This window comes from Mus musculus, chromosome 12 (assembly GCF_000001635.26).
Source record: "Mus musculus strain C57BL/6J chromosome 12, GRCm38.p6 C57BL/6J".
Lineage (NCBI taxonomy): Eukaryota > Metazoa > Chordata > Mammalia > Rodentia > Muridae > Mus > Mus musculus.
In genome coordinates, this window is record NC_000078.6 from 111,377,845 (window position 1) to 111,446,477 (window position 68,633).

At 51.5% G+C, this 68,633-nt stretch overlaps 4 protein-coding genes across 17 annotated transcripts in view; 3 read left to right on the forward strand and 1 right to left on the reverse strand.

The window, feature by feature from the left end:
- Positions 1–1,469, reverse strand: part of Cdc42bpb (CDC42 binding protein kinase beta) — an 86,342-nt gene extending 84,873 nt beyond the window's left edge. For both annotated transcript variants that reach the window (XR_001780447.2, XM_006515763.3), the window contains exon 1: positions 1–1,469. This exon is cut by the window's left edge and continues 748 nt beyond it. The gene's annotated coding sequence lies outside the window, so the exon portion shown is untranslated.
- Positions 1,470–24,204: 22,735 nt separating this feature from the next.
- On the forward strand, positions 24,205–34,248 carry Lbhd2 (LBH domain containing 2). Of its 4 annotated transcripts, none has more exons than XM_006516048.2 (4): positions 24,205–24,337; positions 30,681–30,767; positions 32,343–32,499; positions 33,880–34,215. In XM_006516048.2, the coding sequence occupies exons 2-4, from the start codon at positions 30,702–30,704 to the stop codon at positions 33,999–34,001; spliced, it is 345 nt and encodes a 114-aa protein (XP_006516111.1). In that variant the 5' UTR covers positions 24,205–24,337; positions 30,681–30,701; the 3' UTR covers positions 34,002–34,215. The 4 variants fall into 4 exon arrangements, with proteins under 4 accessions (XP_006516111.1, NP_001345885.1, NP_001094973.1 ...); NM_001358956.1 differs by lacking the exon at positions 24,205–24,337 and adding an exon at positions 28,965–29,033 and having other exon boundaries at positions 33,880–34,248; NM_001101503.2 differs by lacking the exon at positions 24,205–24,337 and adding an exon at positions 28,965–29,023 and having other exon boundaries at positions 33,880–34,248.
- Positions 34,249–39,585: 5,337 nt separating this feature from the next.
- On the forward strand, positions 39,586–53,836 carry Exoc3l4 (exocyst complex component 3-like 4). Of its 7 annotated transcripts, none has more exons than NM_001289487.1 (14): positions 39,586–39,910; positions 40,916–41,020; positions 43,655–43,739; positions 44,219–44,634; positions 45,549–46,203; positions 47,319–47,430; positions 47,650–47,772; positions 48,055–48,155; positions 48,288–48,368; positions 50,076–50,190; positions 50,614–50,733; positions 50,813–50,965; positions 51,571–51,692; positions 52,825–53,836. In NM_001289487.1, exons 4-14 carry the CDS (start codon positions 44,235–44,237, stop codon positions 53,006–53,008), a joined length of 2,166 nt encoding a protein of 721 aa, NP_001276416.1. In that variant the 5' UTR covers positions 39,586–39,910; positions 40,916–41,020; positions 43,655–43,739; positions 44,219–44,234; the 3' UTR covers positions 53,009–53,836. The 7 variants fall into 7 exon arrangements, with proteins under 7 accessions (NP_001276416.1, NP_083083.3, XP_006516352.1 ...); XM_006516289.2 differs by having other exon boundaries at positions 39,591–39,910; positions 43,584–43,739; positions 52,825–53,345; NM_001289488.1 differs by having other exon boundaries at positions 39,601–39,676.
- A 10,769-nt stretch (positions 53,837–64,605) lies between these two features.
- Positions 64,606–68,633, forward strand: part of Tnfaip2 (tumor necrosis factor, alpha-induced protein 2) — a 12,569-nt gene continuing 8,541 nt past the window's right edge. Inside the window, exons 1-3 of one of the 4 annotated variants that reach the window (XR_003950044.1) lie at positions 64,606–64,839; positions 67,085–67,439; positions 67,663–68,293. Coding sequence is in view for 2 of the 4 variants with exons in the window: in XM_006515793.4 (XP_006515856.1) it covers positions 67,100–67,439; positions 67,663–68,293 (971 nt within the window). In the remaining 2 variants the exon portion in view is untranslated. The remainder of the gene's footprint in view (positions 64,840–67,084; positions 67,440–67,662; positions 68,294–68,633) is intronic. The other 3 variants (XM_006515793.4, XR_381521.4, NM_009396.2) reach the window with 3 other exon arrangements.

Below are 68,633 nucleotides of genomic sequence, written 5' to 3' on the forward strand. Positions count from 1 at the left end.
AGGAGCGCGGGCGGGGCGCCCAGCCGCGCTGTGTGCGCCCTGGGTCCCATAGTTCGGCTCTGTTCCCGATCCTCGGGACCGACCCTCGTGGCCTAGCGAGGCAGCTGTCCGGCGCGACCCCCGGGTCATTACTGCTGGGTTTCGGTTGAGCTCGTCTGAGCTGTGAACCGACAGTGCTCTGGGTCCCAGTGCGCACGGGAGACGCGGGCGGGGCACCTGCCGGGAGGCTCCGGGGTCCGCTGGACGCGCGCTCCCCACTGGGCACGCGCCGCTGGGGATGCGCAGTGCCCTGTCTCATCGGTTCAGAGTCTACCCCGTGACTGATTATTAGGGTGTCGACCTGGTGGGGAGTAGACTGTTGTCTCCAGGCGAGTCGCCGCTTTCACTCAGTTGGACGGCTCAGAAGGTTGATGTAAAACATCCCTTATGACATCCCCAACCTCCGCAGAGGAGGAGCCCTTTGTGGACCCCAAGGTTGCTTCAAAAGAATGGGGGCTTGTGGTGCAGCAGAGGCGGGGCAGGTGGGGTTTGGAAGCCGGAAGCTGAGAGGAGCCTGAGGCAAAGCGCAGGGTGGAAAGCCGAATGGCGACTCCAGCAGGAAGCGACTGAAGAGTCCCTGCCTGCTGGGAATGATGTATGACTTGGTTGGGGTTACGAAGCACACACATAAGCCTCCAAACTGCCCTCAAAATTCACGCGCGTCAGTATGTGTGTGTATCTAACTTAGTTTTTAAGACGCAGGCAAAATAGCCCGGTATTGTAGGTTGGATAGAGCGAACCCTTGTCAGATCTTTATTATTGTGAAGGAATCTATACACATATAAAGTATATTCACGAGTTACTGCATGTGTGTGATGCCCAGTTGTTTAAACTTAAAAATTAAAGCCCAAGAGAATCATCCTACCCAAAACTAAAGTCTGAGCAGCCAACTGCATTTTTTTTTCCTTGACAGCCCTCTTGCTTTTTCTTTGTCCCGTAAGCTTGCCCACGAGAGTGTCTTCTTTGGCTGGCCCTGTCACACTTCCAGCCACTCCCAACGGACAACTCTGAGTCCCTTCTCTGATTGCATGCTGCTGGACTATTTAATCCCTCCAAATTAGGACTTTGCCCTTGCACCCCGGTACCAGTCTGAGGTGCCCAACCCAACTGCCTTCAGTGCGTCTGCTCATCCCAGATCTGTTTCCGCACTGCCTTTTAGGACGCCGTCCACCCCTGGGACAGATCAGACCCAGGTGTACTCTGTAAGCTTCCTTTGAACTTGAAACAGTGAGTATACTTGCGTGGTGGCACATGCCTTTAATCTCAGCACTCGGGAGGCAGAGGCAGGCGGATCTCTGAGTTCGAGGCCAGCCTGGTTTACAAAGTGAGTTCCAGGACAGCCAAGGCTATACAGAGAAAACCCTGTCTCTGAGAAAGAAAGAAAGAAAGAAAGAAAGAAAGAAAGAAAGAAAGAAAGAAAGAAAGAAAGAAAGAAAGCTTTCTGTAGTCAATTTCCTCTTGTGCATTTTAGTCAGTTTGGGAAAGGATTTGAGTTGCCACCCGGGAAGCCCTTTGCTCACTTGCCCTGTTCATAACTACTTTTACTTTGGTGCCTGCTTTTGGAGCATGAGGGCTAATATTTTAGAAAACAGAAAGTCTGTGACCAACAAGTTGAAGGGTGAGAGGCTTGGGTGCTGGCTCTTGCCTGAGGAAGCCTAGCTATGTATCTTCTATGTATGGCATCCATGAGAGCCCACCATGTCCTTACAGTAAACAGCTTTTAGATCAACACGCCAACCCTACTCCAAGCTAGCCTATCCCAACACCTCAAAATGTTCACAACACAGTCACTTCAAGCCACAAGCAAAGACTTGGTCCAGAGTTGGGGACAGGTTGATAATCTACCTAGGCAGTCTGGAGGGATTAGCCCTCAGATCCTGAGAATTCCACATCTGCATAGATGATGTCTAAACAAATGAGGGTGGCTCTGTGCCAGTGCAACTTTATTTACAGAAGCCAGGGGTTTATAGGGCTGCAGTTTGCCAACTCTTGCTTCACAGCAGAAGCCGTGATGGTGGGATTTCAGACTTAACAGCCTCAACCCCTGTTGGAGAAAGAGAGGTCTGACTAGGGGAAACAAAGTTTCCATTTCTCTTTAAATCAGTGTGAGAACGAAACTTGCAGTCTGAGCCTGAAAGTATCCTTTCAAATCACTAAGAACAACAGGCGATAATCCCAAAGAGAAAGGAACAAATATTCGGGACAATAAACTATGCAGAAAGAAAACACAAAGGATTAATAGACACAAGAGAATTTACTTGATCTAACTGATGTTTAAAAAACATCCAAATTTATGCTTCCAGGCAAGATGGAATGGGCCGTGATAGTTCACACCTTAATTCCAACACTCAGTAGACTATGGCAAGAAGGTGGCTGGGAGTTCTAGGCTAGCTTGGGCTACAGAGTGAGACCCTGGCTCAAAAGGTCTTGGGGAAGCCGGGCGTGGTGGCGCATGCCTTTAATCCCAGCACTTGGGAGGCAGAGGCAGGCGGATTTCTGAGTTCGAGGCCAGCCTGGTCTACAGAGTGAGTTCCAGGACAGCCAGAGCTATACAGAGAAATCCTGTCGAGAGAGAGAGAGAGAGAGAGAGAGAGAGAGAGAGAGAGAGAGAGAGAGAGAGAGAGAATGAATGAATGGTGGCGCACACCTTTAATCCCAGCATTCGGGAGGCAGAGGCAAGTGGATTTCTGAGTTCGAGGCCAGCCTGGTCTACAGAGTGAGTTCCAGGACAGCCAGGGCTATACAGAGAAACCCTGTCTCGGAAAACCAAAAAAAAAAAAGGTCTTGGGGAGGGGAGATGTGGTTTAGTTGGTAGAGTGTCTAACATGAGTTTCTGTCCGTGGCACTGTATAAAATCGGACATGGTGGCACAGGCCTATAATCCCATAACCCCAGCTCTGGAGCAAAGGCAATAGGATCGGAAATTCAAGTTCCTCCTTTGCTGTTTGTTCAAAGAAAAAATATGTGAGACCCTGTTTGAAACAAACAATAACAACAACAAATCAAGGAGTGACAAAAATCAGTCTTCTACCTGAGAAAAACATAGACCGGATACATGAAATAAGTAATTCTGTCACCATGGAAATAGCCAGAACATGGCAGTGACTCTCTGACATACAATTGGCCAGAGATGAATGGTCTTGCCCAGTCAGCCAGAGAAGAGAAGGAGCCCGGGAAGCAGGGAGCCCCCCCCCCCAAGCAGGAAGACAGCCACATTGCACTGGGCAGCACAGCAGAGCAGGGATACTCTGCAGAGTCCCCTCAGGAGGCTAGCAGCCCACTAGCAGAACTCATGCTGGAAGAAAACGTCCAGGACCAGGGAAAGAGACTGGGAAGGTTAGAGGAATAGTATCTGGGGCGCACGAAGACAAAAAGATAATGTCTCCCAAAAGCCAGGCTAGATGACCCCATAGCTGACAGACACTGGGTGGGATCCCCAGAAGGCTGGTGTTTGCTGTATTGTCAGCTTTCTGTCATTGTGGGGAAAATAGCTCCGAGTTGCAGAAACTGTATTCTGTGACCACATGACTCTCGTTTCTAGGCCTGTGCTGAAGCAGAATGTTGTGGCAATGTCATAGAGCAGAGAGGAAAAAAAACCAAAAACCAAAAACAAACCTTTACATCCGGAGACCAGAAGGCAGAGAAAGGGAGAGGAGAGAGCCACGTTCCCATGGGCATGCACACAGTACTGCCTTCCATCAACTAGGCCCCATTTCCTAAGGCTCTGGTCACCTCCCACTAGGGCCACCAGCTGGGGAGCAGGCATTCAATATGAGCCTCTGGGGGAAAAAGTTACACCTTAGAGGTGGAATCAGCCTTAGAGGAGGGACCAACACTTCCAGACATCCAGGCACTTTCCCCCAGACCTCCTCGACAAAGCCCTAGATGGACCCTTTGGAATCCCACTTCATGTAGAGCAGTAGCCCAGCATGTTCGAGGCCCTCAGTTCAGGACAAAGGAGGCAAAGAGGAGGCACCCGACTGAGCACTCTTCCATGTCTGCCTAGTAAACCATTAAACCATGACAAAATGACATCAGACTCTTTCCAAGTAATCACCGCAGAACAAAAGCCACAAAAGTGTTTATTGGAGGCAAAAATACTCGACATCCCAAATGGCAGAATCACAATGTCTTGTATCCAGCGGAAGATGAGTGCCTTCCCGTGAGCCAGCAGGAAGGCATGACCCATGGTGAGGAATCTAAGATAACCAGGCTTTCACGAAAGGCAGCAGGAAGACATAGTAAGGTATCTGAGAAGATAACCAAGGTTTCACACGAGCTAGCAGGAAGACACAGCCCGTACTGAGGAGACTAAGCGTCAAAGCCAGCCTACGGTTTACACCATAAGAGAATTTTAGTAGAAGACAAAATGGTTATTGTAGCAATATTCCTTATGTTCAAAGTTAATAAAATCATTGTTTTTTAGTTTAATATCCAATGATGAAAACCACAGCCCCAGACATGACAAATGTGCTATAGTAACAGATTAGATATTACTTAAAATTCATGAAATTGAAAGCTTAAAAATAGAATTATTCAGGGAGCCTGTAGGTGGATCAACTGATAATGCGGCTTCCCACCCAGCCTGACAACCTCAGTTTGATTCCTGGTACCCACAGGGCGAAAGGAAAACAGTAACCCTCAAAAGCTGGTCCTCTGAACTCTACCCACACGAGTGTGCAGGAGTGCGTGTGCATGCACACAGACGCCCACACACACACACAAACACACATTAACACACAAATAAGTAAATGTTATAAAAAAAGACAAATGGAATTATTTAAAATAAGAAAGAGGGGGATCCAAAGAAATGAACGGAGCACCAGTGAACCCCAGGACAACCACAAGTGATGAGCCATGTGTAAGCAACAGAAAGAGAAGGGTGGGCAAGATGAAAGGCAGGGAAAACATTGAAGAAATACTAACAGGTGCTGGATAGATGGTCCATGGTGAAGAATGCCAGCTGCTCTTCTACAGGACTTGGGGTTGACTCTTGACACCTACATGGTGGCTCACAGTTGTCAGTAATTCCAGTCCCAGAGAGCAATGCTATATCCTCTCTGGCCTCCATGGACACGATGTGATGTGTTACATAGACATGCACCCAAGCAAAACACCCACACACAAACAAAGAAAAAACTGTAAGGAAACAACAATATTCAGAATGTCAAAGTTCAACAAGACAACTGATGCTGGAAGGGATGAGGGAGAAAGAGAACTCTCATCACCGTAGGCAGGGTTACGCACTGGTCCAGCCACTCTGGAAACCAGTGTGGAGAATTCTCAAAAATCCTGAAACAAAATCTACCATATAACTCAGCTGTGCCACTCCTTGGTATGTGCCCAAAGGACTTGTCATCTGATCAGCAGACACTGGCTCAGCCATGTGCCTTGCTGCTCTAGTCCCAACAGCCAGGACATGAGGACAGACTAAATGTCCTTTAACTAATGAGGAGAGAACGACAATGTGGTAATAGACACTATAGAATACTATTCACCTATGAAGAAAAATGAAATCGTGAACCTGCAGACAGATGGATGCAACTAGATAAGATCATATTGAAGAAGGTAATCCAGACCCAGTGTGACGGTTTGTATATGCTCATTCCAAGGAGTGGCACTATTAGAAGGTGTGGCCCTGTTGGAGTAGCTGTGTCACTGTTGGTGTGGGCTATAAGGCCCTCACCCTAGCTGCCTGGAAGTGAGTCTTCCACTAGCGGGCTTCAGATAAAGATGTAGAACTTTCAGCTCCCCCTGCACCATGCCTGCCTGAATGCTGCCATGTTCCTGCTTTGATGAAAATGGACTGAACCTCTGAACCTGTAAGCCAGCCCCAATGAAATGTTGTCCTTATGAGAGTTGCCTTGCTCATGGTGTCTGCTCACCAAGGCACCCAGAAAGACAAATGCCACATGTTCCCTCTCATCTGAACCTCCTCACTGTAAACCTTCAGATACCATGAGTGCAGTTCTCACCCCCCCATCAAGGAAACTTCTCTTGGCAATAGACAGACTGAAACTGACAACTAATCACAACGCAGAGTCCTAGAGCCCAGTTCCAGCTGATTCATCTACAACACAACTTCCAAACCCAAGGCTCCGGAGTCAGAGGGTGGAAGATTGTAAGAGCCAGGGGAACAGGCAGATTGCTGTGAGAGTGTGTCTCCTAGGAATGCCACAAGCTACACCCATAAAGTCTCACCGGCAGGAACTGAGTAAGGGCAAGAACAGTGGACATGTTAAAGAGGACAGGGCAGGGAAGGAGCCCACTAGGCTTCAACTCCTCACAAAGAGCTACAGGCAACTAAGATAAGAGCAGGGGACACAGTCTTCTCCAGGAAAGAGCACACCAAGTTGTTATCCATTACCAAATGGTCAGCCCTGAAAACACACATAGAAGTCACATTATGCAGAGAGCAGGTTATACTTAGATATCTAGGAATATATCATATATAATATAACATATATCATATATTGTATATCATATGTCATATGTTATATGTCATATATGTCATATTATACATTATATATACATATATGTATATATCAACAATTAATAAATAAAGGCCATGAATTTGAAGGACAGTACGTAAGGAAATGCGGACAGGATTTAGAGAGAGAGGGAGGGGGAAAATGTGTCCTGTAATTTGCTCTGTAGACCAGGCTGGCTTTGAACTCAAAGATTTACATGCCACTGCCTCCCAAGTACTGGGATTAAAGGCATGCGCCACCACTCCTGGCAAAAGGAATAATTTTTAAGAAAGAAATGGACAGTATTTTCCAAACTTGCCAAAAACTATAAACCCATAAATTCAAGACATTCAGTGATAGACAAGCACAAGAAACACAAAACCAGGCACTGTGACTGCTTGCTGCACCAGACGTTTCACAAATCGCTCCAAAGCAGTGACAAAGGTAAAAAGGAAAGAAAGAGAAACAGTAGCTAGAGAACAGGGCACTGATCAGCACTGGCTGGAGAGATGGCTCAGGGCAGGAGTGCGGACGGAGTGTGCTCCTTCTGCAGTGTGGGACCAGGGTACCCTACACATTCTCTCTCTCTCTGTCTCTCTCTCTCTGTCTCTCTCTCTCACTCACACACACACATATACACATATACATTAAAAATTATTTTAAGGGCATTAAAATAAAGAAAAAAGGATGACAGCAAATATCTCATTTTGAGCAACACTTTAAAGTACTAAAAGTTTTCTTTCTTTTTTTTTTTTTACTCAGCTAAAATTCAAAAGTAGAGAAGAAAAAGCATCAACATTTCAGCTTCATAAAATTCTGCTATGAAAAAAGAAACACGAAGCACCTTTGGCTTGGGGTTGTGCATCTTGGATTCTAGGTAGCAATCTCTACCTTATGAGGTCTTCTCTGATTTCTTTGCTGGCCATCCACAAACACTGCCAGTTTGGGATGGAAACCACAAATCGGTGACCCGGCACAGACTTTGTGAAGATTGCCTGCTACTTCAGCCTCATGACCCAGTGAGTTTTGAAAATGTGGGATTATGCAGACAGCTCATTTGGTAATGTGCTCGCAAACACAAGGCTGTCGTTTGGTTCCTAGAATTCAGCACCCAGAAAAAGGCAGAGATGGGAGCCTCAGACTCCACAGCCACCACCCTAGCCTACTCCTGTGAGTTCCAGGCCAGTGATCGACCATGTCTGTCTTTAAAAGAGCAAAAGTGGACAGCTGCTGAGAAATGACACTCCAGGACCCAGGTTCCCTCTGGCCTCCACACGCAGGTTTACATGTGCACGCACGCACACAAACTGTGGAGGGCAGTCAGAGGACTGCAGAGCCAGTCCTGGTAAGAGAATCATCACACTGTACACGCCAGGCCTCTGGAGTAAATCCATTTCTTCTACCAATGACAGTTCTCCTTTTCAAAGGCTCCCACAGGCTTGCTACTGGGTTAATAAAGGTGACTGCCTGGCCGTGGATACCAAGAAACTATTCAACCTGACTTATCTATCCATCAAAAAAATAGATGTTAGCCACGATATCACAAAACCAAGTACGCACAGCAACATTCCATTGTGAAATGACACTGGACCCAGATCTATCCAGAAGGAGCGAGTGAATGTCATGACTAGGTAGCGTGATGCCCGCGGTATTTGCTCCTACTGTTTTGCAAACTCGTCTTACCTTACAGCTATGACCTCATGGTCAGTCAACACAGGATGGGCCTGGGATAAGGATTGGTCTCCAGGGGGTGGGGGTGGGGGTGGGGTGATGGTTTCAGCCAACCATTGATGGCTGGACACAATGAGGTAAGTTCCTAAAAGACAACATTGAGGAGAAATTCTCCCAGAAGGTAAAACTCCATGCTGATTCATAGCTATGTGTTGTCCAGCCAACCTGAGACTTTGAAAGGTGTCCCCCCAACTGGGGAGGGGGAGGGGCAGTTTGAATATAGTTATCAGGATAGGCATAAAATGCCAGCCTGTGAGAATGAAGACTCGCGCTAAGCAAGGTTCAGTGGGGAGGAGGCTCTCAGAATTCACATGGACAGGATGGCCCTTCTGAAGCGCACACCACACGGCCCACAGCCCAGACTTCATCAACAGGGCCCTGTGCTATGTTCATCTGAGGTAGTTCTCCACGTGACTGATGTCAGACCCTGTCCATCGTGGAGAGGATGGTGATTTGCTGTCTGTATTTCAGGCAATGACTTGCTTTTCCAGCCACATCACTACAAGCACCACCATTTTTGGGCTTCAAGAATGCTTTATTTATCTATCCCCATAGCAACGCACACAACATCACTGCGAGCTGTAGGATTCACTTTATGGAGAAGGAAGTATGGTAGAGAGCTCATGCCCATGAAATCCCCTGACTACCACATGCCTCACCGCCAGGCCCACCCTGCAGGGTGTGGTCTAGTCCTTCTCCGTCAGGCAGGCAGACAGTGCCTGGTGCTATTCCCCAAGAGTCCAGGAACCCAGCAGCAGAGGACACCCCTCCTGCTTAACACCAGCTAACACAGGAATCTTGCTTTCCTTCCTGTGACCTTGGGCTAGTGTCCAAGAGAGGAGAACTTCCTTCAGGAAGCTCAGTCACGTTGTGTCACAGTCCAGATGGATTACAGGATGACAGCCGAGGCTGCCCTGCCCCCGCCAGCCCTCCCAGCCCTGCCCCACCAAACCAACAATCACCAGGAAGACTGAGTTCACTGGGCCAGTCAGGCAGGGACCGGGGGTGGGGGTGGGGTGGGGGGTGGCTCTTGTACAGAGCTGTGAACTTCAGGGAGGCACACCTAATACTTCTTGTTAATAATTCTTACTGCGGAAAAGGAAGAGCGCTCATTAGAAATGAGCCATGAGGGGAGTCGGGACCTCAATGAACAAAAGTTCTAGTCATCTCAGCAATGCTGAGGAAAAGAACTGCTAAGGAGCCCCCACAGGGAGACAGGGCAGGGGCTGTGGCAGCTTGACTCTGAGGATTGCTTCCTGCTGGGCAGCTCCACCCATCTGCGCACACCTTGAGCACAGACTCATGGTGATGCCAAGCCTTGGGTAGACACAATCCTGCTTGTCACAGTCACCAGAGACTGATAGTCAACTCTGTGGTCATTGGAGTTAAGGACACATTTTCCTCCACAGGACCAGGGAGAAGACTAAATGGTTTGCCTTTTGTCTATAGATCCTTAATTCTATCTTACTCTGTACTCCTAAGTGGGGCTATTCAGGGAAACTCTAGTGTAACTTTAATTTTTTTGAAACCTATTTTAATGATGGTTCTTAAACACTTTAACCTCCCTTGTAACCCACCACCCACCAGAAGTAGTGGAAAAGAAAGGATATGGGGGTTTAGTGGGGGAAGTGGACCTGTTTAGGAAGGGTTCTTTGGAGCAACTCCCATCTGTGTTGTCTGGAAATCGGCAGTTCAGTTCACAGGTTAGTAGCAGCAGCTTAATCCACTCATAAACACTTTATGGGATACACCAGCAATCCAGATCAGTAGAGTCGGGATAGCAGAATCAGCAGTGGTGGCAAAGACAGCCAGGCCTCAGCACAAGTCCGCAGGAAGGACCCAGGGGGACGGAGGGATGCCAGGAGAAGTTCTCAGCTGTGTCTCTCTCAGTGAAGTGAAGGTGGGCAAAGATGTGAGACCAGCAAGTGTTGCACAGCAAGCTCTATACACAAGCCTCACTCTGCCTGCTCCTCTATCACAGTCTGTAGAGTCCTATTTATACTCTCTCCAAACACCACCTATCCTCCACGGGTCTCGCCTCAACACATGCGTCTGTCTCAGCTGACATCACTCTACCAATCGCCAGAGTCTGAGGAAGCAGCAAGAAGCTGCAGCACAGCACTGTTGGGAGCCGCGCCCACATTCGCCGTTACAAGATGGCGCTGACAGCTGTGTTCTAAGTGGTAAACAAATAATCTGCGCATGTGCCAAGGGTATCTTATGACTACTTGTGCTCTGCCTTCCCCGTGACGTCAACTCGGCCGATGGGCTGCAGCCAATCAAGGAGTGACACGTCCGAGGCGAAGGAGAATGCTCCTTAAGAGGGACGGGGTTTCGTTTTCTCTCTCTCTTGCTTTTCTCTCTCTCTTGCTTCTTGCTCTCTTGCTTCCTGCACCCTGGCTCCTGAAGATGTAAGAATAAAGCTTTGCCGCAGAAGATTCTGGTCTGTGGTGTTCTTCCTGGCCGGTCGTGAGAACGCGTCTAATAACAATTGGTGCCGAATTCCGGGACGAGAAAAAACTCGGGACTGGCGCAAGGAAGATCCCTCATTCCAGAACCAGAACTGCGGGTCGCGGTAATAAAGGTTCCCGTAAAGCAGACTGTTAAGAAGGATTCAACTGTATGAATTCAGAACTTTTCAGCTGGGGAACGAGAGTACCAGTGAGTACAGCTTTACGAGGTAAGTCTGATCTTGAACTTTCTAACGAAATTCAAGACAGTCTATCAGAAGTAAAGTGGAATATGTTTGGCCTTGAATTTTTTCTGGTGTTAGGAGCCCTTTTGTTCCTTTTCACATGTTATCAAGTGGTTAAGATAGGGCGGATTCTAGATGAAATTCAGGACAAGCTATCAGAAGTAAAGCGGGGAGAGAGAGTAGGAGCAAAGAGAAAATATGGTACACAAAATAAGTATACAGGCCTTTCCAAGGGTCTTGAACCCGAGGAAAAGTTAAGGTTAGGTAGGAATACCTGGAGAGAGATTAGAAGAAAAAGAGGAAAAAGGGAAAAGAAGAAAGATCAATTAGCGGAGGTCTCTAGGAGATACTCGTCACTAGATGAGCTCAGGAAGCCAGCTCTTAGTAGTTCTGAAGCAGGTGAAGAATTCTCCTCTGAGGAAACAGACTGGGAGGAAGAAGCAGCCCATTACCAGCCAGCTAATTGGTCAAGAAAAAAGCCAAAAGCGGCTGGCGAAGGCCAGTTTGCTGATTGGCCTCAGGGCAGTCGGCTTCAAGGTCCGCCCTATGCGGAGTCCCCGCCCTGCGTAGTGCGTCAGCAATGCGCAGAGAGGCAGTGCGCAGAGAGGCAGTGCGCAGACTCATTCATTCCCAGAGAGGAACAAAGGAAAATACAACAGGCATTTCCGGTCTTTGAAGGAGCCGAGGGTGGGCGTGTCCACGCTCCGGTAGAATACTTACAAATTAAAGAAATTGCCGAGTCGGTTCGTAAATACGGAACCAATGCTAATTTTACCTTGGTGCAGTTAGACAGGCTCGCTGGCATGGCACTAACTCCTGCTGACTGGCAAACGGTTGTAAAAGCCGCTCTCCCTAGTATGGGCAAATATATGGAATGGAGAGCGCTTTGGCACGAGGCTGCACAGGCGCAGGACCGAGCAAACGCTGCTGCTTTAACTCCAGAGCAGAGAGATTGGACTTTTGACTTGTTAACGGGTCAGAGAGCTTATTCTGCTAAACCTGATAAGAGGTATCAATGGAAGGTCTTACCACAGGGAATGTCCAATAGTCCTACTATGTGTCAACTTTATGTGCAAGAAGCTCTTTTGCCAGTGAGGGAACAATTCCCCTCTTTAATTTTGCTCCTTTACATGGATGACATCCTCCTGTGCCATAAAGACCTTACCATGCTACAAAAGGCATATCCTTTTCTACTTAAAACTTTAAGTCAGTGGGGTTTACAGATAGCCACAGAAAAGGTCCAAATTTCTGATACAGGACAATTCTTGGGCTCTGTGGTGTCCCCAGATAAGATTGTGCCCCAAAAGGTAGAGATAAGAAGAGATCACCTCCATACCTTAAATGATTTTCAAAAGCTGTTGGGAGATATTAATTGGCTCAGACCTTTTTTAAAGATTCCTTCCGCTGAGTTAAGGCCTTTGTTTAGTATTTTAGAAGGAGATCCTCATATCTCCTCCCCTAGGACTCTTACTCTAGCTGCTAACCAGGCCTTACAAAAGGTGGAAAAAGCCTTACAGAATGCACAATTACAACGTATTGAGGATTCGCAGCCTTTCAGTTTGTGTGTCTTTAAGACAGCACAATTGCCAACTGCAGTTTTGTGGCAGAATGGGCCATTGTTGTGGATCCATCCAAACGTATCCCCAGCTAAAATAATAGATTGGTATCCTGATGCAATTGCACAGCTTGCCCTTAAAGGTCTAAAAGCAGCAATCACCCACTTTGGGCAAAGTCCATATCTTTTAATTGTACCTTATACCGCTGCACAGGTTCAAACCTTGGCAGCCACATCTAATGATTGGGCAGTTTTAGTTACCTCCTTTTCAGGAAAAATAGATAACCATTATCCAAAGCATCCAATCTTACAGTTTGCCCAAAATCAATCTGTTGTGTTTCCACAAATAACAGTAAGAAACCCACTTAAAAATGGGATTGTGGTATATACTGATGGATCAAAAACTGGCATAGGTGCCTATGTGGCTAATGGTAAAGTGGTATCCAAACAGTATAATGAAAATTCACCTCAAGTGGTAGAATGTTTAGTGGTCTTAGAAGTTTTAAAAACCTTTTTAAAACCCCTTAATATTGTGTCAGATTCCTGTTATGTGGTTAATGCAGTAAATCTTTTAGAAGTGGCTGGAGTGATTAAGCCTTCCAGTAGAGTTGCCAATATTTTTCAGCAGATACAATTAGTTTTGTTATCTAGAAGATCTCCTGTTTATATTACTCATGTTAGAGCCCACGCAGGCCTACCTGGCCCCATGGCTCTGGGAAATGATTTGGCAGATAAGGCCACTAAAGTGGTGGCTGCTGCCCTATCATCCCCGGTAGAGGCTGCAAGAAATTTTCATAACAATTTTCATGTGACGGCTGAAACATTACGCAGTCGTTTCTCCTTGACAAGAAAAGAAGCCCGTGACATTGTTACTCAATGTCAAAGCTGCTGTGAGTTCTTGCCAGTTCCTCATGTGGGAATTAACCCACGCGGTATTCGACCTCTACAGGTCTGGCAAATGGATGTTACACATGTTTCTTCCTTTGGAAAACTTCAATATCTCCATGTGTCCATTGACACATGTTCTGGCATCATGTTTGCTTCTCCGTTAACCGGAGAAAAAGCCTCACATGTGATTCAACATTGTCTTGAGGCATGGAGTGCTTGGGGGAAACCCAGACTCCTTAAGACTGATAATGGACCAGCTTATACGTCTCAAAAATTCCAACAGTTCTGCCGTCAGATGGACGTAACCCACCTGACTGGACTTCCATACAACCCTCAAGGACAGGGTATTGTTGAGCGTGCGCATCGCACCCTCAAAGCCTATCTTATAAAACAGAAGAGGGGAACTTTTGAGGAGACTGTACCCCGAGCACCAAGAGTGTCTGTGTCTTTGGCACTCTTTACACTCAATTTTTTAAATATTGATGCTCATGGCCATACTGCGGCTGAACGTCATTGTTCAGAGCCAGATAGGCCCAATGAGATGGTTAAATGGAAAAATGTCCTTGATAATAAATGGTATGGCCCGGATCCTATTTTGATAAGATCCAGGGGAGCTATCTGTGTTTTCCCACAGAATGAAGACAACCCATTTTGGTTACCAGAAAGACTCACCCGAAAAATCCAGACTGACCAAGGGAATACTAATGTCCCTCGTCTTGGTGATGTCCAGGGCGTCAATAATAAAAAGAGAGCAGCGTTGGGGGATAATGTCGACATTTCCACTCCCAATGACGGTGATGTATAATGCTCAAGTATTCTCCTGCTTTTTTACCACTAACTAGGAACTGGGTTTGGCCTTAATTCAGACAGCCTTGGCTCTGTCTGGACAGGTCCAGATGACTGACACCATTAACACTTTGTCAGCCTCAGTGACTACAGTCATAGATGAACAGGCCTCAGCTAATGTCAAGATACAGAGAGGTCTCATGCTGGTTAATCAACTCATAGATCTTGTCCAGATACAACTAGATGTATTATGACAAATAACTCAGCAGGGATGTGAACAAAAGTTTCCGGGATTGTGTGTTATTTCCATTCAGTATGTTAAATTTACTAGGACAGCTAATTTGTCAAAAAGTCTTTTTCAGTATATGTTACAGAATTGGATGGCTGAATTTGAACAGATCCTTCGGGAATTGAGACTTCAGGTCAACTCCACGCGCTTGGACCTGTCGCTGACCAAAGGATTACCCAATTGGATCTCCTCAGCATTTTCTTTCTTTAAAAAATGGGTGGGATTAATATTATTTGGAGATACACTTTGCTGTGGATTAGTGTTGCTTCTTTGATTGGTCTGTAAGCTTAAGGCCTAAACTAGGAGAGACAAGGTGGTTATTGCCCAGGCGCTTGCAGGACTAGAACATGGAGCTCCCCCTGATATATGATATATCTATGCTTAGGCAATAGGTCGCTGGCCACTCAGCTCTTATATCCCATGAGGCTAGACTCATTGCACGGGATAGAGTGAGTGTGCTTCAGCAGCCCGAGAGAGTTGCAAGGCTAAGCACTGCAATGGAAAGGCTCTGCGGCATATATGAGCCTATTCTAGGGAGACATGTCATCTTTCATGAAGGTTCAGTGTCCTAGTTCCCTTCCCCCAGGCAAAACGACACGGGAGCAGGTCAGGGTTGCTCTGGGTAAAAGCCTGTGAGCCTAAGAGCTAATCCTGTACATGGCTCCTTTACCTACACACTGGGGATTTGACCTCTATCTCCACTCTCATTAATATGGGTGGCCTATTTGCTCTTATTAAAAGGATAGGGGGAGATGTTGGGAGCCGCGCCCACATTCGCCGTTACAAGATGGCGCTGACAGCTGTGTTCTAAGTGGTAAACAAATAATCTGCGCATGTGCCAAGGGTATCTTATGACTACTTGTGCTCTGCCTTCCCCGTGACGTCAACTCGGCCGATGGGCTGCAGCCAATCAAGGAGTGACACGTCCGAGGCGAAGGAGAATGCTCCTTAAGAGGGACGGGGTTTCGTTTTCTCTCTCTCTTGCTTTTCTCTCTCTCTTGCTTCTTGCTCTCTTGCTTCCTGCACCCTGGCTCCTGAAGATGTAAGAATAAAGCTTTGCCGCAGAAGATTCTGGTCTGTGGTGTTCTTCCTGGCCGGTCGTGAGAACGCGTCTAATAACACAGCACCAGAAGTTGTTTGGTGCATTTCTCTCTATGGAGTTCCCACAGATGCAGTAAGGCGGACCAATACATGTGTGTCGTTAGCAAAGAGCCCTTCATCACATGTCCTTTCTCACGTGTTTGCTTTAGCAGAACAAAGCAAATGTTTCTGCTCTCTCTTCTGTGTCTGCTTCAGCTAAATGTTCTTTCACACGTCTACCTTAGTCTTTCACCTCTGTCCACTTCAGCTAAACGTTCCTCATGTGTCTGCCCCAGCTAAACACCGTCCAACCAACTTTCCAAAGAGCCCTTAGGTTTCCACTTCCCTCTAGATTCAGTGCGGGTCCAGTAAGAGCATAGGGGATGTTTTTACCCAGTAGCTGACGGTACAGCTTCCATCTAGACCCTTCCTTAGGAGCACCTCTCAGACTATGACACCCTCCATCCAGCCACCCCATGGGACCTGTGACAGGACCCAACAGTTGGCCCATCTCATCCTTCCTGACCTGATCCTGGTAAACAGGCCACTTGTTCTCCTTGGTTCTTCTACATAGTATGACTTCTGCTGGGCTGACCCAGGCACATGTACATTTACTGTCTGAAAAAAATGAAAGCACAAATATCCATATAGGCAGATGGACAGGACACTCAGGAGGTGGAATTCCACCCAGCACCACGTGGCAGTTTGAATGAGAAATGTCTCCTATAGTCTTGGGCATGTGAATATTTTGGTCTCCAGTTGTTGGAACCATTTGGGGGAGGCTTAGGAGATACGGCCTTGGGCCCTGCTCCCAGGTTTGAATCAGAGCTGAGCATGTATGAACCGACCTGCCAGTCAGAAACAGAGGCGGGAATCTTCCGGGTGCCTTTCTCCAGGTTCTCCTTGTCTGCGCAGGCTTGGGTGGTCCTCTGGGTCCTGCTCTGAGCTCAGCTATTGGGTGCTGTGAAGGGGCTCAGAGAAGATCTGAAATAAAGACATGGGTGCAGTAACTTATGATGATGTGCACATGACCTTCACTGGGGAAGAGTGGGATTTGCTGGATCCTTCCCAGGCGAGTCTCTGCAAAGGTGTGATGCTGGTGTAATGGAACCTCACTGAAGACCACTGTTAAAGGTCGAGAAGACATGAAAGGGTTCCAACGGCCCTGGGTGAATCAGAAAGGAGGCCAGAACCAGTCTTTTCGATCAAGCACCATGACTACATGACAACATGGACGGATGGGCTGTTCTTCTCCCAAGGCATGGATCATACCGGCATGGGAAGACAGCCCTCCCTCCCTCCCTCCCTAGTTCCCTCCCTCCCCTTTTCCCTTTTGACCCAATTTCTCTCTTCTACCATACACTCAGTAAGATAAAGTAATTATTAAAAAAAAAAAAAAAAAGGGAGATCCGGCCTTACAGGAAAAGCCTCTCACTAGGGCCTGGCCCAGTCTGCTCCTCTCTGCCTCATGCTTGTGACTCAAGGTCCCTGCTCCTGCTGCCAGGCCTGCATGCTGGTGGACTCCTAACTTTCAGGAGCCTTAAGCCCAAATAAACTCTACCTTCTGTCAGTTACCTCAGTCACGGTGTTTTATCACAGCAATAGAAAAGTGACTAATTCAACATGGAAAACAGAAGCAGAAATATCAGAAACTCATGGTCACTCTTAGCTGTATATAAAGTTCCAGGCCAGCCTGGGTGGCAAAAGCTCTGTCTCAGGACATCCAAAATAAACAAATAACAACACACACACAGAGGAAACAGTAGAATTCCATATACCCCCCCCCAAAAACAAAACAAAAAAAAAAAAACAAAAACAAAAAACAAAAAAAAACAGTGCAAAACAATTCTTTTAACCAAACCAAGGCTATGCAACATCTGCTCCTGGAAACCCTGTCTGGGTGTTTACCTTGCAGCCAAGGGACCAGACCACAAGCAGGGCAAAAAGAAGTAAATATGAACAGGATGGTAGCAGTACATGCCTCAAGCAGATCTCTGTGAGTTCAAAGCCAGCCTGGTCTACAGAGTGAGTTCCAGGACAGCCAGGGCTACACAGAGAAAACCTGTCTCACAACAAAACAAAAAGGGTGGGTCCAAGGGAGGGCTGACTGTGAGGTAACTGACAGAACGGCAGTGGACCTGGAGGACAGGTAAAGAACTGCCTGGCAAACAAGGAAGAGGGAGGTCTCTCTCTTACACCGACAGTGCCACTGTGGGGTCAGAAGAACCCCTGTGTAGGGCAGGTGTGTGAATGATGAAAGCCTGGACAAGAACAGGCAGCCATTACCCAGTAAGAAGGGCCTCTTCCCTCCCATACCTGCTGGGTCCTCAGACTCCTGAGATCCTGGCAATGATGCTCCCAAGCATCCTTTGCCAGACTCTGGACCACAGCTCTTCCCGAAGGTGCCTGGCCTTCTTGTCAACAGCCCAGCTGACCATATCAAAGCCTGAAGTTCAGGAGCACCAGCTATGATCAGACACAAAGAAATGCCTGTGTAACATTTATGTGACGTTTTTGCCAGGGGGATCCTGGAGGAATAGAGGACCCTGAAGGAAACCTACAGTGTTGCTTGGCATGCCAGGTTTAGAACGGAGACCTCTGACTACCTCCTCTTCGTTCAGCAGTGCAGTGTGGTGGAGCAGAGGGTGGATCCAGGGAGCCAATATCATAGTAGCTAGGACCAAACACATAGTCTGCCAAGGCAGAAAGTCTGCCTGGGAAGCCCCACTAACCAGCTGGGGGGAGGAGCCACGAAGGGGACAGGCTCGGATTAGAATTTGCCAATGGGTCTTCACAGGACATCAAATATCTCTGTCAGACAAAGACCCAGCACAGAACAACTGGTGCGATCACACGAGGCCTATTCCAGAAAGATCTATTTACAAAGAGCCCTGTGACAGAGAGGTAGAGGTAGGAACCACACGGGTGGTGCGGGAAGAAGCTGTTGATAGCATAGCTGTCACATCCGTGGCCAGGTGCACCTTACCCTCTGCAGCTGCTGCATCTGTGAAGGTTTCTGTGTGGGTGCCATCCTATCTGGGCCAGCTATCTGGCTCATGGGTTTGGGTAATGTAGAGTTTGATGGGCATCTAAGGGGAGGAAGAGGACAAGAAACGCATTTATCCCCTAGGCTTCTGCCTTGCCATTGGCACCTGGCAATGTCTAAGAGGTCAAGAAGAGGTGAGCCTCTGCTTCTGGATCCGATTTCTGCCACCTTCACTTCTGGATTCCGGGCGAGGCAGTCTCAGGCTGGCAGCCCCACCCCGGGATTTGGACACCTAGTGACCTCTGTTGTCTTCTGCAAGCATGCTACCAGTTGCTACTGGTTTAGACTGAGAACAAGCCCTGCCCTCTCCTAACCCCTCTCTCCTATCTCCTGAGAAAGTCCACTGCAGCCAGCAAGGTTTTTGGCATCTAACAACACAAGCCCAGCAATCCTGGAGGCTCCCCACGCCCCGGGGACACTTTTGGGTTGTGTGAGGGCTCACTGAGGAGGCCCCCAGCTCCTCATTGACAAGGGAAAGAGGTCTCTGCAACAGCCTGTGAGGCTCCTGGAAACTCATAGGGGCAACAGTAGCCACAGGGGGAACAGTCCACACAAGATAGTCCTAGAGTCACACAGGACAGCCAGTGACAGTGACAAGGACACGGCAGGGACAAGAAATGCTGATCAACACACCCTGACTGCACACACCCGCTTCCCGGCAGCCTGACCATCTCCACTGACTGCTAGCAGCATCTTCAGAGAAGTTGCTGCTGACTGCCTCCCGACCTTGCTCTGAAATCTTCCACAGCTCCCACTCTCTTGGGGGATGATGGGAGTTCTGAGGCTACATTTAGGTCAAGGATTTCTCTCCCTGGCTGCAAACACTGTGTGCTTGATGCTTGGCAGGCTCCACTCCAACCTGCATGAGAACCAAACGGAGGAGGGAAGGTCTGCCAAACTATCAGAAGAGTAAGCTGAGGTTTGGAGAGGGAAAGCCATGGCTGGAACCCAGGCAGCAGGGCCCATGATACTATCCCACCTTCCCCCAGAGCTGCAGGAGGGTTCCTTCTAAATAAGGCTAATCTTTGGCTTCACGGGCTCCCTCTGACTGGCACACAGTCTACTCTCCTCCACACAATGTGGATAAGGAATGAGGCTCAGAGGGACAAGTGGCCTGCTAGGGACACATTGTCAGAGGAGGAGGAGGACCTTTATTTAAGCTTGTGTGGCCAGGAGAGAGAGGCCTGAGAGTACCCAGAGCATACAAGGCTGGCTCAACCTTCCTGAGATATGAACTCTGAGACCCAGGAAGGGCAGGATGTCCTTGTCTTTTGGCCACCCACTCAGTGTGGTCTCCAGTGAGCAGTACCTGGGAACTTGTTAAACATAGACCCTAAATCTACTAACCCAGAACCCTGTGGGGAGGTCAGGGATCCTTTGGTAGGCTCAGAGTGAGGACCTGCCTCGTCCATGGTGGCCAGCCTGGTCTACAGAACAAACTCCAGGACAGCCAGGGCTACACAGAGAGAATGAAAGAAAATGCCCCACAGGTGTGCCCACAGGCCAACCCAATGGAGGCAATCCTTCAATTCAGGTTCCCTCTTTCCAGGTGTATCAGCTGACAGCAAAACTAATCAGGACATGTTACAGGGCTTAAAGATAACTGAAAAGATGTCATGGATGTGGTGACCACATCCATGTCAGCATGGTGACCTCATCCATGTCAGCATGGTGCATCCATGTCAGCATGGTGACCACATCCATGTCGACGTGATAACTACATCCATGTCAACATGTTGATCACATCCTGTAGCAGAATTTCCCCCTAATTGATTAAATAATAAATATGACAAGAAGCCAATCACTGGGCAATGAGGAGGTAGGGCTTCTGGGTCTGGGCAAGGAAGAGGGTGCGCAGGAAAAAGGAAGTTCTTTTGGTCCTCGGGAGCAGAACAAAGAAGATGTAGGCTGGGGGCTGTCAGTTCGGGTGATGGAGTCCACCAGGATCCGCCACCGGAAGATTTCTAACAGTTGGTGGATTTAGGTTGCTAGATTCCGTCCCCAGCGACTGTGTTATCGGTTGATTCTGAACTAAGATTGCCTGGTAACCGCAGCCAAGCATGGGTTAATGAGAGTGCACTCCCAGATAGCCATGGAAATTTGGGATTGATGATCTGATTGGCAGTAGGCAGCCGTGGCGGTTAGACGACTTGTGATGTGAGTGGGTTCCACAGCAAGTGAACTGAGAGAAGTTGGGTGGACATCGCATGGGGTTAGCCATGGGAGTGGAGAGACCGCCAGGGCTGGAGTCTAGCCAGCGTTAGCATAGATTGTATTTTAATATTACATGCAACAACATCCATGTCAACATGATGAGCACACCCTTGACAACGTTTCCATTATTACCACCAGAACGACTCTCACCCAGGACCACTTCTGTAAACCTGTCTTCTGGGCTATGCAGGCAGCTGCTCCCTCATTCTCCCACCATGGGCACTCTGAGACCGAGCCAGGATGCACCTCCCAGCTTGGCTCCTGGTCTTTCCCACCCTCCCTTGGCCAGAATGCCCAGATCTAGGGTGAAGGCTGTGTTGGGTGCTGTCCGATGGTGCTGCAGTGGGTTCCAGAATGGACGACTGGAGAAATGACGACCTGGGCATGAGTCACCTGTGAGGCAGGGAGGAACAGGGAAGCTGAGCCCTTTGGGGGAATGAGTGCCCAGGCCTCTGGAGCACACATTCAGATGGCATGTCAGTCACACTGTTGGCACCTGATTTTTATGGTTTCTGTGGGATACAGGAGGCCTGGGGGAGGGGCGGGGGCTCACTCCTCAGCATGAGATGAGACCAAGGCCGAAGTGGCTTTGCACTGCCCCCACCTGAGGTCCCTTCTGGGACAGGGCGTGGCAGTATTCCCTACCTGACTGACTTTGGTCACGGGCTCTGCCTCTAGGTGTGCAGGGAATTTCAAGACGGGGCTTTCACAGTGCAGAATCTGTCAACCAGAGGAATCCGTTCAACCCCAGGCTGCAATGGTGGTGGGGTCTGGTGTCTGCTGTGGCTCATGGGAAGGGAGAATGGCCTAGCTCTCCTGGTCCTGGTAAGCAGAAACAGCCTGCACAACTCAAGTTCGGCGTTTCCAGCTGGTCACCCTGAGGCAAACCACTCACCCACCCTCTCTGAGAGTTAACAGCTTCCATCCTTAGCATTGCTGGGAGGAGGAGAGGTCCCCCACTTCTGTTGGGGTGTGGCTGAACAGTTTCTAATTACTGAAAGGGATTCTGTGGTGGTTTGGATAAGCTTGTCCCGGGGAGTGGCACTATTAGGAGGTGTGGCCCTGTTGGAGTAGGTGTGTCACTGTGGGCATGGGCTTTAAGACCCTCACCCTAGCTGCCTGGAAGTCAGTCTTCCACTAACAGCCTTCAGATGAAGATGTAGAACTCTCAGCTCCTCCTGCACCATGCCTGCCTGGATGCTGCCATGCTCCCACCTTGATGATAATGGACTGAACCTCTGAACCTGTAAGCCAGATCCAATTAAATGTTGTCCTTTATAAAGTTGCCTTGGTCATAGTGTCTGTTCACAGCAGTAAAACCCTAAGACAGACAGTCATATCCATTTTTACAAGACAGCCTGGAGACTAACAGAGCAAGACATTCACCCCCTCCCATCCAAACTCCATCTCATTGTGTTCTGAGACCCCAGATAGCTTTTTCACCCTCTCTGTGCTTAATTTCTTCCTCCACAGCATGGATTATTGTGGCGTCCTCACCAGGTTTCATGGTTAAGGGAAATGATCTAGTACATCCTAGCCTGCCACACAGGAAATACTGTCAGGCTGGCCAGAATTTTAGAGTATCCTTCCAGAATATTCCTGTGTTATACAAACCTACACAAGCTGCACACATATCAAAATAATTACTGTTCATTTATTTAAGATAGGCTCTAGAGAAAGAAAATTCCCAACTCTGTGGACATACACCACCATTTAGTAGGGTAGGCATGGGGTGGCGTGGGCTGGCATGGGGGAACTTCCCAGCTGCAGGCTGGCAGCCACTGCCCAGGGCAGTGTTCTCAGAAAGCACTGTGGAGGCTGGAAAGATGGCTCGGTGGTTAAAAGCACTTAAAGCACAGTCATGAGGACCAGAGTTCAAATCCCAACACATGTCTAAAAAGTTGCGAGTCAGGCATCCTGTAAACACTTGTAACTCCAGCTCCAAAGGGCCCAACACCCTCTGCTTGTGGCACACTCAAGAACACACACACATAAATGAATAAATAGATAAATAATACTATTTAAAGAAAGCTCTAGGGATAAACCTCACACTAATTCCATCATGAGTCAGTCCAGCCAACCCAGCAGGATGGATTGGGATGGGGACAGCCAGTAGTTTCACCCGACCTTCACCCGGAGAAAGAGAAGGCACCTCCAGGTGGTGGCTTTGGGTGGCCATGTGTGGACTGTGGGTGATGGAATGGAGGTAGTAGGGAGGAGAGCATGGGCTGGCCTGAGTCTTTTCTAGGCTTCATGCCGAAGCCAGCAGCAGGAGAAGAGTGTCCTCGGCTCAGCTGCCACCCTGGAGCCTGGAGGTGACCCTTCATACCAAGTTCCACATTCAGCCATTCCAAGGTCAGGCCTGTCCTGTGGCAGTGCAGGGATGTCCCCGTGCCCACTCCACTGTCGTGGGGAGGGAAGATGGTTCCCACCCCCAGCAGGCACCTCTCTGTGTGGGATTTCCTTGTCCCACACATCCTGGCTCTGTGCCCTGGGGAATACCTGCTCCTCAACCTCTGGGGCTGCCACTTGTCGGGATTCTCTGATTAAAGTAGTTTGTTTTTAAGTTCAAAACTCTGATGTCAGAAGCTTTCTACAGCCAACTAGTATTTCCTGCCAGACTTTCTTCTTGTAGTCACCCTGAGGCACAGGATGGTTGATGGTCAGTCGTCCTGGACCTGTCTTCTCATGATCAGTATATGAGGACAGAAGGCAGAACTGTCGTTTTTTGTTTTTGTTTTTTTATGTATATGAGTACACTGTCACTGTCGTTTCCCATTGCAGATGGTTGTGAACCACCATGTGGTTGCTGGGAATTGAACTCAGGACCTCTGGAAGAGCAGTCAGTGCTCTTAACCACTGAGCCATCTCTCTAGCCCAGACCGTCGGTTTTATAGTGCCCTATAAAACCATTCCAAATCAGCTCACCCATGCCTTGTATTTTTGTCCTGAGTATAGCTGTGCTTTAGTCAAGTGGCCACCAGAGGGCGACAAGAGCAAACCATCCAGGCCCAAAGCCGACAAGCACCCTCAGAGCTCTTCCCATCAGTCTCAGAGAAGCCCGAGGATATCAGAGAGCTTAGCTCTTACCTAAGGAAGCCACTCTGTCCCTTACTCCGTTGTCCTTGTGAGGGAGGCCCAGGTAGTGACACGGGTTCTCTCTGATGCACACACAGCCCTACACATAGTTCTGCTGCAATACCAGCGTTGCTTTTCTCTCCACGAAAGCCCCAAGTGGGAGCCGGAAGGTAGGAAAGCCCTAGAGTTAGAGACTAAAAGCAAAGCTGGGCCCCCAAGGTGACTTTGTAGGAAGCTCTGGGTTCTGTCCTGTCGTTACAGACACTCCCTGCCTCCACCCCTTACAACACAGCACACACCTCAAGGCCTTGAGCATTTCCAGAGAGCTCTCTCAGGACGAAGCCTCAGCCGCTGCAAGTCTCTTGTTAGCTAACACCTTGGATGGCAGCTAACACCTTAGGTGGCAGTTGGCAGTTACACCCGCACTAATAAGCAAGGAGAGCAACGGAGAGCAACTTCTGCCCAGGTGGGAAGGAGGGTGGGTGAGGATGGAGCCGTGGGGGGTGGGGTATGTCTGCACAGAGCATTTCCTGCTGTGAGGCTGAAGCCGCAGTGGCCAGTGGCCCTGGCAACCGGTCATCTGGCATGCGACTCTTCAGTTCTGACCTTTGGGTTCCTGTGCCTGGAGTGGAGTGTATACGTTTCTAAGAACTTGCCTCCCTAAAGTTCTGTTGGAGCCCTTTGATGTCTCCACATCAGGGACTGATCCCTAAATCCCACTCTGCAGGATCTCTGCCAGAGTCTTGTCCCCTCTGGTCAGAGCACCAGGTTTCCCAAGATGCCGCCATAGGTGTAGGGCAGACCTCTGCAGACTCGTCTCTCCCCCCATCTTCTCCCCCAGAACTTGGCCAGTGGGCTTCGTCTGTCCCATACCCAAGAGATGGAGGCCCTAAAATTTACAGCAGTGCAAAGTACATGTCTAAAGACTTATTTTTATGTATAATTACATGTGCGCATATGTGGCAGTGTGTACATGAGTGTGACTTTCTGTGGAGGTCAGGTGTCTGATTCCCCCAGAGCTAAAGTTCCAAGTGGCCATGACCCACCTGATGAGGGTTTTGGTACCAGAGCTGGGGTCTTCTGCATGAACAGTGCCTGTCCCCAGTGAGCCATCGCTGCATTTCTGCGCCAAGACTCTGCTCACTGCTTTGTTGGCTCTTTTTGGATCATCAGACCGTAAATTTAGATCAAGTCTTATTTTCTTCATGATTCCAGAAACCATCACCCAACAACGAATGTTTATTATTTATATTGAATTTTTCTTAGAGTTTTATTTGTTTTATGTGTATGAGAGTTTTACTTGAATGTTTGTCTGTGCACCATGAGCATGCCTGGTTCTCTCAGAGGCCAGAAGAAGGTGTTGGATCCCCAGAGCTGGAGTTACAGACAGTTGTGAGCCACCATGTGGGTGCTCAAGAACAACAAATGCTCTTAACTACTGAGCCTCTCTTCAGCCATATATATATATATATATATATATATATATATATATATATATATATATATATTTTATGGGAAATATTAAAAAGGAACAGCAAGTTCCCACCCTACGCCAGCACTGGCAGGCCACATGATTCCAGTGGGGTGTTCTCATCTTCTCATCTCAGCAGACTCTCTGGCCTGGAGCTCTTGAGATGTATACATTCATATAAAACAAGCATTTATTGATACACACACACACACACATATACATATATATGTATGTATGTATGTATAAGGAGGGTGGCTGAGTGGGGATGAATAGATGAACTGTAGATGCTGGGGGATGGGTTGGACAGAGATGAAGTCAGCGGGTATGTAGTGAATAAGTCCACAGATAGCAAGCAGGTGAATGGCGGGTAAAATGATGATGGATGGTGAACACCACAGGTGAGGCAGACATGGATGGACGGTGGGTAGTTAGTGTGTTGGTTACGATGGGTCAGTTCAAGTAGATTAAGTGGAAAGTTGATGGGTGCAGGATTGATGGATGGATGATGAGTGAGGGACAAGAGCACATCGGGTGGAAGATGGGCGGGGCATGAGAATGAATGTATATACATATACACCATATACATACATATACATAATCATATACATACACACCATATACACAATCATATACATACACACCATATACACAATCATATACATACATATATACATATACACATACATGTGTATATCATATACGTGTAAATATATACCATATACACACATATACATAATCATATACATATACATCATATACATATGCACATGTACACATAAACATACACATATATATCATATATAATCATATACATACACATCATATACATATACACATACATATTTATGTCATATACATGTACATATACATCATATACATATATATATATATATATATCACACAGACACACACATATATATCTTACCTGATACAGTGGGTGGTCCAACAATGGTTGCCATCACACAAGAGAGGCTGGAAACTGGTAGCTGGCTGTTCACTCCTTGAGGCTGGGTTCCCCAGCAGTCCTAATCTGGTACTGAAGGCCTGGAAGATTCCTTACCTCCAGGGAAACTGAAGAAGCCAGGTTCTGATGTCAGTGAAAATGGCAACAGCCACACCTTTAGCAGCAGCAAAGTAGATGAGTTCACCACTGGGCTGTGAAGGCGCTCACACAAAAGCTTTCCCCCCTAGAACCTTCTTATATTTGAGCCACTACCAAAAAGCGCGGGATGGATTTTTTTTTAATAAAAAAAAAAAACAAAACAAAACGGTTTTCAAGACAAACCCTAACAGATGTGCTTGCCTCTCAGTTGATTCAGATCCTGTTAAGTTTACCACCAAGAGTAGCCATCCTAAATGGCAAATAATGGTTGCTAACTGGATGGATAATGGGTTGAGTGTAGACAGAAGATGGAGTGTGGGCAAGGTCAGGGAAGGCAGATGACAGTCAAGTGATGGTCACGTGGCGAGCGGAGACAGGGTAAATAGTAGATGTCTAACTCTTGAAAAACAGATCCATGAAGGTTGAATGGTGGGTAGGTGGGTAGGTAGTGAGGAGACTGGCTGACCAGAAGGCAGTGCATGTGCCTAGTAAGTGGGTAATTTAATATATAGGTAGGTCAAGGGCAAGTGGATAGTGAGAGACCACTGAAGGCAGACAGCAGTACGAGATGAGAGAAACTGTTACATGGCCTCAGCCCAGCTGGCTGTGGGGGGGGGGATTTCAGGGGGGGCGCAAACAGTGGTGAGTGCTCAATGTTGTGTCTCCATCAGGAGGAACGCAGGTCTCCCTGACAAAGTAGCAGCTGCCTTTGCATAAACACTAGGGGGCTACACAAACAAATCATAAACACTAGGGGGCTACATAAACAAATCGAAGACTGCCTGCGGGCCTAAAGATTGGTAAAGCAGACGACAGCCAATCAAGAACCGCCACTTGGAGGATACAGCCAATCAAGAACCGCCACTTGGAGGATATGCTTGCTTGGGACCAAATGGAACGTGGGTGGAGAGTATAAAGGGTGCTCGAGAGAATTTTTTTTTAAACTGGTTTCTCTAGACAGGGTTTCTCCGTATAGCCCTGGTTGTCTTGGAACTCACTCTGTAGACCAGGTTGGCCTCGAACTCAGAAATCTGCCTGCCTCTGCCTCCCAAGTGCTGGGATTAAAGGCATGCACCACCACCGCCTGGTTTTGAGAGAATTAATCAAGGAGCTTGCTGCCCTGTTCTGGCCTGCTACAGGAGTCTGAGCCATTGATTCCATGTCACCTCATTCCCAACCCACACAGGAGAGTTCGGTCAGGTGGCCAGCAGTCCTAGGCATAAAGTAAATTGACATTTCCTAGGATAGAAAAGTGCATAGGTGGTCGTGATGGCTGGATAGACTTGGGTAGAATAGTGCATTATCACCGGTAATGTGTGGGTGGATATTGTGAGGTGGACATCTGATAGATGACGATAAGATCAGTGGGTGGGCAGATGGCGGCGGGGTGTGGTTCATATAAATATGGATGATCACTGATAACTGAATTATAGATGATGACATGTGACTGATTGGATAGAGGATAGCAGATAGACAATACATTGACAGTTGAAGTTGGGTAAGGTGTGTATGAATGCACGGTTGTTATCGATGGAAACCTGTTACATGCTAGGTAGGTACATTCTGGAGAGACAATGAATGGGCAGTAAACGAACACCTGTTGGGTGTTTCATGGATGTGGACATACAGTGACACGTGTATGGATGGTGAAGAGACAGGTACATAGTAGTTGGGTGGGGTATAGTGATAGGGTGTCCACAGTTAATAGATGTTGGTTGATTCTTGAGCTAGTTCTACAGGGAAAGAAGATGGCTGGATGGCCACCCTAGTGGCCGGGTGACTAGTGAGGGGTAGATGCTAGATGCAATGCTAGGGTGAGTATGGTGGGGGGGGGGGGTAGAATGGCCGTGTGATAGGCAGTGGGGGGTGTGCAGAATGGCAGTGTGGTAGGTTGTGAGTGGATTTAGGATGCCAGATGGTGGCTGGGTGATGGATAGGGACTGGTGGCTGCCAGCTGGAAGATAATGGTAGACTGACCACTGAATGGAGGTTGGGTTGTGGACAGTAGACAATGCCTGCTAATGAACGGTTGGGTTCATGGTGATCGGATAGCTAGATGTGGGTATTGGGCACAGGTCTGAGAGAAATAGGACATTGGAGAGCTCTCAGTGGATCCTAGAAGGGGAGTTGTGTGGATTATGCGTGGGGGGATGTAGCACTACGGCCTTGGGTGACAGAGTTGTTCACCAAACCAACTGACCTGGGGTAGAGAATGGACCTGGGGATCAATATGCGAGACGGAATGTGGGACAATCCTCCAACCTGCCCCACTTCCCAACATTTCCTCCTTGGGTAGTTTGGGGAAAATCCTCTTTTTACCATATCTGGCACCACACAATGCCACACCTCATATTCTAACCTGGAGACTGGGAGAGGAGGTCTGAAGTGGCCAAGACCAGGTTCTGAGGTAGGGTGGTGTCTAGAGAGGTGGAGGCCAGGTCCTTCCGGAGGCCCTGCAGAGGAGAGGGCGGGAGTGTGAATGAGAGGCCGGCTGCGAGCGCGTGTGTGGGCGGAGAGCTTGGAGGAGACCGAGGGAGGCGAGCTCCCGAGCCAGCGTGGAGTCCCCGCAAGCGCCAGCGGTGAGTGTCGGTGAGTGTGCAGGAGGCACAACGCCCCCTCCCCACCCTTGCCCGCCCGCAGGGTTCCGTCCTCCGAGGTGCACCTTGGCAGCCAAGGGTAGGGAGGAGGGCGAGTGCGGTAAGGAGTTAGTGGGAGCACCCCGAGGAAGGGACGGGTGTGGGTCCCCCCTGGCAGCCGAAACGGGGGGAGGGGGACTCTGGATCAAGCCACAACACCTGGCCCTCTGCACCCCAGAGCGGATAGAGGTGTGTGGGGCTCTCCAACGGAGGCTTCAGGAACCAGGCACCCTGCAAGAGCAAGGCAGCCTGTGGGCACTTGCCCCATCGTAGCTCCATCCTTGCTGCAATCCTGGCTCCCCAGATTTTCCCTAGGACTCTCCTGTCGCTCTCTCCCTCTTTCTCCGCTCACTCTTCAGCTCTGTCACCTCTTTGCATGGCCTCCATGATCACTCTCCCTCCCTCATTCCCGAATGTCTCTGAGACATCTCTTTGGGTCTCTGTTCTGGGAGGTTCTCAGAACTCTGGAGGTATGCAGGAACTCTCTCAACATCTCAGAGTCTCAGAGCCGGGAGCCGTCCGCGGGGGATCTGGCGGGCTCTGGGACAGGGGACCACTGGAATGACATGGCTGCCTACTGCCAGGGGGTGCCCATCACAGGGTGTGCCCCCCTTCCAGACTACCTTGGGACTCTGGAACTTGAGCTGACCAAGGTGGACATCTGGTAGAAGGGCCCTCATTTTCCATGATCTTGTGGTGGCCCAGGGTCCCCGCATCCCAGCAGGGTGTCTCAGACATTCCACCCTGCTGGTCAGTACTTCACCTTGGCCCAGTCTCCTTTCAAAGCACAGGCCTGTGGCCCTGGGCTGCCTGACTAAAATCTGCCAATGCCTGTTAGACCCTACTCATTTCTTGCTCTGGCATGAGCTAGGCTCCAAGAATACCCCCCCACCCCCCCCCACATCCCTCTACCCCACCACCACCCCATACAGTGCTAGGGAGTGTCTGAGGGCGGGCCTCTGATTTCTGGCAGGGGCTCTTTCCTCACCCTGGAGGCTCTGATCCAGCCTCCCCAGCCTGTGCCTGGCCTGGGTAGATGGGGCCATATGCAGGCAAGATGTCAGCTTCTCTTAGGGCATGGCCTGAGGGTCTGTGGGTGAAGGGGTGTTCTTGGGCAGGATCGGGGCACCTTGGCTTCTGGCTGGCTCAGACTCAGTGCCGGGTTTCTCCCAGCCACCTGACTCAAACTTGTTTGGGCCCCAGGTCTGCTGTGTTCTCTGCTTGCCCAGACTGCCTGCTCTCCATCTCTTAGAGAGGCCTCAGGCCAGCTGACCTTCCTCCAGGAAGCCTTCCTGGCTCTCAAAGCTGGGTCAATCTCTTCCCATCTTGCCACATTCTCTATAGTCCTGGGCACTGTATGTCAGCTCTCCTGTGCTCTATAGTCCTGGGCACTGTATGTCAGCTCTCCTGTGCTCTATAGTCCTGGGCACTGTATGGTAGCTCTCCTGTGCTCTTGAGATCAGCCCTGAGCTGTGGGTGCTGGGCCTGGCTAGGCTGAGGTGGGGAGGGTTCCTGAAGGAGGAGGAGGAGGAGGAGGAGGAGGCGGCGGCTTAGCACTGGCTGCAGTGGATGTCTCATTTTTACTCTTGTCTTTGTGTAGCCCAGTAGCAATAGCAACAGCATGAGCACCCCACAGCCAGCAGCACCAGAGAGCCCCACTGAGGGCCCCAGAGGCCCAGCAGGGAAGGTAAGTGACTGAGGGGCAGGAGACAGGAGGGAGCCAGCCTCAAGCTCTGGCCCGTGACTTCAATATGCTTCTCATCTCTGTCAGCCTCAGTTTACCCTCCCATGTCGAGGAGGGCATTGCTGTTTTTGTAGAAATTTGGTGGATAGAGCAACTGAAAGCAAACTGCCCTGGCTTACTTTGCACGCCAGCTGAACCTGGGGACACCAAGGCTCATTTCCCAAGCACAGGATCGCATTCTGCTCTTTAGGGTGATACCATTCTAGGGTGCCCTCAGATATTTAGGGGGCTGGGATGTTGATGCAGCAAGATGTTTAAATGTGTAGTAGGGTGCACTGACACACCCCTGTAATCCCAGTAGTCTAGAGAGTGAGTCAGAGGATCAAGACCAGCCTTGGCTACTTAGTGGGTTTCAAACAGTCTGGGGTATAAGAACCTGTTTCAGAAGTAAAATAACCCGAGATTCTAGTCCTGCACAGAGCAGCAGAGTCCCAGAAATCTGCCTTAGGTCAGCAGAGCCAGCGAAGGAAGAAAGCAGCCTAGACTCTGGGCTCACGGGCGCAGCTACCCTGATGGTCTGGCTGGCTGACTTGGCCATCTTACCATAGTAGGTACCCTCCAGACAGAACCCATGGCTGACGGAAAGGACTAGGGTGTAGGAAAGGAGCCAGGATGGGGAAGAAGGCCTGGTTTGGCAAGGCCAGCGGAGTGTCGGCCTCAGCAGGGTCCAGCTGTGGAGCAGGATGGGGTCCCCCTCTGCTGTCTTCTGAGGCCCTTTATCTTTCATTCCGCAGATGGTCCAGCCTGGTGACACCTGTTCTCAGACTTCAGGGTCACCTGAAGCACTTGGCTAACAGGGTCCTGGGTAGAGTGTGGAAGTGTGTGGGGGGAACCAGTATCCATTGGTTCTAAGCAGCCATTCAGAGGCAGTGTGACAGTTTGCCTGCTCTGTGCCTACCTTGCTGGAGGACTGTGTGCTACTGTGGGAAGGCTTATACACTAGGCAGCCGTCTTTTCCAGAACTTCAGGAAGGCACAGAGGTGGACCAGTGCAGGCAAGTCAGGGCCTCAGGGTACCGAGGGATGGAGCTGTGTGAGGCAGCCTCGGCCTTGAAAAGCCTTGAATGGGAGGTGGAGTTGCTGAGGGCACCCAGAGGGCGTGTGGGCACCGAACAATGAGGGAGAGCCAGCTCTGATTGCCATGGCAACATCTTCCTAGCTCCTTGGCCTGCCAAGTGGAGGGAGGAGGCCAAGGACCCAGCAGGGAAGCCCCTAGAAAGGAATTGTGCTGACTTCCAGGTACAGGAAGCAGCTGGGGTGCTAAGTCCTGGGCTTCCTCCTGGGGTGACTAGTCTCTACCATCTTAGACTCTGTCTGGGAAATGGGCTTCTCTGGGTCTGAGTCCAGGTGAGTTCTATGATGTTTCCTGGCTACCTGATTCCCCAGTGGTGGCACAAGGCAGGGCTGTTCACTCTGCCTGTTCTTGGCCTTCCTAGTAGGACAGGACAGAGGGCGGAAGAGGCAGAGCCAGCAGTCCATGGCCCGGTATCACCCTGATCCTTCCCCACTCTCTCTATAGGCTGCGGTAGGTGTCCGGGAGAAGGGCCCTTGGCTCTGTCAGCGACTGCCCTCTATTGTGGTGGAACCCACTGAAGCGGGTGCTGTGGAAAGCGGGGAGCTGCGTTGGCCACCTGAGGGTACACAGAGAGGTACCCCTCAGATCCAGGCTGCTGCTGGTGAGACCACAGTGCCCATTTCCTGTCAGTGTTTGCAGTAGGTGTGGGACCCCAGCGTCCAGAGCATCAGCCCAGGGCCTGGACTCTGCCTCACCTTCACCCACTCCTCTGGTGACTGCCCTTCCTCTCATCTGTACCTGTCCTCTTAATGCACACCTGTGGCTCCAGGCAGGCCTGGCACTCGAGAGGGCCACAGGCACGCTCCTACTGTCCAGACTGCTGTCTGTTCTCCCTGACTTGAGAGCTTTGGAAGGATTCACGTTGCCCACAAGGACCTAGAGGGGCCAGCGTACAGGAGCACATTTGGGAACAGGGGTTCCTCATAGCTTGGCAGCAGGTGCCAGGGTGCAAGACTGGAGCTTCAAGAAAAAGGTGGGACAGGAGTGGTTAGTCCTTAGGTTAGTCCTCAGTTAGTCCTCATTTAGTCCTCAGGTTAGTCCTCAGGTTAGTCCTCAGTCCTCAGTTAGTCCTCAGGTTAGTCCTCAGTCCTCAGTTAGTCCTCAGGTTAGTCCTCAGGTTAGTCCTCAGTTAGTCCTCAGGTTAGTCCTCAGGTTAGTCCTCAGGTTAGTCCTCAGTTAGTCCTCAGGTTAGTCCTCAGGTTAGTCCTCAGTTAGTCCTCAGGTTAGTCCTCAGGTTAGTCCTCAGTTAGTCCTCAGTTAGTCCTCAGTTAGTCCTCAGGTTAGTCCTCAGTTAGTCCTCAGGTTAGTCCTCAGTTAGTCCTCAGTTAGTCCTCAGGGCCTCCAGAGGGGCTCGTAAGCCACTGAAAGCTATAGGCACGAGGGCTGAGCTGTTCCCTGGGGTCCTTATTCTCTGAAGCCTGTGGAGGGTCTCTCACTGTGAGGACGTGAGTTCAGCTCCCATGACAGATGCTCAGAACCACACAAACCTCCTTCCTCTCCCCAGACCTCAGCCTCTGGGCTAGTCCTTATACCAGCCCTTATCCAGCTTGGCCCTTGAAGGGATCTATACCCATGGCCCTCACCTTTTCTCAAAGCTCCCTCACCCTGTGTCAGGCCAGCAGCAGAGACAGCAGCAGTGGCTGCTGTCCCTTAGGTAACCACTGAGGTGTGGGCTGTTAGGAGACCCTCAGGCTGCCACATTCTCTCTGCCATACCTTTCCCTGACACACAGGGCAGGGCGGTGGAGGGCTGCTTCAGGCTTCCAGAGCTGGGCTTCATTCTCCTTCTCTTTGCCTAAAACGAGGGTGTGATCACCCCTTCCTTCCCAACCGCCCCGGGGAAGGAGTGGCTGTCCCGTCCAGATGTCTGCCAAAGGCTCACCTCAGATCCCCCAGGACCAATGGAGCTACAGCTGTCACCAATAGAGAGGCTTTGGGCTTTATGTTTGGTTTTTGTTTTTCGTTCCTTGGCTTGTTTTCAGCTCCTTCCCCAAGTCCACCAGGGAAGGAAGCAGATGATGATGTCATCCAGGGTGCCAGCTCCGGGCACCAGGCATTCCCTGCTCCAGTAACAGATGCGGGTGTGGCAGGCTCTACTCTCTGACCACCAAGAGGACCTCCATCCCAGGATGACAGGCTGATTCACAGAAAAGGCTGGGCCCACACAGGAGGCCCAGCTCGCCAAGCTTCCTGTCTGGCTGGGTGTGGCCAGGACCCCAGCCCCTGCCTTTGCGCTCCATGGTCTAGATCTGGAACATACCCCTCTTTGTTCAGTGGCTTGAAGCAGAAATAAAGGCATCCTTCCTGGTGGCTACGGGCACCTTCGTGGGTACTTGAGCTGCTGGGCACAAGTTTGCTTCTGCTAGTGGTATTCTAGTCTCTCTGAGGCTGGGCAAGTCAGAAGGTTGGATGGTAAGCACTTGGTGCTTGGCACTCAGCCCGGGGTGGGGAATGCCAGGCTGAGCAGAGCCAGAAGGCTGTTCACACTGTCTCTGCCTAGGGACCCTCTCTCTACTCTTCCTTGCCTAGACTGCCTATGGCCATTCTTCCAGGTGGCCTCCTACCTCTGTTAGAGATCCCTTGGAGGTCAGGCACCCCTTGTACCCTGCATCCTGGGTACATTAGGGCATCAGGGGTGGTCTTCTTCCAGCCCAGATTATATTAATTCCCTGAAAAAGTCCCATTTTACAGATGGAAAAATTTAGGTTCAAAATGAGGTGCCCTGGACCGGTTTTGCCCAAAGCTATGGAGGGACCCTCAAGCTGGCCACAGCACCCATATGTGACCTTGGGTGGGCAAGCACCTCCTCTTACCTTGAATGATGGTCTTGTCTCTTCACAACCAAGAGGGGAGCTATGGTACCTCATCAGGGCTGACTTGGGGAGTAGAAAGCTGACCATGCCTAGGGCTCCCTCTTAAGATGTACTGCCCTCCCTTGGCCAAGCCTGAGGAAGTTCAGGGCCTAGCCACTAGGAAGTTTCCATAATGTTAGCTCAACAAAGCCCTCAGGCCGAGGCCCCACCATGGGTGAGCTGGTTGGGCTGTGGGAGACACAGGCCTTCTGTTCTCTCCTGGCCTCCTTGCTAACCTCCAGGATGAATAAAGCAATTTCTCCAGCCCTCCTCCCTTCTAAATATAGCCTGGCCCCCAAACGCCAGAGGTGGGAGGGGAGGTGCGGAAGTTTGCCTGGAAGTCTGCTTTAAATTTAAAACCGTGGGTGCTCTGGGTCCAGGCTGTCAACGTGGGCCCTGCCAGGGTTCACGGGTTAGAAGTGTTGTTGTCCTAGAACCTCCCTGTCCCCAGCCCTCCTTGTGGGTTTTGAGAAAGGTCAGTGAGACTAGGAAATGGGGAGGGAGTGTGGGGATCCTCAGGGGGCTGACCTTTGGCAGGAAGTGCTGTCCACTCCGAGAGGCAGAGCAGACCGGGACGAGGAGCGATGTTGCACCACCTCTCTCCCGGGCAGGATTATGCCCAATTAAACAGGGTCCCACAGAAGGCAAGTCCAGGGCCCTTGGAGAGGGGCGGGGGTGTCTCCTGGGACCCAAGCCCAGGCTTTCTCCGTGGTTTACCAGGGTAGCCCCAGTGTAGTGATAACCCATTCCGGAGGTCCGAGAGCTAGAGGGGGCGTAGAGGGTCGGACCTCTGCCCACTTCTCCCTAAGCAGTGGGAGAGAGCCCGGGTGAGGCCAGAGCGGACGCCACACCCACTCAGCAGTCCAGCCTAGCCCAGCCTCTCCTTAGCACACAGGAGACCTGAAATCTGCCTGCGGCTCCCCCTAGCGTCCGCCGGGGTCAGTGCTTAAAAACAGCAGACGCCACCGTCTGGTGCGTTTAGGTCCACCAGCAGGCTGCAAATTGGCCTCAGAGAGAGTAGGGCACAATCCACACACACCTCGGGCCCCACAACCCCGCTCCCGCCAGACCCCCGCAGCCGCCAGGGACACAGGGTAAACTCCGCCTCCCCAGTCTTAGAATGGATTCCAATCTGGGCCCCTTAGCATTCTGGGCAAAATTGACCCCTAGACAGGTAAACATCTGTGGAGGGTCCTTCTGCTCTTGCCTACCTAGAAGCCAGGTCCTCAGGTGAGGTGAACTCACATCATCCCAGTAACAATCCTGTTTACTTAAGAGTAAATAAGGCTTAGAGACAAAGATGCCTCTCCCAAGGTCGTGGGGAGCTGGGGTTGACGTTCTCGGTGTCTATGGTGTTCTAGCTATGCCTCTCCTCTTAGCTGGCCCCTGCACGGCCCTCAGCTGATCTCAATTTGACTGCCCTGGCGCCTGGGCTTCTCTTAGACTATGCTGGGACTTTTCCGCTGGGATTTTACTGAAAAAGCCAGGGGAAGGCAACATGGAAAAATCGAACAAGTTGCTGGCTGGGTGTAATGGCACTTACTGCAACCCCAACACTTGGGAGATGAAAGCAGGAATGGAATTCAAGGTCATCCTCAAGTATGTAGCAAGTTCAAGGCCAGCCGACTTGGAGTTGAAGAGTTGGCTCAGCAGTTAAGAGCACCATCCGCTCTTCCAGAGGACTAAGCCTGGGTCCCAGCACTCTCATGGTGACCAGAGGACATGACACTCGGAAAGCACAGACATACATGTAGGCAAATCACCCATGCACATAAAAAAATAGATTAAGGCTGGAGAGGTGGCCCAGTGGTTAAGAGCACCTGCTGCTCTTGCAGAGGACCTGGGTTCGGTTCCCACCTGATGATTCACAACCATCCCTAACTCCGGTCCCAGGGAATCTGTCCCCCTCTGACCCCTGCAGGCACCATACATGTATATGGTGCACACGCATATTTGCAGGCAAAACACATAAAATAAAATAAACACATTTAATAAATTAAATATATATTTAGTGTTATTTTATTATATTATATATTATTATATATAATTTTAAATTATATATTACACACATATATATAATTTAAAATTCTACTTTGATGAAAAGAATGTTTAAGAACACAAAAATACCAACCAGCAACAAAATCAAAGAAGAACATATCACAGCCTCATGGGCATGCTCAGTCCGGGGTTTGGTGAGACTTTGGGAGAGGCCTAGAACAATCCTCCTGGTCCTGGGTATTAGATTTCTGAGGCAGCATAGACACAGCAGTCAGAAAGAGATCAAAGTCTTCCTGCTTGGACTTATGAGGCTAGACTTCAAGCAATTTGAACTTGGAGATCCCAGGACTTACATTTGAGTTGGAGACAGTCTTGGTATCTCCAGTCGACTGTGTGGTGGTGGGTAGGTCCCTGAGCCCAGGGCAGCCTCCTTAAAGGGAGCCAATAGGCAGGTCAGGCTGAGCCGAGGGGAAAGGTCCAGCCGGGTACCTCTTGGGCTTGGATTGGTAGTTCCACCTAGGGAGCTATAATTACTGAAAAGTAATTAACTGGAGGGCATCCTGGAGGTGGTTCTGATGGCTTCTGTCTGACTTGGCCTGTCTCCAAATAGCATGGGGTGATGTAATATGCCTTGTATCATCAAATCCATTATTTATATGTTGAACCCTTAGCTCCAGAACCTGAGAACATGACCTTATATGGAGATAGGGTCTTTAAAAAGACAATCAGTTAAAGTCAGGTCAACTGGGAGGCTGGGTATATAGTTAAGCTGTTATGTTGTCTCCCAGAAGAGGATGCAGAGACACAGCACTGCGCTGTCACCTTCGCCAGCCTTAAGACCCTCTTCGTCTTTTACAGACCCAATTTATGCTAAATGGAGACTTATGTCTTTAGTGAAGAAAAGAATTTTAGGACTAGCCAGTCTGAAGTAGAGTTGGAGATTTTTATTAAAGATCTTTAATAAAACTTTAACATAGGATTACACGTGACGTTAGGGGAAAGAGTAAGACTTAATGGAGGACATGTTGGGAGAATAGCAGAAAGTAAGACATGCCCACGGGAGGAGTCAGCCGGCTCAGGGGGGCTCAGCAGGGGACTAAGCTGCCCTAACCTTAGCCATAGATCCCTGGTCTTGGTGACTCTCAAGTTGTATCTCTGAGGTTACCAAGAAAGCATTATTTTTCTCCATTTCCCATTCTTCTGATAAATGAGTGGTAGTGGTGATGGAGATGTCTTGTATGCAATAACAATTTGATGATCTTTCTCAAGGAGTTTAGTACATGTCTTCTCTATACGTGAGGGGTTTTGTGGAGGAAATTCCTAGAAAAATCAAAGATTTATAGCTGGCGGGGGAGAAAGGCCTTCTGCAGGCGTTGATCACACAGGATCCTTGCCTGCTGCTGAGGTACTGCAACTAGGGGGGCTCCTTTTATTCTCATGTTCCCACGCTTTGCCCACCCTTCTATCTATCTTGCCTCAGAGAGCTTACCTAGTGTGCTATCTTAGTTAGGGTTCTATCGCTGTGAGCAGATACCATGACCAAGGCAACTCTTATAAGGACAACATTTCATTGGGGCTGGCTTACAGGTTCAGAGATTCAGTCCATTATCATCAAGATAGGAACATGGCAGCATCCAGGCAGGCATGGTGCAGGAGGAGCTGAGAGTTCTACATCTTCATCTGAAGGCTGCTAGCAGAACACTGACTTCCAGGCAGCTAGGATGATGGTCTTAAAGTCCACACCCACAGTGACACACCTACTCCAACAGGGCCACACTTCCAAATAGTCCCACTCCCTGGATGGAGCACATACAAACCACCACACTCCACATGCTATAAAGAAGAGAAAACTGGACAGACACATACAGAGGAAAGAACACATAAAGAGAGAGAGCACCAGGCACGATGGCACATGCCTTTAATCCAATTTCTGTGCTTACAGAGCCAGCCTGGTCTACATAGTGAGCCACAGGACATAGAAGAATACATAGTGGGACCCTGTCTCCAGAAGAAGTAGAAGAGGGGGAGGAGGAGGAAGACGAAGGAAAGGAGGAGGAAGAGGAAAAAAGAGGTAGCCTCAGAAGAGTCAAGACCTTAGCCCTCAGGTCCCCCAAACCGGGAGAGTATAGCCTGTGTGGCGCTGTGTTCTCACAGCCCAGTACTGAGTACTCAGTACTGAGTACTGTAACCAGAGCATCCATACTGTACCCAGGTACAGAGCAGGTCAGTCATGAATGTGTCCTTGGATTTCCTCCAAGTTTTTTTTCTTAAGACGCTGACTGTGGAATCCCCCTGAAATCAGGGGACGTGCCTCTTCTGAAATCTCCATGGCCCTCTCCGAGAAAAGCTTCCTGTCTGAGTCTTTGTGAAAGCAGAAGGCCTGAGTTCCGAAGCCATTCACAACAGCCCCTCCTCCACGCTGTTCATGCTGCGCTGCTTCTGCCTAGAAGGCTGCCTGTCATTCCTGAGTGTGAGCCCCTGCGGTCCCTCGGTCCTCTCCCACCAGCACTCCGGAGCAGTGTATGGCTCACACCTGGTGCCCCAGGCATTACAGAAAACTTCCCTAACAGGTCTCTGCTCTCTGCTTCTCAGCTCGGGCAAGCATAGGGGGCACTGGAGTGAACGTCCTAGACTGGCCTGGAGCTGCAGCCCTTGGCTGGAGAGAGGAGACTTTCTGGGCTTGAGCACTAGGGGGTAAAAACCTCCCATTTATCTTACCTCTGGCAGTGGTCAGGATCTGACAATCCTCGGTGGTCCCCAGCCCCCGCTGCTGCATCCTCCTCCCCTAGCCCCACCTCCCTAACCTCTCCTCCACTAATCTCCACCTCCCCAGCTTCCCTTAGGGCCCTCCCTAGCCTCCCCTCCCCAGTCTCTCCCTGTCAAGCTCCGATCAGGCTCAGGCAAGCTCCGGGACTGTGGCTGATCAAAGGTTAGAGTGGTTGTCTCTGGAATGAAAGGGGTGGAACTTTTCTGAAAGCGAAAGTATGGGGTCCGAGTAGAGAGTGGGTCAGGGCGGTCCTGTGGCTGGGAAGTCCCAGCTGTTGGTCCACCAGTTGGGCTGTGCTGGCAGCCATCTCTCTCCTGGACCTGGTCTCAGGATCCTGCTTGGCTGGCTTGCTTAGGACCTCTGCTGCCTGGGTGCAGTTGTCTGCGTGCCTATCAGGTAAGACCCAGCCAGGTGGGGCAGGAGGATGTGAGGGTGTTTGGGGCCGTGGGTGGGGACCCAAGAGGCTGAGACTACTCTGGCTGTGTTAGTTGGCTTTGTTGTCAAGGGTCTGGGCTCCAAGCCCAGGACGGCTGAACTAGAATACCAACTCAGCCACAGGAGATATACGCACATCCGAACACATAAACAGCCACACACACTTGCAGAGAGCAGAGACATCCATGAGGCCTACAGACACAGACACGGAAGACGCACACACATATTACAAGACAATCACACACACGGCGAGGCACTGGAGCTAGCTAGCACGAAGATCTGAAAGAGGTACCACAGGTTCACAATCATGGCAGGGCCACACCATTCCTTGGGTACCTGACATTTATTTATTGGCCCCATCATGGGTCTGAGCCAGGCTCATTCCTTGCTCCCTGGAGGCTCCTGGCCAAGTGGCAGAAAGATCTCAGATCATATAACTACTATCTAGGGCTGGAGCTAGACCCAGAAAAGGGTGAGCTTCTCAGAGGAAGAGCCCCAAGGAAGCTCTCAGCAGCTGGAAGATGAGGGGCAACTCCCAGAAAGGCTTGGACAGGGAATGAGTCCTGGGACGCAGAGGGGCAACAGAGAAAAGCAAGACAAACCCGAGGAAAAGCCTTGTGTGCCTACTTAAGAAGTCTGTCCTTCAGTGAAAGTCTGTCCTTCAGTGGGGGGTGGCTACCAGGGATGTTTTTATTTTGGCAACTGTGAAGGGAGCCTGTGTCTTTTTTAAAATAGGCCTGGCTGGCACATAGAACAGCTACTGATCGTGTTTGCAAAATCAACACATGGAATTTACTAAACTCTTGTTATTCCCATAATAACCGCGCTTAGGATTTTTCGGAACTGCTTGCTTCTGACATTTGCAGCTCTTACTGATTTTCCTAGCTTGTTGATTTCACTAGATCTCGAAGGCGAGCACTGAGGCGGATTGAAACCATATTTTCTTGCCCTGTTCCATATTTTCAGGAAAGGACTCAGCTTGCAGGGAAGGTTTCAAGGCACGGACGCCACAACCTGCTGGCAGTGGTTGCCCCTGGGGCTTTGAAGGACAGGGGATAGCCTGGTCCTACGGTAGGTGGGGAGGAAGGATGTCGTTCGTCCCAGAGAGAAACAGAGAGTGGGAGTTGGTGCAAGAGGGAAGGTCTAGAAAAAAGTAGAAACAAGGCCAGATGTGGGGGAGATCTAGACCTAACCTCATGGCCACAGCTGGAGGGGCCATGCTGACTTCCCTGTACCTAGCCTTGCAGTTGGTACTGACCGGGAAAGAGGTGAGCTCAGGGCCCAGACTGTCATGGATCTGCAGGATCTCCAGCCTTAACGCCAAGTCAGTCAGGGAGTGACAGCAGTGGAAATGGGCGCTGGAGGATCAGGACGGGCCTTGTGGCCACAGAGGGAAGGCATGGGGATAGGGTCCATGATCATCCCGGTGGGCACCAGATCATCCCAGTGGGCACCAGAATGACACCTGACCAGGCCATCCTTGAGTGGGGCACCCACCCACCCTAGAAAGTCCATACTTCTGAACTGCACTCTCGGGTGAAAGAGAGAGGAGGCAGACAGACTCTCAAGCCTGGAGGAGACTCTGACACAGTAGAGTCAGCCCTGAGGAGCCACGGAGCAGATGACACAGAGCTGAGGGTTCCTTGGATGACAGGAAGTCACTGTGTCCTAAAAAACAGGTCCAATGTGGAGACCAAAGAGAGAGGGGATCAGGAGGGGACACAGCTCGAGGGGGGACCAAAACTGGCACACTCAGCAGGATGGAGGAGGTCCCATGCGCTAACATGCATGCCCAGGAGTGAAGCAAAGAATTGTTGATCTAGAAAGAGAAGAATTTGAATGCCAAGCTATAGGGCTTGGGGTGGCTTGAGGGTACTGGGGGAGTCACATAAGGGGGGGTCAAGAATGGTTTGGGTAGCTGCTGAGAGCTGCAGAGCCAAAAGAGATGTGGCTGCAGCCAGAGGGGCTGTTTGGTGGCCGCGATGGCTCTTTAGGACAGGCCTGGCTTGATATGAAGGTGGGTGAGTACCATGAGCCCAGAGACTCCTGTGTAGCCTTGAGATTTCACGTGTCCAGGTGTCCCTCCCTATCCAGAATCTGCCCCCAGGCTCCCCTGCAAGGACTGCCAAGTCTGACTCTCTTGTGGTCCTCACAGAGAAAGAACTTTTTTGGGGGTGACATCTGATCCTCTAGTCAGGAGCACACACCGGCCACCCGTTGTTCATAGCTTCTGAAGAGACATGGTGGGCCAGGCTGAGTGGCTGGAGGCTGGATCCTTCCCCTTTCTGAGCAGTGGGTTCCTCAAATGGAACAGATAACACGCCTCAGGGGGAATTGTGGGGACCACATCTGCATCAGCACTGGGAGGGACACATAGTCAGTGCTTTGTAAATCAAGATGAACTCTTACCAACCAAGGCAGGGACCCGTCTTATCCTTTCCCAACACCCCTGTGGTCAGGGAGTCCAGAGAATGCAGCAGGGGCAGGTGCCATCTCTCACACTAGGCACGGAAGGTCACCTTAGATGAAGGAGCTGGCCAGAGACTGCCATTTAATGTCAGCTCTGTGTGGGGCAGGGTCCCTGAACCTGGGTGGCAGGCCAGATGATGACCTGTGGTCAGGGTGGGGCTGATAAGGCCCCAACCAATCATCTGAGCTTCCCTCCCTCTACTGGGCTTCCGTGAAGCTGCTGGTGGCCTCTGGAGCTCCAGAAATCCAGGTCTCAGCTGACTCTAGCAGATTCCTTGCTGGAGGGCGAAACCCTAGGGGGCAGCCTCTGTCCAGCATGCCTTAAGTCCAGGGAAGGGCAGTTGCTTTCTGACTCACCCAGGGGTCTGGCCGACTTAGATTTGTCCTGGTATGGTAAGAAGCCCTAAAGAAGGCTGGGAGCTATGCCTCTATTGGGTCAAGCCTTTCTTCCTCCTCCTCTTCCTCCTCTTCCTCCCCCTCCTCTTCTTTCTTTTTTAAAAAGATTTATTTATTTGCTTCTTTATGGTGTGCGTGTACGTGTGCATGTGCGTGCGTGTGTGTGTGTGTGTGTGTGTGTGTGTGTGTGTTGCTTGGATGTATGTCTGTGTACCATGTGTGTGCCCAGTGCCCTCGAAGGTAGGAAGAGCCTATTGGTTGCCCTGGAACTGGAGTTACAAATGGCTGTGAGCCACTGTGTGGGTGCTGGAAATTGAACATGGGTCCTCTGCAAGAGCAAGTAGTGCTCCTAACCACTGAACCATCTTTTCAGCTCCATCCAACCCTTCTTTTAGCTCAGTTTCTCAAAGAGCATAGGGAGAGCTTGCTGGCCCAATCACCATCCCCCACTTTTGTCTGGCTTGCACAATGTGGTGGGCAGGAGGTTCCAGTGGCCGGGAAGGCTGTCTCTTCTCTTTCACCCCTAGCTAAATATACAGTCAGAAAAGCAAACAACCAGGCTTTGCTAGCGAAAGGGAATGTGGTGGTGGTGCCTGGCAGGGGCCTGAGCAGGGGGTGTGACCCATGAGACCCCCACCACCACACACCCCGTGTGGTGAAGGTTGGGGTTTGGCAAGAGGGGGGAATGCAGTAGGTAGGAAATACATTGGGATTCCTCAGCTCCAGGTTAAATATAGACCTGAAGCCCCTCCCACCACCTTCCCTTCAGGCTGTGTGGTGAAGATAAGTGGCTGGGTGCCTGAGGCTAGGGCTCTAGGGCACCACTGTACCCTCCTCCAGATCCCAGGCTCCGGCCCCAGAAGGGAAAGCCTCTTAAGAAGCTTCCGGTTTGAGCAGCCAAGATCCTGCCTTTCGAGCTGAAGGGGTGAGTCCACGTCTCTGGAGGGGTGAAGGGGGGCTGTGGGAAGGAGGGATGGGGAAAGGTTTAGGCCTTAGAATCTAAAATCCTAGAAATTTGGGATGTGGGTCCTGGGCTCTGCCCTTGTGGGTTGTGGGTTGGGCTGGTTCCCAGAATAAGCAAGCTCAATACTCCTTTGAGTCCAACTGGGAATTCCTCAGGCTCTGTGAAGGTGGACACCTGGGAGAGAGCCTCTGGGAATGGCACCAGGAAGGCATTCTGCTGGCAAACGTTGTCTGCACCCTCACACCCATTGCACTGGGCATGCAAAAGGCTCTGGCCAACCCAGCACTAGCAGACATTTCTTTCCCCCTAGAAGTGACCAAGCCTCCCTGCAGCATGTTCCAGGGTCCCCTGAGTCCTGGAGTTTAGCCAGGGTTGGGTATCTGCTTCCTGGGCTGGGCTTGGTGCCCTCCAGGCCCCTTGAGCCACTTTCTCACCCTCAGCTCTCCTGCTGCCAAGATGCCTTTGCCTCAGACAGGGGCCCCTGGGCCAGAGGTAAAAAGCCCCAGGGAGCCTAGGAAGTCACAGACCCTCCCTGTGACCACCTGGAAGTCCAACAGTATGAAAGAGCAGAGCGTGCACCACGGGGGCAGCTTGAGACCCAGCCTGGGCATGCTGAAGCAGACCCTCTTCCGGACCAGCCTGAGAACTTCAACCCACAAGCCCAAGGAGGACCCAGGCCTGTTCAGGCGCAGCTCCCGTTTCCTGTTCAGGTCCTTGAGACGGGCCATAGATGAAGGCTTAACTGCTGGGCATCCCCAAGGCCCTGCGGTACCAGAGAAGCCCTCCAAAGTCACAGATGGCGTCAGCAGGCAGGCAGCCACTGGGACAGAGGCTGAGGATCTGGAACCCCAGGCAGGTAAGGTCTCACACAACACCATGAGAGAAAACAGAGGGTAGAGGGGGCAGGAGCTGAGCTGGGTATCCCAGCAGACTCTCCTCGAGGCCTAATTCACCCAAACTCTGCCTTCTGCACACATTCTTTTAGTATCTAGCAAGGGAAGCCCTTTCCTCTCAACACAGCCTTTGGGCAAATGAGAAACATCGGGCTCAGCTAAGTGACTTGCTTAGTGTTTAACAGCAACCAGTAAGAGGTGGGATTTGAACCCAGATCTGCATGACTGTAGAGCTATAGGCCATGCATGGGACTTTCACAGCCTGGCCCCTTGAACAAACCCATCCTAGGCATTGGGCTCTGACCACAGGGTCACAGAGGTTCATGGAAGCCATGGTTACTTGGAGCAGCAGCTAAGGGTCAGTTCGGGGGAGGACAAATGGAACTTGGACTCTGAAGAAGGGATCCAGGCAAAGTAGAGAACTCCTTGAACACAGGGTGGGAAGAGAAAGGCACGGCAGAGAGACTAGCTCTGGACTTAAGGGCAGGACACACCCTGCCCGAGCTCTGACCCTATTAGACCTGTAATTACAGCCACGTATGATGTCACCAGGACCAGCTCAGCAGAGATGGAAGAGAGGATTAGGGGTCGGGGGTGCAAGGTAGAAGGTACTGGTTACAATATAGCCAGCTGTGCAGTCAGGAACTAACCCAAATTGCTGTTTTCAGCCATTTGTTTGGGGCCCTGTCACTGTTCCTTCTAATGTGACTATTAGCAGGGACTTCTGGCAGGTAGAGCAATTCAGTTGTGCACAGGACAGCTGGGCAGTGGCCAGGTGGCTCAGCCCAAAGCTCGCAGAGCAACCTAAATATCTGGATTAGTACCAGGACCATAGATGGGTTCCTCTCATTACGCCCTTTCTCACTTGCGGTTGCAGAAAGTAAATCCGTGGCAGACCTCATCACTGAGCGGCAGCTAGTGAAGGCCTTTGAACAATTGCGGTACCTGGAGACGCAGCTGGTAGCCGACAAAACTTCCCGCACCTTTACACAGGACCCCACCGCCTATGCTCGGCGCGCTATGGACCTTTGTCTACATTACGACGGAATGGCTGCGGAGATCGGAGCCATTGTGCGCGAGGCGCTGAGTTCCGAAGGCGTGGATCGAGACGCTCTAGCGGAACTGGCCCAAGTGGTACACTTGGAAGAGGAGGCCCATCAGACCTCCCAGGCCGAGGGTGATTTCTTGAGTACACCCCGCCACTGGCGTATGCATTGGGAGGACGCGGTGCGTCTCAGCGCTCAGGAGCGCGTACAGCAGGCAGGCGCAAAAGTCATCCCCGGGGCTGCGGAGGGCTCATCCGACCTAGCCCAGCTTCTGGCTGAGCTCGGCGGTGTGGTTCGCCACGACCTGCAGAAGGTGCGCTTAGAGATGCAGCCCGCTTACGAAGCCACCGACTTCCCAGTGTGGGAGACCTACTTGCGTGCCTTCCACAGCGCTGTGGCCCAGCGTCTACAGGAGCTGGCGCGAGACGCCCGCGGCTGTGAGCAGCTCTATGTGCTGTTAGACTGGGCCGCTAATGTCTATGGCAGGTGAGGCCTGAGCTAGGGTATTTTAGGCAGGAGCGGGTACCATTAACCAGCAGGAGATCACGGAAAACGGGTACAAGAGCATAGGACACCTTCCTTCCCCATCACTGGCAAAGGCGATGGGACACGAGGAAGACTGGGGACTTGGTCATCCTTTGTGCTAGGCTGTGTGCTCCCATCCCAGGTTTTCCTAAGGGACTACCCATGCGCAGATTCCCAAAGCTAGAAAGTCTCTCTTGTGTACTTCTCACCAGTGCCAGGAGCCCCATAAAGCAAAGCTAGTCCATAAGATGGCTGCAAGTGGGAAAAGGTGGCTTTCCAGGCACACCACCACCCAGCTTGCTGCCCCTCTGGGTGGGCATTCACATGCAGAGTGCAGCCTGCAGGGGGCTTCCAACCTGCTGTGTAACTAACTAGGGTGTTTTAGGTCCCCAGATGAATGGGCCCCAGCTTTGCCTCAGGCAGGAATAGGTAAGGGAGAAGGCTGCCGGAGTCCTGGCCTCTTTAAATTGCCAAGTGATCTCAAGCCACTATCAGCCCCTGTCCGGGACACCCTGATTTGGGTTAGATGGTGATGGGGCCGGGGGATGTCGTTTACAGCTCAGTCTTCGAATGTAGGCTGTCCACGAGGGCAGAGGTCACATTGAGGCCCATCTGAACGGCTCCTTAAGCTTTCTGAGCAGGACCAGCTGTTCGCTTGAGGGTCACGAAGTCTGCCCCTTCCGGAGGTTTCATGGGAAGGGAAGTGATGGCATAGAACTCTGGAGGGCAGGGGAGTGGAATGTGTCAACAGAAGAAGTTCAGAACTCTAATAATGACTTTAGACTTTTTTAAAAATGTATTTATTTATTATATCTTAAGTACACTGTAGCTGACTTCAGACACACCAGAAGAGGGCCTCAGATTTCATTACGGGCGGTTGTGAGCCACCATGTGGTTGCTGGGATTTGAACTCAGGACCTCTGGAAGACCAGCCAGTGCTCTTAACTGCTGAGCCATCTCTCCAGCCCCATGACTTTAGACTTTAAGCCAGGTTAGAGAGAGGAGGTAGCTGGTGGAGCATCAGAGGTCCGCCTGGGTCCTAACAACTCCCTCATCCCGGAATCTTGCTTTTTCAGTCCTGACTTCCTGGGCGCCCCAGACTTGGCGCTGCCCACCGAGCCGCTGCCCCCACTTCTAGAGCCTGCTCTGTGGGCTCGACTGGAAAGTGACTACACTAGCTTCCTAGAGGTGAGGCTGGGGAGGCCCCGGGCTCCAGAGGTTGGGTCCTACAGGAGGTTTGATGTGGAGGATAGGGGTTGTGCTGGCAGTGGTCCTGTAAGCGATGGACCATGACTGGAGTCCGGTGACGCTAGTCCTTGAAGGCGCAAAATGGAGTTTGGTAGGCAGGGGGCGCCCTTACCTTCCTCCTGGAAAGCTTCTCACCACAGGCCACTCCTAACCCTACAGACCAAGATCACAAGCTGTTTTGACAGCATCTTGCAGCTGGAACAGAATCGCTGGGAAGCCGACGAGGACCGGGAAGTACTGCAGGGCCTCTACCACGCGCCCCTGTCCATCGATGTGCACATGGTGCGCCCGGGAGGGGGTGAAGGAAGGGCTATGTTCAGGACTCAGGCTCATGTCGGAGATCCCTCAGAGCTAAGTTTTACTGAGAGAGGAACCTGTGGAGTGATCTAGACTCTTGGGGCACATGGCCAGGTTAAATCACAGCTCTCGGGTCTGCCGGTGAATTCTAGTAGCTGTGTGGAAGGGGGGGAGGTGACTCTCACATTGGGGCCACTGAAAACCTGCAGCGATGGGGTGGGCTGGGTTCGGGACTCAACTGCTCTCAACATGTGGCATCCCTGGCAGCTGGTAGCTGAGCATGTGAAGGCAGCTGGCGCTATCTCCGCGGAGCTGGAGGCCACTACCCTGCAGATCTGCGCGCGTGCGCTCTGTCTCTTTGTGCCCAGGTACGGGTGGCATTCTCTGTCCAGGACGGATACCCGAGAATGGGTGGACTGAGTGTGAGGCCCTCATCACGGTGACGACCTAACGGGGGCGCAGACCTGAAGTCAGAGAAATGATTTTTTTCTGACCCCCAGGTTTGAAAAGGCTTTTCTGGCGTCGAAGGCAGTGAGCGAATGGTACCTGGGTGCTTACATTAACGCCTGCGTGGAGCTGAGGTAGGTCGCCCCAGCTCCAGGACGTTGCCGAACACTGCCAGCAGGAGGCGCGCGAGCTCAGGAAAAGAGATCAGAAGCAGTGGCGGCTAAGGGCAGGAGTTGGGGAAGCGGCTTAGTGTGAATTCCTGTGGGTTCCCCAAGGCCTTCTGGGATTGTCCCCTCTTCACCTTGGCCTTAAAGTACTCAGCAGGGCTAGGGCCCTGGAACAAATGAGGGGCTTCAAGGCTGATCAGAGACTGAGGAGATGGGGCTGTCCTGGTCCCTGAGTTCTCTGTTTATTCCCTCCATCCCATTCTGTTCTTTTTCCTGAGTTACCTTCTCCTCCCAACCCCTCTACCTCCCCGCGTCTCACCCTGGACCATCCTGGGCGCCTCTTCCCTCAGAAAACAAGGTCTTCTCTATTTGGCAGAGACTGCTACGGGTACTCCAGACCATACCACATGCACACTTCCCCACAGATATGCTAGTCTGGGGAATACAGCCATCTAGGCCACCTTGTGGGGTTGGACCCAGCATTGCCCATTGTTAGCTGTGTGCGCTGGGGCAAGTCACTTCATCTCGGTGCCTCTTAACTCTTCTAACAAAGCCAGAGCCTGCTTCCACAGGCCATGGGGACTGAGTTCATATGGACTCTTAAAAAAAAAAAAAGATTTATTTATTTATTTATTTATTTAATGCATATAAGTACACACTGTAGCTGCACGGATGGTTGTGAGCCTTCATCTGGTTGTTGGGAATTGAATTTAGGACCTCTGTTTGCTCAGGCCAACCCCGCTTGCTCCGGTCTGCCCCACTCGCTCCAGTCAACCCTGCTCCCTCCGACCCAAAGATTTATTTATTATTAAAATAAGTACACCGTAGCTGTCTTCAGATGCACCAGAAGAGGGTGTCAGATCTCATTGCAGATGGTTGTGAGCCACCATGTGGTTGCTGGGAATTGAACTCAGGACCTTTAGAAGAGCAGTCAGTGCTCTTACCCACTGAGCCATCTCACCTGCCCCCTCATATGAGCACTCTTTATGAGCACTGTGATACACTATGTGCCTGCTTAATCCACCCAGTGTGACTTCCCAAGCCTAGGGTAGCCTGGGACAGGTGGGCAGGTGGATGCTGGTGCAACCAGTAACCCATGCAGCTGGGTACCTGCCCAGTGGGACAGTATCATTCTCAGAGGCAGGGATGAAGCTCATTGGAAAGTTTCTGCCGGGCCTGGCTGTGCTACCATGTCCCATCACCAAGAGGCATGGAGGTCTGACTCAAAGCTGCCAGACAGGACCAAAGCAGCCACCCTGTCACCCTGCTGCCAGAGTTAATGATTGGTTCTCAGGGCTTTGATGTTGTCCTTTTATTCAGTTCTGCCCCTGGGTGTTACTTTGCACAACTCCAGGGACATTACAAGCTAACTCAGGGATTCTCAACCTGTGGGTCCCGACCCCTTCCACAAAGGTATCAGATATCCTGCGTATCAGGTATTTGCATCGTGCTTCATTACAATTATGAAGAAGCAACTAAAATGATGTTATGGTTGGGGGGGTCACCACAACACAAGGAACTGCGTTGGGAAGAATAAGAACCGCTGAAAAATGAACGAACGGGAGGCAGACCAGTGCCTTGCCCAGCCTGCAGGGGTGTGCCCCGGGGGAGGGGTCTTGCTCCTCTGCCTGTTTTTCTGTTTCCAGCTCACTCCGTGTCTTGGCTCCTCCCCAGAACCAGTCTTCTGGCCAGGTTCCCAGGAACCATAAAGGAACTGGAGAAACCCCTAGTGGCTGCCACCAATAGCTTCCAGAAACATTTGCTCCAGATTGTACAGCAAGACATGCAGGTGAACTGGACACTTCTGTGCGCCCCCCTCCCTGCCCCCCGCAACCCCGGTACCCATCTGTGCTCTAAAGTCCAGGCCTAGGTCACACCATTCTTTTGCCCTCTGTGAGTTCTCCCAGAGCAAGGGTGGGTGGGAAGCACTCACCAACCCACTGCTGCTCCTTCTGTTCAGTGGGGTGGTGGGCCAAGAAATAAGGCCTTAAAGCTCCTTGACCAGACAGACACTCAAGGTGCACCCAGCACACACCCTAAGCAGGGCCTGACAAGACTCTTAGACTTTTCCATACCCATTGGAGGAAGCATTATGGGAAGGACCTAGTGATAAAACCTGTGCCTAGAAAAGAGGGCTGCACCAGGGAGCCCAGCACGGAAGGGGGTTAGAAACGGTGAACAGAGCTCACTTCCCATGCCCTTCTGTCCCCAGCCTCTATTTAAGGTGCTATATACCAAGAGCTGGCTCACACAGGACACACTTCGTCCCCTCATGGACAAAGTGGTGGACTTTGCACATCATCTTGAGCATGTGACCCCACCACTGGCACAGGTACCAGGAAGTGGGTGGCTGGCATGGGTGTGCAGAGCCCATGGCTTTGATCCTGACCACTACCATCTCCCTCTCCCAGGAGACACTGCAGGAGGTGCACCGTTTTGTGGTCCGCGAATACCTGGGGCAGGTGCTGAGGCCCCACGAGAGGTTCAGTGGCCAGGATCGACTGAAGGGCTCTAATAAGATGAACCTGGATGCCCAGGCCATTAGCAACACCTTCCAGGGCTTGGTAGGAGCAGCGTCTGACTGTCAATCGGGCTCAGTCTCTGGCCAGCAAACCCAGCCAGGAACCCCCTATTCTGTTGTTTTCATCCTGTAAAGAGCCCTCACGGCGGGTGAAGCAGGAGAAAAGAGCTTCCACTAGGCGGTTCTTCAGACTCCACAGGGAAAATGGCAGTGGGGCTAGACTCTAAAGGGGCGGGCACAGGAGGGGGTTTCACTTTACATTGTATTTGCATACATTTGTGGGTGAAGGCAAAGAAGGAATGAAGGTTATGATGGGCAAGGTCTGTGGGAGATCTTTCCCCTCTCGGGAGCACTTTGAGCCCAAACCCCTTATCTGGGCTGCTGGCCTCCTACTGGTGACAGGTTCCAATCAGCACTTTCCTGGTCAGGGCTCGGATTTCCCGTCTGTGCAGACAGGAAGAAAACTCTCCAGAGTCACCGCAGATGTGGTCTGTGGAATCTTATTCCCTGACTCCGTGGAATCTTCTTATGGGCAAGCCACCCGCGGCAGACACACGGGAAGGGTGTTTCTGGGCACTACAGGAGAGGTTTGTAGGCAGAGACTCCTTGGGGGAGATGAACCACGCACATATCTCCCTGTTTCCTTAGGGCTCTGAAGCCAAGTGGCTGGACCAAGCCATCCTGTCTGTGGCTGAGATCCTGGGCGAGACATACAAAGACGACATCCGGCGGCACCTGGAAACACTTATACGGAGCTACCCGGACATCAGGTTAGCAGATCCTCCTTCCCTCCTAGAGTCAGGGGTCACTGGAACCTGGCACTCGCGCCTTTAGCAAAGTGAGTGCAGGCGTGGAACGGAGGGAAGAGCGAGCTTGTCAGGGCCGAGAGAACTGTGGCTTAGTCGGGAAGCGAACCGCGACGGACCCGTGTGCGCATGCCCGCGAGGAAGGCGCACAGGGACCGCAGGCAAGAGGACCATCCCCTCCCTCGTGTTCTCCACCATCTGTGGACGGCGTGGCTCCACTCTCGGGCTCAAACCCTCTCTGGAAGCTCTCTGAGGCCTCGGCAGCCATGAGGAGGCTCGTGTGGGGCAGTGAATCATCAGAGCCCTTGGAAATCCCGGCTTGGCTCTCTCCAGTGCTCTCGGAGATTCCGGGATGGAAAGATCACTGAAAGCCCCTGGTCCAGCCCCTTCTCTGGCTCCTTGCTGCTCGCAGCTTGTTTGTTCTGGTAGATTTTGAATACGGACAACAACGACCCGACCCCGTTAGTTCCTTCTAAGTTTTCAGTTTCCCTACCGCTCCTCGGGGGTTCCCCAACTGGTGTTTGGCCCTTCCTCCCTGGCTCCAAAAGTGGTCTTGGATGGCTGCGGGGAAGCAGTGGGGACGCAGTGACTCAGGGTGCCCCTTTGTACCTATTCCACCCACGTCCACCCCTCCACCACTTCACCTGTCACCCTACACCCCCACCACGCTCTGTCTTGCACACTGTGAGGACATTCCCCAACCTGCCGCCTGGCCTGGCCTGGCCTGGCCTCTACCTCCCTAGCATTCTGCCAGTTTCTGGAGCCTTCCCTAGATCAGAGTTCTTGCGTTGCCTCTGCACAGAGCTTCTTTCCGCTGTGCGCATGCCCCCTCCCCTGTCTCATGTCTGTGTGTTCTAGGTCCAGTTACTGTGCACCTCCAGGCCCACACTCCCGCCTCCTTGCCTCCTTTTAGAGCCCCATCCCCTCGCAGCCTGGGATAGTCCCAGCCTTTCAGCCTCCCTAATCCAGCTCCAGGAATGCTGAATCATACTTCCTCCCAAGCCTGGGTTCCTGCCCTCCCGGGGGTGGGGGCGGGGCAAGAGCTGAAGGGTACCAGGGGGCACCGCTCTGCAGTGGGGAACCTATGTCTCTACAGGCGAGACCACATTCTGGCCATTCTGGCACTACGCAGACTCGGCCGCCGCCGGAACCAGAATCTCTTGCAACACACCCAAGACTTGCTGAGGGCTGCCCACGAGACCAGGCTCCCCTCACACCACGTGCTCTTCGAGGAGATCGAAGTGCCCACCTCTGTGGACGTGCTAATCACCTGCATCTAGGGCTGAAGGGCGAGCAGGAGCCTCGTTGGCCGAGGATCTGTCACCCTCTCCATGACTGACCCCAAGTTGGGAGCCCAGTGAGTCACTCTGGCCCTACCCCCAGCACTGAAGCCTGGGGACATGGAATTTTTGGTCTCAGCTGCCTGGCTGCTCAGCCAGAGGAGCCAGGAGATGAGGCATTCCGGGCATTTGTGGGGGAGTCTTTTGGGGCTGCGGAGTCTCCTTTCAGGACTTCAGGCCAGGGAAGGCTTCCCTTTCTAACTGCTCAGCACATCCACACTGTAGTGCGAAGCTGAGGATTCTAAAAATAAATGTGAATTAAAATAGTGTACAAGGTTGGGCAAGCTAAGCTGGTTGGGAGAGGTGATGCTGGATTGAATGTATGGGAGGACCGAGCCAGTCCTGAGCTGGAAAAGCCCCTGCCTGCCTCAGCAGATCAAAACAGGAGCCTTGGCTCTCCCTTCAAAGGTTGTGCTCCCAGCACCCACAGGGCGATAAACAACCGTCCTCAACTCCAGTTCCAGAGGACCAAACGCCCTCTCTGGCCTCTGTGAGTGTGAGCTTGTGCTGAACACAGACATGCAGGCAGGCAAGACACGTGTGCATAAAGGAAAACTAAATACATTTTAAAAGCAACAACAAAGCAAAGGCAGACCCCACACCCTGGGTCCCTAGCCTCAGACACCACGTTGGTCTTGCCCAGAAGGGGTAGACAGCCCTCAGCCTCTTGCTAGGCACCTGAGCCCTCGTGAGCACCGGTTCTGCAGCTTGCAGTATTCTAGTTTCATGTAGGAGGGACTCTCAAGCAATAAAATTTGCCAGGTCACTGTGTGGTGGTGGTGTACAGGTGGAAAGGTAACCATGCCTCGGGTACATTTCCAGGAGACAGTGCACCTGCTTCCCTAGACAACTTGAAATTTGTCTATAGCCTGTAGGCAAAGGCTGGAGACCTGTTTTCATTGTTGGCTCCAATTCCCAGGGAATATGTGAGCCAAACCAGGATTTACAGAGTTGATGGCACGGGGCTGTGATGGCTTTCTTACTCTACTGTTCCCCAGCAGACTGCCACTGTAGCTTTGGGCTTGACCCTGACACTAGCTTATGTGGGGATAAGTAATTGCATGTGGTCTGGGGTCCCAAAAGCCCTGTGAAGTTTCCCTCCTCAAGTGTATAAGACCAGGGTTCTAAAATGCTGCAGTGTGAGGGAGGTGGGCAAAGCATCTCTCCCTGCTCTCCCAGGCCCCTCCCTCCCCTGTGTTGGGGGAGGGGGTTGGTGGACAAAGCCATGTCTGAGTCTGCTGGGAGCCCAGGGATAGATTCCCCGGGAATTCTTACTTCCTTCTAGGAGCAGGGGTCAGGGGTGGATGCCTGACACCACTGTGTGTATCAGGGCTGGATGCCAGCAGCAGGTCCAGACCTGGGGAGGACTAGAAGGGGAAGCAGGGAGGGGAGGGAGGGCAGGAATGAGGAAGTGCATTGCTAAGTTTCCCAGGCTCCAAAGCCAGAGGTGAAGGCCAGGAACTCGTTCCTGTTGATGACTGATGAAGCAGTTTTTCCTGCTGGCAGGGAAACGAGGCCTATAGAGAGCAAGTGGCCTGGAAACCTCATAACCTGGAGTTCAGGTGTGAGAGGCTCCGCAATCATAGAGAGGGGGGTGATATTTCACAGGCCAGGCATCCCAACTGGGCCCTACAGGTGCCCTTCAGTAGCCATCGGAGTCCTGGCAGTGCAAACAGGTCCTGAGAGGCAATAGAAAGCCTGATCCTAGCCAGGTTCTACCCAGAGAGTCACCCTACATGTGAGTGTCACCCCTTACCAGGACAGCAAGGTCCCATCCTGGCTGTGCAGTGCCACCTGAGCCTCAGGGCTTCCTCACCAAACTGAAGAGAAAAGGGAGTTTAATCCCAGCTCTGCAATTGTCTAGATGAATCTCTAGGCAAGCCTCACTAGTTCCAGCTGTGAAATGGGCATGCCGTCAGTGCCTTCCAGTCAGAGGAGCTAGCATAGAGCTGGCTGAGGAGGGTGGGACAGGAGGTAGCCATAAAAGCCAGATTCCTGACCTCCCTATGATGCTCTAACCCAGCCAGGCCATAATCGGCAAAACAATGGTGAAAGTTGATCCTGAGTGCAGCCATGAGGCCAGGAGCCAGGGAGAATGGAATAGGACCTTGAGGGTTCAGGAGAGGGTAAGGTGGGTGGGTATTGCTGGTTTGAAGAGATTAAGAGGATGTGCCCAAGGCTGAACAGCCTCACGCTGCAAGGAGAAAGACTTGGGCCCAGTTCTCAGAGCCTTGGGCCGTCTTCCTGAGGATCTCTAGACCTGGAAACAGGAAGTCTGGGTTTCCTGGCCAGAAGTGCACATTTAGAACACTGGTACCTACTGTAAGGAGGGGCAGCCTGTGCTCCTTTGTGTGTGTTGCTGAGCCCTGCCAGTGACGGGGGGGGGGGGGGGGGGGGGAGCTGGGCCCACCTTCCCAAGGCTCTGTCACAGGGAGCCAGAGGCCAAGGGGACAGTCAGAAAGACTGGCTGGGGACCCGAGGGCAGGCTTGAGTGAAGGACTCTGGCTGCTGGCTATTTAGCTCTGAGAGCAGTGTGGTTTGGGAGCCTCCTAATGCCCCACCTACCCCACTACCCAGAGAGACTCCTGAGGGTGTCTCCTTGGCCATCCTGCTACTTAGACAAAGCTTGAGGGGAAAGGAATTATCTCTCAAAGCTATCCTGTGACTGTTACTGACCAGTGTTCTGGTAGGTAAGCTCTGTGTGTGTGTGTGTGTGTGTGTGTGTGTGTGTGTGTGTGTGTGTGTGTGTGTGTGTTTGTGTATGTGTGTGTGTGTTTGTATATGTGTGTTTGTGTATGTGTGTGTGTTTGTGTATGCGTGTTTGTGTATGTGTGTGTGTTTGTATATGTGTGTGTGTGTGTGTGTATGTATGTGTGTGTGTGTGTGTGTGTGTGTGTGTATGTGTGTGTGTGTTTATGGAATCTGCTAGACCTTGTCAACCTTGTCAACCTGTCCTACAGTGATGTGCTTATAAAAAGATAAAGGGGTAGACTATGTTCTATGGGGGTGTGGTGAAGTATGAGGGGAAGGGGTGGCCTCAGCAGGCCCATGCCAAGGTATCCCTTCCCCCTGAGGGACCAGCCACACAATGGTACAGTAGAGAATAGAGTTTATTCAGGGCATGGGGACAGGAGTTAAGAGGGTAGTAGAGGCAGAGAAAGGCAGAGAGAAGAAGAGAGTAGAGAAGTAGAGGTTGGCCAGGAGCACATGGAGAGAGGGGGGAAGGGAATGGGGAGAGAGGGGGAGAAAGAGAGAAAGAGGCGAGAGAGAGAGAGAGAGAGAGAGAGAGAGAGAGAGAGAGAGAGAGAGAGAGAGAGAGAGAGAGAGAGAGGCAGGAAAGAGAGGAGGGGCAAGCAGCCCCTTTTATAGTGGACCAGGACTACCTAGCTGTTGCCAGGTAACGGTGGGGAGGAGCATACCTGGTTAGCTGTTGCCAGGTAACGGTGGGGAGGAGCATACCTGGTTGGCTGTTGCCAGGTAACGGTGGGGAGAAGCTTAGACAGAACCTGTGTCCGGCTTCTACTCCTCTCCCAAGCAGGGGAGTCTGGATCCACCTTCTTTGCCTCTCACCCTCAAAGCATAGCTGCCTCTTGGTCCCTAACCTCTTCCTGCCACCTCTCACAAGGCCTCTGCCATGATCTTTGTCCCCTTGTCCCCTGGGCTCTGGTCCAGCCTGGTTCAGTGTGCCATGCTGAACATGGGCCAGCGGTCCCCAGCCCTGTCCCCTGGAGCTCGTAACCTGTGGTCCCTTTCTTTGCTGAGTGAGGTTGTCCCATAGAGTGGAGTAGCTAGAAGGGAGGGAGCTTAGGGACAAGTCAGGCTGTGAGCAGAGGTCCTGGTGTGAGGAGACTTTAGGTGGCAGTCAGCCTGTCATCCTCCAGCCTTCCCAGCCTCTCCCTCTTCCTTCCTTGGCTACTGATCCCGGCTCCTTCCTTCCTGGCCCCAGACCTCCGCAAGCCACACTCATGGGGGCAACACCCTCAGTGACTTTGAGGTGTTTCCTGCACAGCCTCTCATCACTGCCCCGGCTGCAGGGGGCAGGGGCAGGAGGTAGCAGCACACTCTATTCCCAATCTTACTGCCTTTGCTAACACACACACACACACACACACACACACACACACACACACACACACACACGTACACACGTACACTCACACAGAAAAGAATAACCACAAAGCCAAAAGCCCCTTGGGAGCAACAGCAGCTCACAGGAGTTTCCATCCATCCATCATCAGTCCTGGGGGAGGGCCAAGCCTGGGCTGCCTTGAGACATTGTCTTTCTCTAGTTGATCTAAGCAGGAGGCTGGGTGGGATCTGTACTGGCCACTGAGATAAGGCGCGGGGGCTGCAGATGCTGATAGTGGGTTCTGCAGTGTTCCAGGCAGCCCCGCTCTGCAGCAGCTATGGTGTCTGAGGCAAGCACCCTGTAGTAAGAATGGCCAGAGGCTCATCCCAGCCTGTGTGTCTGTCCCAACTCACAAAGGGAACTGAAGTGTGGATATTGCTCCTGCCTGCAGCCCACTCCACTTCTGGATCTATGAAGCCTGCATCAGCCGTGGCAAAGGTGCTTTGTCCGTGTGCAGACAGACCCACCATCTACTCACCACACAAAACATTTACCATGTCTAGTTGGCTATTGGTTTTTGAGGCAGGTCTCACTATATAGCCCCAGATGACCTGGAACTCTCTGTAGGGAAGGCTGACCGTAAACTCACAGAGATCTGCCTGCCTCTAATTCCCAAGCGCTGGGAATAAAGGCATGTACCATTGGGCTCACAGTATTTTCTTATACAGCTTTACTGACTTTATGGGTCTGGGCTGGCAGGATCTGTACCGGCCTAGGATCTGTATTCACTAGGTCAAAATTTAAAATGTCCGTAGAAGACGCAGATTTAAAAATCTAATACCAGGGCTGGGAGTGTAGTTCAGCTGGCAGAGCACTTGACTGGCACCCACAAAGCCCTGGATCTATCCTCAGCACCCCATAAATCCGGCATGGTTGACACATGCCTGTCATTTGAGCTCTTGAGGAAGAGGGTCAAGAGAATCAGGCAGGAATTCAAGGTCATCTTTGGCAGAGAGTAGAGATCCTACCTCTAAAAAAAAAAAAAAAAAAAAAAAAAAGTCTCTGTCCTAGGGGGGCTTCCAAAATGGATGCTTAGCCAAGGAATGTACATGAGACAACATTTCTGTTCTCACCGAGGAACTTGGTTTTGTTTGGGGAGGCTAGGATGATCCAAAAACCAAGCATTGAAGAACCCCAGGCTTTCTGAGGGATAGTTGTTGTCAGAAAATGAATCTGGAATACTGGGACAAAGAAAGGTCAAGGGGGGGTCTGTTCTGGGGGTGCTCCCTTGTGCCATGACACAGCCTACTGGCTCCCCATGTAGTCACTGTGGTTAAATCCAGCCTCTGGATGCAGACGGTGTGGGTGGGAATCCCACTTATGGCTGCCTAGCTGTGCGACTCTAGGCTCTGTCTTTCTGTGTAAAACTAAGAGCTCACAGAGCACACTGCTACTGAGGAGGGCTTGCCTCCCACTTCCCCCTAGGAGTAGTTTCCAGGCAGCAGAAGTTACTTCTCAGCAATGTCTCCTTTAGAGACACCGACAGCCCCTTGGGACCCCCAGGATGCTCATGGGTCACTTAAAGCCACAGATGCAAGTGATGACGCTCCCTAAAGCCCAGATGGTCTCCAAGCCCGAGCCTACATGACCTCTCTTGAGGGCTTCTGGCTATCAGGCAATGGTGGGTGGGACACTAGCAGACTTGCAAGCACCCATAGCCATCTTTGGCAGGCCTGAGATTGCCGGGAGAGCTCCTGTCGTATGGCCAGCCTGTGTTACTGGGAGAAATTTGAGTGGGCCACACTCCTCCAGCTGATTCCTGTAAGTCACTCTGTTTCAGAGAAGGCGCACGGGAGGGAGAGCGTGAAGGGATGGAAACTATGTTTGCATCACTGCCTGAGAGCTATTGAGAAAGGCTGGCCACTCTTCAACAGAACAGCCGGGCCCAGGGAGGACAGCCCTTGCTTACAGGCAGGGCTGGCGCTTCTGCGTTGTATCCTGTGTTGTACTCCTCTGGAGACCTCCTAACCCCAGTGCTGCTTTCTTGAAAGAAGCCCACCACCACCCCAGATTAGGACAGGCGAGATAGTGCAAGTCTCTAATCCCAACACTCAAGAAGTAGAGGCAGGCAGGCAGTGAGTTCAATGACAGCCTGGTCTACATATGGAGTTCCAGGACACCTAGAGCTGCATAGTGAGACCCCCCCCCCCCAGATCTTGAAAACAGAACAAACAAAAAGACACAAAACTTAGGCAAGGGAGGTAGACCAGGCTCAATTTCCCCATTTGGCAAGCAGAAAAAATGAGTTCTTGGCTTATTTACATCATGGGAAGGGGAGGGTACAGCAACTCTGAGCAGCTTCCCACAGAATGGGGGTGGGGCACTGTTTGTTGGTGAGGAGCCTCTGCTCCCAATTTCTGTAATTGGGCATGTTATTATGGTTTGGCTGGCCCGTCCTGGTCACCCTATGATCCCAAGGATGTCAGCAGACCCTAGTCCCTGAGCAAGTCACTTCCTCTCCTGGGAAGGCTGGGTGAAGAAAGGAGACAACAGCCCTTGGTGCCCACTTCTCTGAGTCTGGGTTTCCTCATCTGTTACAAGGAATACAGTGGCTTTGTTGCGTGCCGCGAATATCTGGCATGTCCCTAGGAAGCAGGAGAATCTGACCAAGGTCCCTAGATCTGGCAATGGCCTGAGAAGTGAAAGGGAGAAGCCGTTGTCCTGACAACCAAGGTCAGCTCAGTAGGAAATGCAAGTCATCACAGAGTGGGAAGTGAGTCTAGTGACCAGGGGGCATTAGAAGACAACCTAAAAAGCCTTAGTCTTCCTTCTCAGAGGGTCCACTCCACAGCCAGCATAGCCCTTGTGACCAAGGTGACCAGTCATGCCAGGTGGTATATAGCCTCTCCCCTTGGCCAAGTTTTCCACACCTGCCTGATCTCTCCACCTGACATTTATGACTGCTGAGCTGCGCCCCACAATGCTATTCCTTCTGCTTTCAGCTTCTCCTTCTGAGAGTTTCCTTCAGCTACTCTCAGCCAGCCAGAAAACGAGCAGAGTCAATAATTCACCACCTTGTATTATTCTCTGACCAGAGCTGGGGGCGGGTAGCCTGTTATGTTGCCCATGATGGTTTAATCAGTTGACTGAATAAGGCAATATTGATTGGTGCTCCCCTACCCCGTGACAATGAAGGACAGCGCCTCCTGTTTCCCCCATGGAAACTCTTGTCTTTCCTGTGTCTATCTTACATAGATCAAGTTGTATTTCAAATATAAAGTAACCCTGAGGAGGAGCAGTAGAGCAGAGTGTAGCTCAATCCTGATTGGCAGATGGTGGGTGAGGGGGCATCTGTGCCTCAGTTTCCTCATCTGTGAAAAAGGATGGTTAGGCAGTGCCTAATTCACATGGCTGTGGTGAAATCTGTTAGTGAACACAAACCTCTCAGAGCCTAGAGGCAGCTCTAGAGGTCAGAGAAAGTCAACTGTCCACTCACACAGACTGCAAGGTGGATCTGAATGGAGCTTTGAGTTCAGCATCCCCAGCATCGGTTTTCACAGCAGTCAGTGCGCCCATCGAGGACAATTTAGTGCGGTCCATCCATAAGACAGAATTAGGATCCTAAAAGGCAGAAAGCTAGGACTTGGGAACATGCTAACTAAAGCAGGCAATCCTGTGAGAATGACTTCTGGGCGATTTAAAAGTCTGTCTTTACAAATAAAACTCTTACCCAACCTGCAACCATGTTAGTGCTATGCTTTGAAATCGTTTATAACGATGTATCCTTCTGCAAGTCAACCTGTTCAGACTGAACTGACCTCTAAGAAAAATGTTACAACCTTACTATACTTTGGACTGTAAACGCAATAAAGTCTTTCGAGCTCAGCTGAAATGTGGGCTTTGATTATGCTATCTTTCCTATTTCTCCTTTGTAACTTTTTATCGAGAGGCACTATTCCTGGGACGATGGGATCACGTGTCCACTCACCCTAATAGGGAACACACCAAAGTTCAAACAGATGCAAAGCTCAGCTTGGTGACCCAATGAGTTTTATTGGGGTTATGTACAGGTATGTGGGTGGAGTGACTCAAGACAGCTGTTATCACCAAAAGCCATCACCAGCATGACAGTTCATAACAGTGGGACCTGGAGCTCATAGTGAACAACCTGGAGGTTGGAGTGCCCTCTGCAGATAGCGCAGGTGGTCCGATTTGTTTCTTCCAGGCACTTTGGTTGATCTCTGTTTTTCCTAGGAGGCTCAGCTGTTGGGTCTTCTAGGCAGCTCAACTTATCTGAGAGTGTGTCTTGGCCATTCTTACACCTTATATACATGCTTGAAGGAGAAGCCTAGTGAGTATGGTCAGTTTCAGGGACTCCCTGTAGCACTTCTGAGTTGTTTACTTCTTGTCTCCATAGAACATCCTATTGTCCCACCTCCCTGCAAGTGTACCTGGTCCTTAGGAGCCTCCCTCCCTAACTGAAGCTTTTAATCTTGAGTAAACTGCTGCACAGCAAACCCATTCAAAACAATGTGTGTGCGTGAGATGGGTCTTGGACTGCTGGAAGCAGTGAGCCACTCTGTAAACAAGTCCCAGCCCTACCCCACCCCCCAAATGCCCACCCTCCCACCATGAAATGTGTTGCAAGCAACTTGTGATTATAGCTTGATAAACCCGAATGTGACTTTGTGAACTATTGTGAGTCAGTAGGGCCAGGAAAAACACGATTTCTCTCCCTTCTGTGACTCCTATAAGAGACACAAAACAGGGCTGCTTGTTTTTGTTACATTTGCTGAGCTGTTCAGTATAGGGAGAAAGACCTGGATTCAGGGCTCCCTTTTTAGATTAGGACTTTCAAATTAGATTTCATTTAGATTAGATTTATTCTAGAGTAGACTTTTAGAATGGAAGAGACTCAAACACTTTTGGATAAATCAGGTCCACTCCTGGGTAAATGACACCAAGAGTTAGTCTTTCTTCCTTTACGAAGCATCACCACACTGGCACAAAGGCTGTATCCACCCACTCACTGGATCCATGGAACAGACATAGCCATGGAATGGGGTACCAGGAATGCAGGGATACAAGGGAATGGGCAGTGGTTGTGTAATGGAGACAAACAGTGTGTTTAGTTTTACAGGGGAAAAAGTTGTGTGGAGCTGGAGAGGCGGTTCAGTCGTTAAGAGCACTGGCTGAACTTGCAGAGCACCCGAATTTAGTTCCCAGAACCCGTATTGAGCAGCCTCACAACTGCCTGTAACTCCAGCTCCAGGGGATCCAACGCCCTCTTGTGGACTACCAAGCACCTGCACTCACATGCAGATACACCATGTGGGGAAAAAAAGTTCTGTGGATGGGGGTGGTTGCAGCTGTACCTCAGTGTTGGTGCACTTAGCTAGAACGCCCAAAACTGTTAAAACGGTAACTCACTATTATGCATATATTATAATTTAAAAAATAAAAAGAGAGCCTGTAGCCGGGCAGTGGTGGCGCACGCCTTTAATCCCAGCACTTGGGAGGCAGAGACAGGTGGATTTCTGAGTTCGAGGCCAGCCTGGTCTACAGAGTTAGTTCCAGGACAGCCAAGGCTACACAGAGAAACCCTGTCTTGAAAACCAAACAGAGAGAGAGAGAGAGAGAGAGAGAGAGAGAGAGAGAGAGAGAGAGAGCCTGTGATGGTGCATGCCTGTCATCCTGGCACTCAGGCTCTTGTCCAGGTGCTGGCCAGCAGAGCTTCTGTGCTGGGCTAGGAACCTTTGCCAGCCTACTCCTGGCTGCTGCACCAACTCTCAGGTGCCAGAGTCGGGGCTGGGATAGCAGTTTACCAGGTAAGCTGATCCAATGTTTCTATCCTGTGGGATCCATTTCTTGGCTGGATTGGGGCGGGGGTGTGGGGGGGACTATGAAAAATAGTTAAACTATCGCTGACCCCGAGAATCAACCGATCTTTGGCCCTCAGCTATCCAAATAGCCCTGTTTTCAAATTTCCTTTGTGTTGGGAAATTCACAGAGGACCTTTGACCCTCATCCTAAACTCTGACATGCAAGATGGGTGGCATTGGCTTCTACTGACTATGCTCTGAGCAAGCTGCTGTGGGCACCATGGGGCAAGAATGGAAGTCCAACATCTGTCCCACAGAGCCCATAGGCTCTGAACAGATGTGGGTTCTTGAAAGCCTGACTCCTCTGTCCCTCAATCCTACCTGTGGAGTTTCCCAACCATTTCCTTATCTGTTTGAAATCTGGAGCTGGATCAATAGAGCGGAGGCTGGATACTCTGGGGAGGTCATACGATGTGTCGAGAGGCCGCTAGGAGGTAGAAGGCTGGAAGTAGAAGGCCTGGGTTCTCATCCTCTTTCTATATTTGGATGGGATTGTGGGTACAGTCCTAGGGTCTTTGTCTTCCCTTGTGGAGCAGAGGCAACACCCAGCTTGGACCCTGGAGGCTCAATAGAAATATCACCCATTAGGACCTCAGGGAGAAGAGGAAGCGTGCGGTTTGAGTTTTGAGACAGGCTCTCATTGCGTAGCCCTGGCTACCTGGAACTTGCTCTGTAGACCAGGATGGCCTCAAACTCAGAGATCTGTCTGCTCTGCCTCCCAAGTGCTGAGATTGAATGTGTGCACCACTCCCGCCCGGCAGCCTTCTGTTCTTGCCTCCTACAACCTACCATGGTATAGGATGGAGGAGAGTCTTCTTAAACCTGGCACTTGGCCACTGCTCCCCAGGAGGAAGAGGAAGTTCTGGGTTTCCAGGGACAACCCCTTAACATAACCCACCCACTCAGCTGCCCTTCCCTCTTTCCTCAAAGCTCTGTGCTTAGACAGGCAGGGAAAGAAGAGAGGGCCCAAACAAAAGATGGGGAGGAGCCGAGCTCCAAGTAGAGGCAAAAAAGAAGCTGGTGTCTAGCAGGGAAATTCCTGAGTGAGCCCATCTTCCAGAGGGCAGAAATTCCCCTTTCTACACTAGCCTACAACCCCACCTTCCCCAAGGTGGGAAGACCCCCGAGAAAAGACCCCCGAGAAAAGGCCCGCAGAAGGGAGTGCTGAGGATCACCCCCAGCCCCATCCTGGAAAATCTTGTCACTGGGAGCCCTGGAGAAGGAGGCTCAGGTGAGGGCTGTCTGTCATTTCTGTGTAACCTCAGGATAATGATGAAGATGGGCCCCATCACTCAAGGCTTGGTGATGAGAGGTTTTGAGAGGTCCCACTACCAGTCGTGTGCCCAGCTGCCTTAGGACACCTCCTCCGGGAAGCTTTCCTTCCAGACTTTCAAGGACACAGGGGTGCTCAGAGCGGTAACAACACTTGGCAGAGGCGTTGAGATGGAAGAGGGCACTCCCCAGACCTAAGTAGGTGCTGACTGTGTGACGCGGGACAGAGGCTTTGTGCGTGCGCCCCTGCTAGGTAGCCAATCAGAGACCGTGGTGCGACAACAGCTCTCCGCTAAGCGGAACTCGTGGCTCCCTGTGCACGCACATCAAGACCACTCTTTCCAGGCTATTGGGAACAGCAAAGTGACCCCGCCCCTCTCTCTACCGGCCCGGCCCCGCCCCCAACACTGGACTCGCCGGGCCGAGGCGTCCGCCAGCGGATTTTCCGCGGTTGCGGTTGGTGGAGCAGGCAGAGTCTGGGCGGAGCCTGCGACTATTTTAGGAGGGCCCCTCCAGGGTCGGGACTAAGGCGTCCTGTCCTGGACACAGTAAGTGACCTCTGCCGCTGTGCCTCTGTCCCTGCCGCTCTACGTAGCTTCCCTTCCAGTCCTGACACAGAGTGTCGGACAGGATTCGCCGGGGGAATGGCCCTGAGTGGCCAAGGGGACGCGGGCGGGATATTTCGAGGTCCCTTGACCTCCAGCATACGCACTGCTAGGGACTTACAGGCGTTACTCTGAGCCCCTCACACCAGGGTCCGGAATCCCCGCGCGCAGCGAAAGTTTCTTAAGTGTTGTAGGGACTGGGACAAAAGTGAGGGAGTCTCGGGTTTACAAAAGGAAGGTCCCAGCACCCGCGGGACTCCCTGTCCGGATGATCTCTTGTGGGGCAAGAGTCAGTAAGTTAGTTGCAAGATCAGTGAGGTTCTCTGTGGTGTCTAGAATTGAGGGAGGTGACACCATCCAGCCACCAGATGCAGCCCTCCCATGTGTCTCTGAGACCCCTTCGTGCCTCTGCGGGCCCGGCTTGGTGATGCTTTAAACAGCATCTCATTACTCCTGCTGCCTTTCCCCTCTGCAGTCAGGGATACAGGGGAACTTGCTTTCTAAGGCCCACCCAGTGCCAGGCTTCTGATTTTGCCACATCCTCTGAGCAGCACTGAGAAAGGAGTGAGGGGAGGGCTCGTTCTCATTTTACAAACGGGAAAACCGAGACATACTGAGGAAGAATGTTGTTTAGCCCTAATCCTGGTGAGAAGTGTAGCTGAGCCCGCAGATGCTCCTCCCTTTTATACCAATAGCCTCTGACACTGAAGGGCAACTGGGGCCAGACATTCAGGTCAGCAGCTCCATCAGCCAGGCCAGCCCTTATGGGTGTTTGCCATGCGAGTGGGATAGGTTGGCACAGGCTTTAAAAACTGCCTGGCCCTATCTCAGGCCTCATGAGGTTAACGAGAGAGAGGGCTCTCTCTGCTCAGGGCACCTGGTGAGGATGATAAGAGCTGGGGTAGAGGAGCCCAGGCTTTCTGTCCAATCAGGGTGCTTTACCCATGCCCCAGTTATGAGATAAGCCCCTCAGGAATCTATCCCGAACCTGGGCAGTTGAGCTGGTGGAGGCGGAGATGGTGTGGGAAAGGGCCCTTAAAGTGTGTTGTGTTTGGGCAAGCACCTCCCCTCCGCAGTTTCCGGGGTTCTCCTTCGTGATGGTGGGTCTTCCCACTTGCCTTACCGGGAGCTGTTCCTGGATCACGCCAGGTCATTTTGAAGAAATGAAGCTACAGCTTGGGGTTTTTATCCTTGAAGGATGGGGCAGGGAAGCCACCTCCTGGTAATGGGTCACACCGTTTACCAGAAAGGCCCTCCTCCTGCCTGCTCCCTCCCTCCAGGCTAGCCCTGCTTCCTCGGGTGGTCTTCCTTGCTCTGACAATCCACACACACAGTCAGGGATGTGGAGGCCTGAGAAAAGCCAGTCCTTTGAGGGAGATGTTCTCTGGCCTCCAAGCTCAAGCTAGTGACCACAAGATTATTTTAAGCTAAATAACATACTTGCTGGGGAGAGATGGGATGGGATGGGCACCCGGGAAGGGAGGGGAAACAGAAGGCCTTGGGAAATTGCATCACCCCATTTGGAAACAAGCAGGGTAGGCTGCAAAGCGGGTAGTGTGGGTTCCACACTCAAGCTGCTGTGTGACTTCAGGAAGGCCTGTGCTTTGCTCACGAGTAAAAGGTTACCTGGGGTCGTTTGCCCAGGGTCTGAAGTCTGACCCCCTAATCCTAAAGCAGCGTACTACAAGGGACAGGCTCAGTTCCTCTTGTGGTCCCAGGACAACAGCTGTATCTTTGCTTGTGGTAGATTTCTGTGATCCCAAAACTAAATAAAGACCCGTGAAAGGGGGCAGAGGGAGGGGGTGCTGGTCTCAGGAGGAAAGGTGCTAGACTCTGTGACCACTGCATGGCTGTGAACTCTTAGACCTGTTCTTGCTGTCCCAAGGGGTATCATCCTGTCCTGTCTCCGCCCCCAGAGTCTGGTGGAGTCAGAGAAGGTGCAGAGGCTGCCCCTCAACCTGGAAGCTCTGGAGCCTCCAGTCTCTTCCTTGCCTAGGGAGACAAGCTTTGAGTACTACATACAGTTCTGGTGGGCACGGTGTGGGGAGGGTTGGGGACCAGGAGTTGAGGGGTCCTGGTGTTTTTACTGGAGAAAACAGAGGGGACACTGTTGGGCTGTGAGCAGCTGTGCATTTAGGTCCATACATTGTGGCCTTTGGTGTCTTCATTTCCCATCTCCAACCTGCAGGCCTGAGCCAGGGTGATGCTGAAGATGGTGACTTTCTTCCAAGGGTTTCCTGGCCAGCAGTCTGTGCCAGGGACCCTGAACTTCGCTGTAAGCCCCCAAAAGCCACGCTCTACATCCGAGGCTGAATCAGAGACCTCCATGTCTGAGGCGTCCTCTGAGGACCTGATGCCATCCCCGGAGGCTCCCGATGGGGAGGAGGAGTCTGCGAAGAAGAAGGAGAAGAAGTCCAAAGGACTGGCCAACATGTTCAGTGTCTTCACCAAAGGGAAAAAGAAAAAAAAGGACCAGCCCAGATTATCAGATCTGGAAGTGCAGCCCAAGCCCAGGCCCGAGTTAGATGGTCCACTGCCCACAGGTAGGCTGTGGCCGCAGCTGGGGCTGGAACGGAAGGAAGGGGTTGGTCCAGGTTTGGGCAGTGTAGGGGGACTCATAAGCCAGGACAGCCAAGCGAGCCACCAGTCTGGGAGAGGGGGTTCTCTGCTGCGGTCCTGAATGGGACATTGGCCTCGTCCCTGGACCACAGCCTCCTCTTGTCCCTGCGGGTGTGTGTCGGCCTGACTCGGGTTTCTGGGTTTCAGTGGAGGAGCTCAAGGAGGCCCTGGAGCACGGGCGGCTGGAGGTGGCCTGGCAGGTGCTGGCGTTGGAGAGGCAGCTCGAGGCTGCGGCAGCGGCGGGTGGCATGAGCAACGAGGAGCTGGTGTGGCGGCAGAGCAAGGTGGAGGCTCTGTACGTGCTGCTTTGCGACCAGGTGCTCGGGGTACTGCGGCGGCCGCTGGAGGCGGCGCCCGAGCGGCTGAGCCAGGCGCTAGCCGTGGTGTCGCAGGAGGAGCTCGAGGACCGGCGGGCGTCCGGGGGACCCTTGGCGGCGGCACTGGAGGCCACGCGCCCGCGGCGATGGCTGCAGCGGTGGAGGGGCGTCGTGGCGGAGGTGGCAGCGGAACGTCTGGACGCGCAGCCGGCCACAGCGCCCGAGGGCCGCTCGGAGGCGGAGAGCAGGTTCCTGCACATGGGTCGCACCATGAAGGAGGACCTGGAGGTGGTGGTGGAGAGGCTGAAGCCGCTGTTCCCCGACGAGTTCAACGTCGTGCGCACCTACGCCGAAAGCTACCACTACCACTTCGCCAGCCACCTGTGCGCCTTGGCGCAGTTCGAGTTGTGTGAAAGGGATACCTACTTGCTGCTGCTCTGGGTGCAGAACCTCTACCCCAAGTGAGCAATGCCAGTGGGAGTGGGTGGGATATGTCCCCTCTGCAGGGAGCGGTGCTGAGACACCAGAGCCAGACACTTGAGCTGAAAGCCAACCGGTGCTGGGGTGAAGGGAGAGAGTTGGGAACTGTACCCAGCAGGTTGGCTTTGCGCTTCTATTTCCCGGACCTTTCCCGTTCTGCTGTTGGAGAAAAGAATGAACAGAAAATGGACCCTGTTATTCGTTCTCTAGGACCCCGCCCCCCAGCAGAACAGGGATGAAATCGAGTAGGAGGAGCTGTGACAGAGACATGGAGACACAGGGGAGGCCAGAGCACAGGGCTTGAGAAGAGTCCTGGTCTGG

Bases quoted from the DNA above. Each gene is read 5' to 3' on its own strand.
- Exoc3l4 (NM_001289487.1), top strand. From the start codon at position 44,235: ATGCCTTTGCCTCAGACAGGGGCCCCTGGGCCAGAGGTAAAAAGCCCC. The intron at 47,773-48,054 runs GTGCGCCCGGGA...CATCCCTGGCAG, and splicing joins TGTCCATCGATGTGCACATG to CTGGTAGCTGAGCATGTGAA. The intron at 50,191-50,613 runs GTGAACTGGACA...TTCTGTCCCCAG, and splicing joins TTGTACAGCAAGACATGCAG to CCTCTATTTAAGGTGCTATA.
- Lbhd2 (XM_006516048.2), top strand. From the start codon at position 30,702: ATGAGCACCCCACAGCCAGCAGCACCAGAGAGCCCCACTGAGGGCCCC. The intron at 30,768-32,342 runs GTAAGTGACTGA...CTCTCTCTATAG, and splicing joins CCAGAGGCCCAGCAGGGAAG to GCTGCGGTAGGTGTCCGGGA. The intron at 32,500-33,879 runs GTGAGACCACAG...GCTTGTTTTCAG, and splicing joins TCAGATCCAGGCTGCTGCTG to CTCCTTCCCCAAGTCCACCA.